The sequence below is a fragment of the Lissotriton helveticus genome, chromosome 2_2 (genome assembly GCF_964261635.1).
Source record: "Lissotriton helveticus chromosome 2_2, aLisHel1.1, whole genome shotgun sequence".
In the NCBI taxonomy this organism is placed as follows: Eukaryota; Metazoa; Chordata; class Amphibia; order Caudata; family Salamandridae; genus Lissotriton; species Lissotriton helveticus.
Genome location: NC_136060.1, coordinates 14,636,841 through 14,708,929, shown reverse-complemented (window position 1 = coordinate 14,708,929; position 72,089 = coordinate 14,636,841).

Here is a 72,089-nt window from a genome sequence, read left to right as displayed (position 1 = left end):
CTCATGCACACAGTCAACTGCCCATGTAGCTGTTTCCACATGCAGTCTTGAACTCATACACCTAGTGAATAAACTGCTCACACATCTATGCATAGAGTCACACACCTTCCAGCCACCCCCACACAAACCCAATCTCCCATAGAAATACTTGGGCAACCAATTAATAACACATATAGCCTCTCGTATAGCTAATGATCAACACATGCAGCAGTTTACATCACAACAGACATAATGATGCACAAATTAAGACAGTTTAGTCACTAACCCATGCATTCAGTGAGACACATTTAATCACTCACTCATACAGTCAGTCACGCACCTACTAAATCCTTCATCCAGACACTTATACATCCACTCATTCTTCAATATGTAAGACATATTTTAACTTTACAGAAACATACAGTCACTGGATGTTGTCATCAGTGATGTCATCAGTGATGTCATTTGAGATGTCATCAGTGATGTCATCAGTGATGTCACTGACCATGTCATGAATGATGTAATATGTGACATGATCAGCAGTGGATTGCGGGTGCGCGATATATAGTTAGTGCAACTAACTATATATGGAATTTCAATGGTTTTGTGTGAGTAAAATAAGGTTTTTTAAATGCTAATTCCTAACTATATATGGTCTATAACCTATGGTTTTTTCAGTGAATATATATATATATGTATTATTAGAACCTAGGTTCCAGAAGAAAAGCCTTTTTCGACTTGCCTATATCTTTGGTGCCATTTGACTAATCTTCACAAAACATTACCGAAAAAAAGTTCATTCACCTCAGCTCCTTCCTGGAAAGTTTTGGGGTGATCTGTCAAGCGGAGAGTGAGACTAAAGGGGGGTCCCAAAACATAAATTCCCCATCTATTTTCCATAGACTTTTTTAAGACAGGTTACAGCTAAAACTGCTGAGCTGAATGACACCAAATTTTGCAGAAAGCTTAATTTTGGTCCACAGATTAGTGTAAATTCATACAGTAGTTGTTGAGATATTTAGGGTAAAAAAGAATTTAATTTTTTGGCAGTTGGACTCACTAGAGTCCCGCAGGTGTTCCGTGAGAGCGCAAAATCAAAAATGGAGGTCTGCGATTGGAGGAGAGACCCGTTTTTCCCATGACCCTTCACGTTATTGTGAGCAAGCTCTCTGATTGGCTGGCTGTTGTAAGTTTTGAAATGGAATGGCCACCATTACTGTTTACTGTGAAAAACTGGAGGTGTTGTGGAAATGAAGTAAAAATACTTTATAGTGGTGACATCTTGCACATTATGGGTGATTTGAGCATTATAAAATTGTACTTGCTTGCAGGGAATTAGGTGATTCTAAAAAAATTCAACAATACAAGCTACCAATTGTGTATGGTGCTTATTAAAGTATTGGTGAATCAAGTAAAATAAATTGAATTTATCTTCCAACCATAGTTGTGGGGTACAATCCGGGAACGAATTTCCACTAGGAAAATGTTTAATTACAGTGATACCCTGTCATTATCATGACAGTCCTTACTGCATGTGGGTGACTACACCTTCAAGAGAATGTTTTCAATTTCCTTTTATGCGCAGGTTAAATGGACTGCACTGCTTTGTGGATGTCTAAAGCATCAGATGCAGGAGGGTCACAGGATAAAATAACCTTAAATAAATCTACTGGGTTGTCAGCAGCAGTGAAACCTAACATTTCCCTTATGTTCATCACCACCTCATAGAACTGGGACCCTTGAATCAACTCCCCAGCTGAATCTCAGGTTCGGGATTTTCTTCTTCCTCTGCTACAGCCAGGCGTTTTTCCGAACAGCTTTGGGATTACTTTTTATTTTGCGGGAAATCCTATGATCAAAATAGCATGACTTAGTTGGTTATGGGGAAAAGCCAAAGATAAGACAATAGAGCGCATCTGTTTATTGGGAACAGTTATGATAAAGGCAGCAGACCTCACATATTTATTGTGAAATGCATATGTTAGTCAATATGCATTTGAGGGTGTATTGCTGTTACTTTGTAGTAAAGTCTGAAGAGAGGTATTTTGTTACAGAGAATCTTTCATATTTCTGCAATAGTAGTCAAGGATATGGAATTTGATTACACTCACTGGCAAATTTTGGGGATAGAAGATTTGGATTGTGCCTGGATACCCTCACAGGTAATTAAACATGCTCTACCAATCCACATATTATAACTGTGCTAATCATTGCTAGGTCTGCTTAACTTCTGTATACATTTGCAATTTGATGACTGTATGCCTGATGTTGCCTTGTGGGAAAGCTTACGTTCAATACAGTAGGCCTGGGTTGGTGAGAGTGTCACACCAATGATAAAGGCAATAGTTATGTCCAACGCCATTGGTCTGTTCTGTTTATTATGAAACATTAGGACAAAGATACTAGGCCTGGCTTATTTATCATGAGAAGCAGTTGTTAGAACCTGTAGGCTTTTAATTATGGATTCTTATCACACGGTTAACAGGGTATACACATGTATTGTGTTTTATGAAATCTTACAGGTTACCTTTTTAGGCAAGGGTTTTTGTTGTGGTCACCACCTGGGAGTAAAAGATGTTCACTGTAAAATATTTCTCAGATTTCTAGGTTTGGTTTATTGAATTTGGAAAGTAGTTACTAAACCAGTAGGCCCGAATCGGTTATTGTGACAAATGCAAAAACAACAGTTGATGGACAGAATGCAGAACAATGTCATACATTTACCCCAGTACAGAGATCTGGGCCTAAATCCATCATTTTTTTGCTCACCACACCACCCCAATTCAGACATGACCATATGCAAATCAGCCTTGACCCTGTGCCTCATGGGAACAGTCCAGCCCGAACTGCCAAGCCATGTCTTCCTTAGACCGGAATCAAGCATCCTCGGACCGGTTTCTGGCTATCAGCCATCTTCAGCCAGGATAGCTTGACTCCAGTAGTGTGGAGAGCACGGAACTCACGTCTGAGCATACCCGTCCCACTCTGGATGACAAATGCAAAAACAACAGTTGATGGACGTCCATCATCTTGTGTCTTTTTCAGTTATTGTGACAAGCATGTGTTAAAGGCAAGAGATTTTTAAGGGTGAATTATTGGGACACTGCGATAAAGTCTATATGCAGGTATTTTGATGTATGAAATCTTACACATTAGAATAGAAGGGAAGGGGTTAGGTCAAGGTACTACCCAGAAAAATTAAATAGCCCCCACTTGCTCTATATCTTGGTGGCAGTGATGAGAGCAAGCAGGCAAGCAAGCCTAGCAGGCAGTTGTTCTGTTCCCTCTTTGTTTTTTCATTTTTCTCTATCTTTCCATCTTTTATTACAACTTTGGTATCTGTTTTTTCATGTATATTTCTTCTGTTACACATTATCTTCCTCTTTGGCCTATTTCGTCTTTATTTCCTTCATTGTTTCATTCATCTTTTCCTTCTGTTAATCCTTTCCCTACCTTTATTCCATCTTTCTTTCCTGTTTCACCATTTATCTTTCCTTTCTTTCGTTCTCTCCATCATTTGTATTTTTTCCAATCCAATCAACTTTATTCAATCTAATTATTAAACATAGATCATAAAAGTTTACACATACAAAACAATCAATCTTTAAAAAAGAATTGATAAAAATCTGAAATTTTAAAAGACCCATAACAGCCCTTGTAAAATAACCTACGATGTGTACTATACACAAGAAATCAGAAATTGAGCTTAATACCAGAAAAACAATAATTCATCAAGCAGTAATAATCAACCACCCAACAAAAAATAATAATCATAATAAAATAATAAATAAGTAATAGTTAAAAATATTATGTCTACATTAAATAACAAGATGACTATTTAAATACATTTGACATGATAAAACGCAATCACATGAATTTCCCCAATACCATTACAAGCTCCAATAAACAAGAGGCTACATTCCACAATGTTTCTCCCTTTTAAGAGACGCCTCCTGCTCAGGCAGGTCCAAAAAAAGGAGGCTATGCAGAAACAAACGTAGGGGTCATGGAGCTTCTTAAGGAAAAACATGGCAGTAAGACATTGTTTAAAATGATGCTGTCCTAAAAGTGAAAAAGATATCTAGATCTCTGTATTTTGTAAAAGAGACAGAAGAAAAAGAGGTGGAGATCACATTGCACAGATAAATTATCACATGGACATGGAATTAACTCACTTAAGGAATACTTATTTTCTGGGAAACCTAGCATCAGTGGAATTAGATTAATATGGAATCTTAAAAGGACACACCTGTGCTGCCAATTTTTTACACCCTCCAAATATGAAAAATCACCCTCTGTTAAGGAGGGGGGGGGGGGTTGGTAGTATAGTTTTGTTACAGTTTTTACACAATAGGTTTCTTCCCTAGCATTGGCGGCCTTAGCTAGAAATTGTGCCGTAAGTTTCTTTTTAGGGAACTTGGTGCAGGAACTCGGGTGGAAAACAGTTCTGGAACACCTAGTGAGTGCAAAGTTGTTTCAACATATTGTAACCAGGCAATTTTATATCCCTGGTCTAACAATAGACACTTTTGTATTATCATCTTTTTGAGGTCCACTGTGTTTCTCCTCCAAATTGAGTGCCACAACATAATCGAGGATAGTCTTACCGCATCCGTTCTAAACAACAAGGCCCGCTCCAAGTGGCAGACATAATTGGAAAACAAAAGAGGAAGAGAGGCGATCCCTTTTAAAAAGCCATCCTCTATCTTCTGGAGGCGTTCTATTGGGGCCATTCCCCGCAGTCCTGCCCCCTATGTTGTGGCAGAAATATTTTTTGCATTAAAATCTTTTTTATCGCAACTATGGGCATATTCCCGAGTTTCTTAATGAAACTGAAGATTGCAATCAAAGTTTTTTCCATTCTTAAAGACCTGCAGCCCACCATGGGCAGCCAGGTTTTTTACTATCAAATAAAACTCCCAACTACCGCTAGTTTCCCAGTCCCAATATAGAAGGACGGAATCCTTGTCTTTTTTTAACTGGCTTTTTTTCCTTCTATCATCCTTCTCACTTTTTCATCTTTCTTTCTTCATTAATCTTTCCTTCTTTCTTTGCTGCTGCTCATCTTTCTGTCTTCCTTTTCTTTTCTTTTTATCTTTTCTTTTCTCCATCCTTCCTACTATCTAACCATCCATCAGTATTTCTGTTCTTTTCTCATTCATCTCTCCATCTTTACTTCCATCCATCCTTCCTTCTATCCTTCTCCACATCCATCACATGTTTCTTTCCATTCTTCCTTCCTTTCTGTGCTCCTTTGATCCATTTGCTACTGTCAACTACAGCACCAGCATACTATTCACAAGCATTAAATTTAATGAGGTTCTATTTTTATGCCAATATTTCCAATAAATGGCAAAAGAGCCATGAACAGCAATTTAAGAGGTTATGTAGCACACTCTTTCCCAGTGCTCACACCCCCACTCAATCTGCTAAAATGGGTGTTTCATGGCCACCTGGGTTTGTTGACTGTGACCACTGGAACAAACCATGGAGATAGATAATGTGCAGTATTATAATCCTTGTTATGCCCTCTTAGGCTGGAATTTATATTATTTTGATAACTGGATATTGTACATATTTCAAATTTTATTATGGTATAACTGATGATTGCTTTCTGAGAAAGTGTTTGCTGTATACAGTAGGTCTGAGTTGCTTGTGGTGACTGCCACTGGTAAAAACTATAGAACTGATTGGGTCTGTAGGAAAGGTTATTCCAGATGCTATAGGTCTGATCTGTTTATTATGAAAAGTTCCAACAAAGTCAGTAGTCTTGATTTATGTGTTGTGAAACACATGTTAAACCAAATAGGATTTGAAGCGTAGATTATTATTGCACTGTATTAATGCCTGAGGGGTGGGAAATGGAGAGGTGGGACGCATTGAGAACTGACCTCGGGGACAGGGATGTGAGGACCTTTTGGGGTGTTGTCAATTCTGACAGTTCTGGACCCAAGACATCAGTAGACCCGAACTTGGATGAAGAGGTCTGGCGGGAACATTTCCAATCCCTCTATTCCAAGGAAGTCATGCTGCCTGGTGTGTCACCTGCGGGATGTCATTCGGGGGATGTCTCTCCTTCCTACCTAGAGTCCATCGATCACCTCCATGACAGCAGCCTCAGAATTAGTATAAGCTTAGACGAAATCATGGGAGCCCTTGCGAAAATATCCCAATAGCGCCAGGCCTGGACAAGATCCCTGGGAACCTATTCCGCAGCGAGCCAGCTGTCTGGGCCCCATACTTTTGGGTTTTATTCAATGCTATATTGCAGGGTATGGGGATCCCGTCCAGCTGGCTTGGTGGGGAAATAATCCCAATCTTCAAAAAAGGCTCTCCACTCCTGCCAACCAACTACAGGCCAATTAGCCTGATTGATATTTCTCAAAAAATCTTTGTGCGCACCTTGCTGCTCAGGCTACAAAACTGGATGGAAGAACGGGCGATTCTGTCCCCTTTGCAGGCCGGATTCAGGGAAAAATTATTCACCCTGGATCAAGTACTCAGACTACTGGATGGCGGCAGTCTTTTCCTAGTATTTCTGGACCTGAGGTCAGCTTTCGATTTGGTCCCAAGGGAAAAACTGTGGTCAGTTCTACATGAGTTGGGGGTCCCAGAATATTTAACCCATATCATTAAACGGCTACATGAGGAGAACTTCGCGCAAATTAGGTTTGGCAAGGATGGCGAGCTAACTGCTCCCATCCCGATTAAGCGTGGTGTCCGACAGGGCTGTGTCCTTGCTCCCACTCTTTTTAGTTTATATATTAATGGTTCAATAGACTCACTCCTGGCTGAAAAAGACCTAGATGCACCTAAGCTAGCGTCTCAACTGATCCCGGCAATGATGTTTGCCGAGGATACGTCATTAGTATCCAAATCGTCTATGGGGTTACAGAGGATTCTTAATACATTTTAAGTTTTTTGCAGAGAAAGAGGCTTAGAAATGAATCTGCAGAAAACCAAATTTATGGCATTCGATAGTTCCAAGAGCACACGTCCTAATCCCCTTCTATATGGCAAACCTCTCGAAAGAGTTTTCTCTTTCGTTTATCTGGGGAGCACCATTACAGATAAAATGGACTGGGAGGTACACATTAAATAATCATCTCTAACACTGTCTCAATTATCAGGTGGGATTATGAAGGTCTTTTGCAAGTCGACTTTGAAACCAATTGAACAACATGTAACTCAACAAATGCAAATCTAATTTCTTGTAGATGTATTCGGTCCTACAATCAGACCTTAGCCTAAAAAATATATTTGTCAACATTTAAATGATACAAGAAACTTTATGCTGGGAATATTGCAAATCATTCTTTCCCTTACCTTGTCCTCACACTCACTAATTCACACAGCCCTGAGTTTCCAATCATCTCTGAGTTATTAAAGAGACTAGACAGAAATTTGAGCATTGATTATTGCGGCAATCAGTAGTGGGAATTAATTTATGTGACTGAAACATAATAGTTGTATTATCCTTGGGCATTAAAAGAAATGGGTTACTCTACGTGTAACTTGCCACTCATTGGTATGTTGGTATTTAAAGCGTACTGACACCAGGGTGCATGATTCTTGCTATAGAAAACTACTAATAAATTTAACCAGTGCTGAACACCGGCCACCTGGTGTCAGTTATTTTTTTCTCTGCTACTGTTTCTCTTTCCAGCCATTGAAATTTACAAGGTGCATGCTCGGGGAGGGGTTTTATATGGGGCTGAACTATGGGGCCATTCCGGTCCCGAGAATTTACCACAGGTAGAGAACAACTTCTTAAGACACTTGTTGAATCTCCCACGGAGTACCCCGCTAACCCCACTCCGATTAGATTTGGGGCGTATGGCAATCTCAGGTTTACTAAATCTTAAGCCCTTAATGTATTGGCGTCGTTTGTGGGTAACCCCAGAACTTTCTTCCCATAGAGAGGAACTTTTAGAGGTAATGAATCTGTGGGGGGCTGCTAATCTGCTGTGGTTAGCATACATCAAACACACGTTCACCAGTATGGGGCTACTGGAACTCTGGGCGGATCCTGAGCTTGCCTGCTCCTCAATATCTAGAAAACAATTGAAGACCCTTTTTGAGGAGCATAATTTGGCACAGCTTTATAGCTGTCCCCGAATAGGCAAGTTAACCCCTTTATTTGAGCTGGCCCTAGATGTTATTAAACCAGCTGCCGCTAGAAAACTTTACCTTCAGTTTAGGTATGGGTGCTGCCACTCCGCTGTTTCACCCACAAATGGAAGGGTTTGCAAGTTTCGAATTGCCCGGCATGCGATTGCCCCGATGAGACAGTATTTCATGTGTTCTTCAGCTGCCCTGGCCACTATAAAGCAAGAAAACGTTGGCTGGTGCATATTTGTAGGAACCTTGGAACTAGACACTGTTCGGAGGCGTTTAGGATTCTCAAGTATGATACAAGTATCCCTATTGTTTTTTCAGTCGCAGTTTTTTTATTTTCTATGTGGTGCTCCTGTAGGCATTGTCTAAAATCTTCCCAACAGGCGTTGGATGCCCCTATAATAGAAATGTAACAATACCACTTTTCCGCAAGTTGGGTAGTCCACTCTCCCATGGTTACTTAATGATGGTCCTAAATTTATAGTCTTGCTATGTTGATTTGACAAGAACTTGTTTACTCACTGTTTGAGGAACTGTGAATCAATCAGTTTACTTCCACAATTATCGTAAAAACTCCATGTGTAGAAGTAACCTCTAGCAGGGTGCAATTCCAGTGTGAGGACTATGTTAATATATGTAAGATAAGATGTGGTCATCTTTTTATGAACTTTTTATAATTGATGCATTTATTTATTTATTATTCGCAATATGCACTTTCCATAGATGAATTCTTATTTACAGTTCAGTCCATCCCCCTACGATACGATCTGTTTCCCCCTATCTTAGGGTATAGAATATTCTATCAAGCTTGTGAATTTCTGTATTTTTATTCTTTTCTAATTTTGTATATATTGACACCCATTTTTCATCCTCACTTACACAAAAATATGTGATTGTATCATGAGGTTATTTTATATTTTTATTTTACTTTGTCTTTTCCCCATTTTTTAATTCACTTGTATGTATTTTTATTGAACTTTTGAGGTCATATTGACCGAAATAAAGTTTATTGATGATGATGATGTATTAATGCCTGCAGACATGTATTTTGTTACACGAATTTTCATATATTACCTTTCTGGGAAATAATTTTGATGTTGATTAGTCCATTTAGCAAATTCTGGAGGTAGAAGATTATATATAGACTATAAAAACTCTGGCTTGAATCTCTTTGTAAGACATGACAGGCCTTATATACATATACCTATAAATAAATAGAAAGGCTCTTGTCAGCCTTGTTTTGCCATTGCTTTGTGTGAGTATCACTGACACTCTGCTTCCATCCATGACAGCATACAACGTGGGTCAAGTGGTCAGCCTATTTCAGCCATTGACTCCCGCCCTCTGAGTGACAGCATTCTGCTGCCAAGTGGCTAAGTCTTCACTATATAAATACCATATATATGCTGTTTATAACCCCGCTTCCTCTCCTATTACTCGCTCACTTTATGCTTGCCTTTCACTATATACAGTGCTTTGCTGCTTTTAGTCTAGGTTCTCTCAATGGAAATTCCATATACATATACATATACATACAGCATTTGTCTGATCACATGTTCACATCCGTCTAAAAATGAGTGTGCTTCAGTGCTGGTTGCAAGTCCTTTTGTTATACATTTTCTCGTTTTATATGTCCCCTTTCATTTCATCCTTCTTCTTTTTTTATTTTTATAATTGTTATAATATACTACAGTATCCAGACGATTCTAACAGGCTGCTGGCTTGCCACTCATTTCATCTGCAGTTCACCGTATCCTGCATGACCACTGCATCTAAACCAGTCACCCATCATGGAATGGTACTTTTCATAGTTTATTGATGTTTTACCATTCCAAGAAGGCCAACATGTTTGTTCTAAACATGGCAGCTGTGCTGGAACCTAAAAATAATGCTACACTGTGCACAGTATCATTGCAAGATTCCCATCTTCTGTTTTGTTTTCTTTTTTTATTTATCATGTGTGTGTCTTCTATGGATATGTGTTTTATTATGGCTGTGTAAGAGAGTAAATGCAGCAAGACAGTGAGTGGATGGTTGGTTGCATGAATGCAAGGAAGGATGACAGAGTCATGTATGATCACTTATTGAGTGCCTATATCTGTTAATGAACTAAGAGGCACTTTCATTCATTAGCCAGACCTAGTGGCATGTCCAATGGTGAATAGTTTGCTGATTATAAATCATTCATTTTCTGGATGCTGCTAATGTCTTTGTTCTCTGCATAGCTACTGTGGGAGAAGAGTTGCTTCATGGGGAAAATATTTTCCATGCTGATAAACATAATAATAGAGTTACGTTGCGCTAGATTGCAATGTATAGAATTTTCTTGCATGTAGAAATACTGCATTCTTAAATTTCATTCAGGCAAACTGTGAATGTCATAGCTTCCCATACAGTCAGAAATGTACTACAGATTCAAAAGCAATGCTGCAGGGACACATTTCCAAATTATTTTATCTGTTTTTTGAGAACTGAGCCCTGTGTTTAAAAGCTGCTTATTAATAACTCATCTTACTTTCAATTGCCTAACCGTGTCAAACACCTGTTTGAAAAGCTTGAGGTCGAGCACTTTGGCGCAGATGCAAAATAATACACCCATGAAGCCGGACATTTGTGTATTTTAAGAAAGTAATGCAGGTTTTCAGCCTTTAATCCAAAAATGTATTTTGTAGCCTTATCATACATCATCAATGACTATGAGCTGAATACAATGGCTTTAATGAACTTTCTCTTTCCTCTCATTGCATTGTGGGCAATGTAGTTGGATATTTCACATTTCATTTGCTACCACACAATGGCAGTTTTCAAAAACACAAAGATCCATCTTCCCTGAGAACACCAGAGTGTTGGGCACTCCATTGAAGACAATAGAGTGCTCTGGGCTTCTCATGGCTGGTAAAAGCCCCAAGAGCAACATTCACATTTTTTCATTTCACAGCTGTTGCTGTGAACACAGGCCTCACAGAGCCTGAGGGGATTTAAGCCCCCTCGAGTTCCATGAAGACTTTGTTTTATGGCTATACCGGATATTTAGGCCTACTCTCTTGTTAAAGGCCCTCTCTTTCGGCTAGGGCCTTTATTGCTGGAGCGGGCCTTAAAGGGCTGGTAGAGCCCGCTACTGTGGGCTTTAAGGCTATAGTACATAATGGGCATGTTAGTCATTTATGTAGTAAGCATTTTCCAGCATTTTTGTTTGATGAAGTTCTTTCAATTTATTTTTATCTATTCGGAATTCGCAAGAGGTGTGTAGCACGCCCAGTTTGGAAACAGTTAAATATTCATACAGCATAATGCTGCAGTACCTGTTCAAGCAGCAGTCTGTACAGCAGGGGAAGACATTCCCCAGCGCCTCGCCGCCAGTCTTTAGTAACTAAAGACGCGTACCCAAAAAGTCACAGAGCAGACTGAGGGGATGGATAATTGACTGCTGATACTCCCAATCCACTGTTCCTTCCCCTCCCCTGGTATGAAGTGTTTTTTTTTTTGTCAGCTGGATTGTGCCTACCCCCTCTACTGTGACAGAGAGGGCACGCATGCATGAAAGGACACACGTACACAATTCACTCGCGTGTTGTGAGCAAACCCCACAGGTGCTCTGCCGTGTCTTGTGTTTTCCTGTTGTAATATTCTCCACCTTGGATCTGAGTGTTGTCAGACAGCAGACTGCCATTTTAGTAAGGATATTTCTCACCCGTTTGCTCGTGCTCATTGTCAAATACAGTGTCTTTCTTTCCCTTTTCTCTTCCAGCGTCGCCCCACCCCCAGGGCAGTCTGCTGAAGAGCAAGCCCCCCCCCCCCCCACCGGCCCCCCAGCAAAGCAGATCAAGTCTCAGAAACCGCATCCCCTTTCCCGAGAAAGGATTAGCGATCCTCGTGCAGAGCAGACTCAATCCACTTGCCCCTTACCCTTTCCTCGTATATTTAATGGCTGCACAAGGCAAAACCTGTGTTTGATGCATTATAAATGAACATTCATGCTCAGATGAACTTCAGAAACAAATTATTAATGTCCTTGTTGATTTTTCATCTTCCATGCAATGCTTGTGATTGCTTCCTCCTTAAATGGCCCTCACAATCGTGTATGTTTTTTAAAAGCAAGAACAATGTTATAACAAGCCAGCCGGCTTGTGTGTCAGCGGGTTTGTTACTGCTTTTTGCTAAGAACAACATGTAACTCGGCCAATGCAAATCTAATTTCTTGTAGATGTATTCGGTCCTACAATCAGACCTTAGCCTAAAAATATATATTTGTCAACATTTAAATGATACAAGAAACTTTATGCTGGGAATATTGCAAATCATTCTTTCCCTTAACCTTGTCCTCACACTCACTAATCCAAACAGCCCAGAGGTTCCAATCATCTCTGAGTCATTAAAGAGACTAGACAGAAATTTGAGCATTGATTATTGCGGCAATCAGTAGTGGGAATTGATTGATGTGACTGAAACATAATAGTTTTTTTTATCCTTGTGCATTAATAGAAATGGGTTACTCTACGTGTAACTTGCCACTCATTGGTATGTTGGTATTTAAAGCGCACTGACACCAGGGTGCATGATTCTTGCTATAGAAAACTACTAATAAATAAAACCAGTGCTGAACACCGGCCACCTGGTGTCAGTTATTTTTTTTCTCTGCTACTGTTTCTCTTTCCAGTGAGGGCCACTGTTGTGTGATCACTTATTCTCTCTTGTACTTCTTTTTCAATGCTTGTTTCACTTTCTCGCTGAAGTGCGTTCTTGTTGGGTATTTCTTCCCCCTTCAGGCAGTCTCTTCCTCTCTTCTGTTTGGCTCTCTATCTCCACTTCAAGTGTTCCATCTCTCGTTTTCACCAATGCCTCCTCTCAAGGGGTAGGCCAGCATTCCCTTGTCTCCTTCCCTGCCTTCCTCTGATGTGGATTATCCCTTTTCCTTGATGAGGCCTGCCTGGGGACATTTTGCTCCCGTAGGGGGTGCTGCCTATCTCAGACTGGGAGGCAATTTGGTCTGTGATTGCAAGCATAGGTTCAGGGGGGGGGCAGTTCAGTGTGTTACACCGCGCAGAATACATGCATTCTTGGTAGCTGAATCTTGGGATACTGTGAAGGATCTACTGTCTCTGTGCTGGTTTTTCCTGGCACTGATCCAAGAACGAAAAACAAAACGGTGACCTTTGATGTAAACGGAAGAGAGAAACAGATAGAGATATCCATCTGGAGGTTGCATTTCAAAATGTGAAACCAGAGACACTGACATCAATACCAGTTTCCCTGCTTGGCCAAATTGTGTGATTCTAGGTAACAATTTTATTTCAGAACCTCCTTTTTTCATTATTACATATCAGTGCGCTTTTAAATACTTGCGTTCAGGATGTGCGCTGTACAAGCCGCTCTTATATCTGAATTTATAGACCTTAATTTTGCTGTATCTATAATAAGAATCTATGTGATGTTTAGGGTTTTTATGACTACAGGAAACATCCATTACAACGCAGTCATTACATCACACTGCTTTTACAATGCAGCTGTTACAATGCAACTGCCTTTACATCGCATGCCATTACAACGCATGCCATTACAATGCATGTCACTACAACGGCTGCCATTACAACGCATACCTTTACAACGCATGCCATTACAACGCATTATAAGGTAAGTAATAGAGATTTTTTTGTTTTAGGGTGGGTATGGGCTTTGGAGTAGATCGGAATAGTAAGTTTTACCCCTACATTATTCAACACTTTCCCTACTGTTACATTAATTGGAGAGGAAATAGTGATTTTTACCCCTATACTATCCAACACTTACCCTACTGTTGCACTCGCTGGATTGGGAATAGTAATTTTTAACCCAACACTTACCCTATTTTTGCCCTAAAATGTATTATGGGTTGTAATGGTATGAGTGATATTGGTATGCATTGTAATGTAATGCGTTGTAATGGTAGTTTTTAAAAATGCATTGTAATGGCATGCGATGTACAATCATACGATGTAATGGTAGATAGATATATTTATTTGCACACTTAATTAAAATCATTGCAATTCATACAAAGAGAACATAAAAAGCACTTTCCGCTCTCGATTTAAAATAGTTTTTTTATAAAAAGAAAAAGGAGGAAGTTCATAGCTAACACAGCGGAGGGTCATGGGTGGTATCTGCCGGTAAATTTGAGTTATTCTTGATCATGAATTTTACAAATCGGGCAGACATCTGAGCTGAATCCCCCTTCATACACTCCTCTGAGGCTTCTTGGCATGTCCGCACGTTGAGAATTCTCCAGATGGGGCGCAGCCCAAAATTCGAAAGGGGAGTAAAATTCTACAGATGCACAAAACGTGTGTTAAGTTTTCTTCTCTGTTGTTGCAAAAACGACACTGAGAGGGCATATCTGCCTTGTACCTCTGTCCATACCTGTACGCCATCAGGGGGATTAGGCCAAAGCGTAGTCTCATTAACTGGTGTTTCACCGATGGCTTCATGGAGGATGGCAGATAATATGGTAGGGTTTTAAGATTGACGGCCAGCTGCCATGGGATAGATTTTTCACGGCTGATGTGTCGTGTTCCACTAAGAGGATCTTTGCTCGTTTGGTCAAAACTTTGGCAGCCACCCCTCTGGGCAGCGAACTTGCCCATAAATCATGAGCTTCTAGTGCGTCCAAGCAGAATATTAAAAATGTATTCGAGGAAGTGCTGGGGTTGTTTAACAATGACCAGATACACCTCTTTAGTGTGGAGTCATGAGCCATTTTGTTTTTTGCACAGTAGGCAATAAATCTTGCTTTCATGATCCAATGTTGGTAAAACAGGCGGAACTCCATACGGATTTGGGTGTGAGAGGTCGAGTTGGGTAGGTGAAACACTCTGTGAAAACAGGCTGATTGCACTCTATCCAACCAGGTGAACATTTTATCTTTAAAAGTAGTGGCGCCAAAGGCTATAGTGGATAGTAATTTTGCATCTATCACTTTGATTAACGGGATGAAGTCAGGAGAATGGAGAGCTTTCTTGGTTCTTAAGAAGGCCCCTCTCCAGGCTGCGAGCCACACCTTGCATTGCAGCGATTTGTGGACCCGGGCTCCCTCTGTGGTCTATCCAGACTCCAAGATATTTATATGTGGCAAATACCTCCATAGGTTTCCCATCGATGTAACAGGGGTACTGTCTCGCTTGACATCTCGAGACTACAGTCGTTTTTGGCACAGGAGTAGTAGTTATACCCAACTCAGGCGGGCTCTATTTGTTGCCCCAAAGATGAGAGTCTTTGCCTAGTAAAAGGATCTCACTTTTTGAAGAGTTTAGCTGGAGACAGTTCGCCTCCATACAACCCGCTATAGCGGTCAGGTCCTCCTGGAATTTAGCAGCATCCTGGCTGGGGTCCTTGGTGCAGGAAAGGACCAACTCCGTGTCATCCGTATATAGCACCAGGGAAATGTTGCGGGTTTTTGCCAACAATGTCAATGGCCGAACATAAACCTTTAACAGGGTCAGGCTCAGTGGTGACCCCTGAGGAACGCCACAGTAAAGTGAGTGTGTCTAAGAGTGAAAGGGAGGGGAGATAACCTGAAAAGACCTATTGAATAGAATGGATGCAAACCCTTATATGTAGAACATATTCCCAAGTGGTTTAGTGCAGCAGACTCATCTGCTAATAGGAAATTATGGAAATCCCTCAATACCAAACCGCAGAGAAGGAGAAAGTGGTGGCTTGCATGGCACACCTTTAGGGGTAGAAGGAAAAAATCAAATTGAACAATCTTAATGCATTAATTGGTGCAAAGAGCAAATCATTTAAGAAACCCTAAAGAATTATGGCATACAGTTAGCCGTGTTAGGAATAGGAATAGCGCTGTTAGACTTCGCTTTTTCAGCGGGTTCACCCCCAGACTTTTTGCTTTATGGCCTCCTCTTTTTTACTTTCTTTTTGTTGCTTTTAGGACTCTAGGCACTCTACCACTGCTAATGAGTGCTAAAGTGCATATGCTCTCCATGTAAATTGTGTTGATGGATTAGTGTTTCCATGATTGGCTTATTTGATTTACTACTACGTCCCTGGTACAGTTCACTGTGTGTTCCCAGGGCCTGTAAATCAAATGCTGCTAGTGGGCCGGCAAAAGACAAACTATTGATGGACGGATTGCCGAACAAATCAAAACATTCAACCTCAGTCAGGAGATCTGGGTTAAATCCATCATTCTTTTGCTCACCATGCCACCCAAGTATAGGCCTGGCCATATGCAAATCAGTCTTGACCCTGTGCCTCATGGGAACAGCCCTGCCCAAACTGCCAATCCAGGACCTCCCTGGACCAGAAACAAGCTTCCTAGGACCGGTTTCGGGGTTTCACCCCTCATCAGCCAGTATTGCTTCAATCCAATGGCACGGTTAGCTCGGTACCCACGTCTGGGCATACCGAGCACACTTAGGGTGAGAAGCAAAAGACACACTATTGATGGACTGAATGCAGAACAAATGAAAACATTCACCCCCAGTCAAGAGATCTGGGTTGAATCCATCATTATTTTGCTCTCCATGCCACCCCAGTTTATTGGGCCTGCAGCACTGTTTGTGCCACTCACATGAGGAGCCTTTTCAAATGTGTCTCAGACCTGCCACTGCAGTGTCTGCACACAGTTTTTACTGCTGTGTTGAGCTGGCAAATGTCAGGCTCAAACCTTCCCTTTTATACATGTTAGGCACCCATCAGGTAGGTCCAAGGAACCCCTCTGGGCAGGGTGCAGTGAATGAGAAAGGTAGAACATGTCCAGTTGTATGTGACTTATCCTGATAATGAAATACTGTGTATTTTGTTTTTCATTATCGCAAGGCTATCTGTCTCATAGGCTAACATGGGAGTTGGTTTGTAGCACCTTACAAATATAATTTTCCATTGGGGCAAGATAGAGAAATGGACTTTGGGCTCTCCAAACTCAGAATTTAATAACACTTCTTTTAGTAAATATGGTTTCTAAATTGTGTGTTTGGAAATGCAACTTTTAGAAAATTGGCATTTTCTTGCTTAGCCAACCTATGTGCCTCTGCTGGGTTCTTTATTGACTGTCTGGTTTTGGAGTGACAGAAGCAGGGGATGCACATTCACTGCAGACAGGCACTGGCGGTTGAGGTGTCTCCTGCCTTTCCAGGGTGACTCAGTGGTGAGCTGAATAGACCTGGGCTGCATTTAGAGCAATGGAAGGAGTTTTCCTTGCACCTGAATAGGCCCTGTTGTGTGTGCCCTGCCAAGAAGCTGGACCAGAGAATACAGAACTGATTTGGACTAAGCTGAGAGACTTTTTGCCACACGTCAACAAAGGAAAATGTGGCATAAATATCGGGGCCCAGCCCCAGGACTTTAGACCCCTTTTGGAACCAGGAACCTGCGAAGAAGAGCTGTAGAAGCTGTGAGGAGGAACTACCACTTTGGTGTGTGCGTTGCTGTGTTGGCCTGCAGTGGCTGCTTCTGTCTTGGGCACAGACTGGACTGAACTTTCTGCAACTTCTTTGTTTGAGTTTCTTCAAGGACTTGAGGTGGAGCTTTCCCCCTGTTCAAGAAGTCTTAGGAACAGCAAATACTTAAAGTCCACCTGCTACTAGTACTGGGAACTGTGTGTTTTGTGCTGCAACAGAAGAAAAAGCAACCTGACGGCTCCATGTCGGGAAGGCACCGCAGAGGGCACCACTGCACTTCACACTGCAACACTGGTCTCATCAACTACGTGCCCAATGCTGCCCCGATCCGCTGCTTGTACCACAACCTGTGGGCACCACACTTTACACTGCCTCACTTCACACCGCCCGCCATGGTATCCCCGACAACACCACTCCACGCCGACCTCAACACCGATGCTTGCATCCATGGTGTGAGGGCACTGCTTGTAAGTTATACAACGAACGCGCCGTCCCACACTACAACCTTGCCCTACCGATTTTTGCACCTTCGACTCCTGTTTGTCAGCAGATGACATCGCTTCAGCAACGACAATGCTAATGCTTGCACCATAAGCTGGCAGCTCCGCAACAAGCACTGCATCACTTCCAACTGCAGCCCTGGTCTCACCAACGCTGCTGGATGACTGTCAACAAGCTGCTGCCTGCACTACAACCTGAGGGCCCCACACACTGCACCACTGCTCATCACACCACATCCTGACGCCCGCCGGTGCTCCCTACTTCAACCTCACAGATTTCGATCTGGAACACATGTGAATTCAAGGGATTGACAAATCCTGCACTGACCTGAGGAACTGACACCTGCCTGACACCCGGCTATTTGGAGCTCACCGTGAGGTCCCTGACACCTTGCAATTCTAAAGGTACTGTTTTGTCGACACCCTAGCCGGCCGCCGATACCACGGTCAGCCAGAACTGTTTAGATTTGTTGTTCACGATGCTGTGATAGCCCAAGACAAAGCTTTTGACTTTGAAGAAGAACTATATTTTAAGCCTATTTATGGTGTATGGTGGATTTGTATTGTTTTTGGTCTTGTTTGCACAGATAAAAAATATTGGATATTTTTATAAAACTGGTGTGGTGTCTTTTGTAGTGTTTTCACCCTACTACTGTTGGTTATGTGCAAATGATTTACACTCTGCCTCTGAGATAAGCCTGACTGCTCATGCCAAGCTACCAAGGGGGAGAGCAGAGGTTACTTCAGTAGAGTATCCCCCTTGCCCTGACTAGGAAGAGGGGTCCCTACATGGTTAGGTTAACAACCTGCAGTGCCAAATAGAGACCTCCTTTTCTAACAAGCGCCATCACCAGTACCAGTTCAGAACATTTAGGCCAACCAATGGGTTTCTTATTTTTCAAGTATTTATTACCTCACGAGTACTGAATTGAATCATTAGTATCAGCTGAGCTCTTCTGTGCTTAATATTGGTATAACGACTGATTTGGAGGAGGTAGTTGTTGCCCTGCAGGAATGCCTTTCCTATAAATCCCCAGGGCCTGACAAAGTCCCTATTAAATTATTTAAATGCAACAGCGAGTTATGAACCCCTCTGCTCACTAATGTATTCACAAATTTGAATTCTACTAGCTTGTTGCATTCTTGGTTGACTTCCCTAATAGTTCCTATTTTTGGGATGGGTGATCTGTCAGACCCACAATGCTATTGACCGATCTCTCTTATTAATTCCCCAGCTAAATTACTGGGGAGAATAATATTCAACAGAATTAGCACCGGTGACAAAGATGATAGCATACTTAGCTTTTGACAGTATGGGTTCAGGGAAGTGTTGGGTAATGTGGATCAGGGACTGAATCTTTAGCTCATAATTAGCAAGTATGCTGTTGCCAGCAGTTTCCCCATTGTTCCTTACCTAGTTGGACCTGTCAAGTGTGTTTGAGCGCCCAAACACATCTAAGCTCTGCCCCTTGTTACTTGCCATGGGGATGGATCCTGTGCTGGTTAACATTTTGTCCAACCTTCATTGGAACTTGTCTGCCAGAGTCACATAAGGCGCTAATGCAGAGTGTACAGGATTATTTGGTTTAGACAGGGGAATCTGGTAGGGGTGTATCCTAACACCTAGTACTTTTATTTTATATGTTCACAATTTGAGTTTCTTTCTGCTTCTGAATGTAGGCAGGTCATTCTTGTGATCAATGAAACTGTAATACATGCTTCGTTACATGCAGATGATGCAGTTTCGCTGGCACACTCCCTTAGGAGTTTGAAGAATTTAGATATGGGTTTTGTGGTTTTTATGACTGACCTAGGTATGGATATGAATTATACCAAATTGCACATCATGGCATCTAGACCTAAGAACTTCAGGTAAGCATGTCTCATTGCAAACAAGCTGACAAAGTAACTAGCATTTCCTATTTGGGGGTATGGGTAGATTCTTCTGGTAACTGGCATTCTGATGTCACTGCCACTAGGCAAAAACTCACCAATCCACTGGCCCACTTTTGAACTTGACTCCACTAGTAGGGAGCAAACCAATATCAGCTTTTATGTAGATATCTATAAAACACAATGTGTTCCTGTGGTCACTTTTGGTGTAGGCATCTGGGTGTATGTTAATGTTTTGCCTATTCAACGTGAAGAGAACCGATTCTGCCTGCAGCCTCTTTTTGCTCCCACTTAATTTGCGACAAAGAACTAGGCATGTCCTACGCATGTCCTACATGGAGTACCTCTGTTCCTCTGGCTTTCTATCCGGAGCAACCCCCAGGTGACCTTCGATCAACAGATCATCAGCGCTTGCCTTAGATGTGACTTAGCAAAGAGGATCCCTTGATTATCTTATGTCATACTATGTTTTGTCCATTTGGGTAGGCCCTCCCTTTTTACTAACCTCCACTCTGGGACAAAATCTGATACATTTTGGCTAAAGCTTGCCTTTAATTGAGACTGAGGGCCTGATTACCATCTTGGCGGACAGTGCAAAAGTGACGGATATCCTATCTACCAAAATACAATTCCATTATTGCCAATGGGACTTGTAACATGGCGAACTGAATATCTGTCACGCTTGTGAAGGAGTATCTCATCCACAAAGATAGTAATCAGGCCCTAAGTGTCTCAAAAGAGCAATTCTGAACTTGTTAAACCCACCAATCGGATGTATATTGTTTTCAGGCATTTACCCATATCTACTTTATGTTCCTGGGCACTGGTAAAGGACCCTATTATTTAAATTTTGAACAGGCTCCTTACATAGTCTTCCGTGCTTCCCATTTGGTCAATATTGGAGTAACTGTATAAGTGCATGTGCATGTGATGGCGTTTCTTCTCAAACTTTGTTTCATTTTGTATTTTTATGTACGTTTTTTGTTATCTATGCAAAGCACTATTTATTTCCATTTCTAACAGTCAACAATTTAGAAAAGTGTAGATTGGCACTTTTGTACTTGTCAAGTCATAAGGGTCAGGAAACCGTTTTTCTTGTTTGGACCTTTTTAAAATGCATTGTTCGCTGTCATGGCAGTTTGCTTTTTCAGTACTCTTAACTTTTTCATGTTGTTATTGATACTGTATGTACTTTCATGATTAGGATATATAATCGAATAAGCTTTTCGGATGATGATGATGAAACTGATACTTATAAGGTGGAGCCTTTACCCAGACAGTGTTAGCATGTGAAGAACAGACAAAATAATAAAGTTTGACTATAAAAAATGTGCTGCATTACGCTGCATAATTTGCCTTTTCTTGCTGCAAAATTTAATTAGCATTGCTCAATAATTTGGTCCTCCCCTGCTGCATAATTCCAGTGGCCCTGATAATAATGATAAAATCATAAAGTGTCCTTGAATTATCAAGAGGTATATTAGGAAATAAAGCCAATTTAGTTGCAGTGTATATAATTTGGAAACAAAAGCAAAGAATTGCATTGAAATGTGACATAAAGTTCATGGTTATAAGTTTATGACTACAAACCTACAATGAGAAAAACTCAATAAAATTAACATTTATATTCTCTAGAAATAAATGGGTCCCAAACAAAGGTAAACTGCTTGGTGAAGTTATTAGTAATTTCTCCATAGCTCAGTACTGCGGAATGTCCGAAAGGACTGAGGCAAAGCCAGAAACAATGTGCAAATCACTCCACTGCTTCAGCGTGAGTGAGACCTGATGCATAGTTAGAAGAATACACCTACAGGATTATGGTACTCTACAGTCACTTTGAAACTCACACATTTTCCAAGGTGTACATATGACACTGTACATAATATATTAAGTGTCTCTGTTTCAACTCACCCTACTCATAGGAGTATGGACATACTCAATGTTAGATATAATACTAATTCCTCATATAACTAAATTTTTGTAATCCACATTGAAGACATTTTTCTTTCGGTAAATTACCTTTGCCTACATAACCTAAAAAAACAATTTTTGAGAATGTCCTTGCTGTAACTACAAATCTTTTTCCAGAATTAGGCTTGGGTGTGCACTTATGCAGGGAAAATAATTGGAAGTGTTTGTGGACAGTGTTTGTGGTGCCACTTTGTGGGTTTTCCCAGCCATCCTGTGCCCACACTGATCCATCACTAGTGACTCAATTTGCTCACCTCTTTACTTAATCTACGACTGTAGAAAATTCAGCCATACATTTTTTCCAGTTGTAAGTACTATTTATATCCTTGACATTCACAAATCTTGTTTCTGCGAAGAAGGATCTATTGTGAATGAAGTCTGCTGCCATCAGATCTGGATCACTGACATAATATACAATGACAAAATACAGACTTACCAAAATATAGTCACCAAAATATAGCATGCCAAAATATCGAATTCCTATCTACAAACAGGTAAGTACAAAAATATCGAATCCAAAATATAGTCTGTAAAAAATATAGTCAGTCAAAATATCGAATTTTTTTAAATGTCTTAAAAGTAATTTAAAATTAATGAAATAATAAATATAATTAACTAAAACATACTTAAAAATACTCAAATAACCTTAAAATTAAGATATAATTTAATTTAAGTTATTAATAAAAAATGTACAATATTTTACCGTAGGATAGCAGGAGGGTAACATTTAATATTACCACTCCAGTGAGTGCAACAGTAGGGAAAGCGTTGGATAGCGTAGGGGTAAAAAATACTATTCCCACTCCAGTGAGTGCAACAGTAGGGAAAGCGTTGGATAGCGTAGGGGTAAAAAATACTATTCGCACTCCAGAGAGTGCAACAGTAGGGAAAGCGTTGGATAGCGGGAGTGTGAAAATTACTATTCCCACTCCAGATAGTGCAACAGTAGGGAAAGCTTTGGATAGCGTAGGGGTAAAAATTACTATTCCCACTCCAGAGAGTGCAAGAGTAGGGAAAGCATTGGATAGCGTAGGGGTAAAAAATACTATTCCCACTCCAGAGAGTGCAACAGTAGGGAAAGCGTTGGATAGCGGGAGGGTGAAAATTACTATTCCCACTCCAGTGAGTTTAACAGTAGGGAAAGCAATGATTTAATATATTATTAAAAATAAATTAAATATCAATACCAATAAAACATTAATTGAAATTAATAACCAATTTAATATTATGTAATAATTAATTAGAAATACAACTACATATTAGTTATTAAAAACTAATAACCTATTCATAATTATTTAACAACTAATTAATTTTCAATAACAAAAACTAATTAATAATAAAAATTAATACCAATTAAAATATCAATACACAAAAAGTATTTTTAATATGTAATTAATTACAATTACATTACTTCCCACCCTATTCCCCTATAAACCCACATCCCACTACAGAAAATACATTAATACAATTATCATAATTATCAAATATTTAATTAATACAAAATAATTACCAATTAATAAAAATGAATTGCCAATTATTAGAAATTAATTACCAATTAAAAATTAATTAACAATAAATTTAAAATCAATACCAATAAATAAAAAAAAGTATTTACTTAATTACAATTAAATTACTTCCCACCCTATTCCCCTATAAACCCACAACCCGCTGCAGAAAATAAATTTAGAAAATTAACATAATTAACAATTAATCAATTAATACAAATGAATTGGCAATTAATAAAAAATAATTACCAATTAAAAAATAACAATAAATTCAAAATGAATACCAATAAATAAATAAAAATATTTAATTAATTACAATTAAATTACTTCCCACATTATTCCCCTATAAACCCACAACCCGCTACAGAACTAAAAAGCTAAATTTAATTAATAATTATTAATAATTGCTAAAAATTAATATTTAATTTAATATAATTAAATTACTTCCCACCCTATTCCCCTATAAACCCACAACCCGCTATAGAATTAAATTACGCAAAAATTAAATAACATATAATTCATTACTTAAAATACATTAAACATACATTACAAAAATTAATATACACTTTTCACACATATACTAACATACAAAACACTTTAAAAAATATGATATTATTAAAAAAATCGATATATTTAATGCCTATATTGTATACTTCGATATTTTGACTTCTATATTTTGAAAATCGATATTACTTACCTTAAATTCGATATTTTTAACCACTATATTGTGTCCATTCGATATTTTGTGCATTCTATATTTTTACTTCGATATTATGTCTATTCTATATTTTGGAATCGATATTATGACTGTTTACCATCAGATCTTTCAGGGTCATAGACAAGTGGAAAAACTTCTCTCTTTGAAGTTCCACCTCATCCTCAGAGATTTTGTATATATACGGTTTAAAAAAAGATGTAATGTAAGCATTCTTATAATGATGAAGTGTGTGCATTGCGTAGTCGCTATTAAACATATGCAAATGTATGATTTCACATTGTGCACTCCACAATACATCTTAGTCAAAGATAACTGTAGCAAACAACTCTTGGATTTCTAATTGATTTTTTTCTGTTGCTTTAACAAGTCAAAATGTACAAATAACTCATAGCTGCATGTGTAAATGCCTTTTTTTTATCCAAAGGGGAAAGCATATTTCCCAGTGGAGGAATCCCTTCCTCTATATCCCCAGCAAGTTTGTCTTGATCCATTCTCCTTTCCTTCCTGGAAGGATTTTTCTCCAGTCTATGGCTTAACTCACATATCACTGCACTTTCACTACCGTCATTCCCAGCCACTGTGATAGATATTATCTCTCTCTGTGTTGTATTCTCTTCCCCCACCCTATTGCTCCACCCCATGCTTGACTACGCCAAGGTGTATTGTAAGCAGCCCTATGATGAAACATGTCACACATTTGTGTGAATGAGGGCAATATTAGCACACACAGCATGTGTCATCACAATGTTTTTATAACTCCCCACTCCTTCTGGCGGACAATCCACCCACTAGCCCCTGTGACATGGGGGAGCTACCCCTTAGGCAAGGGCTTGTGCTCCCACAACACCTCTCACATTTAAGTCTTTTAGTTCTGCCTGGTGGATGGACGTGGGTGATTACCCCCGATCTGTCCCCCTCTGGTGGGGCGGTAAGCCCACAAGACACCAGGGACATTGTACTCAAAAAATGTATAGAGGTTGAGGATGCCCACCATGGGCATGGACATGCCCCCCATTCCCAAAACTGTGGCAAGTCTTTGCCCCCCCCGCCCCCAGGACAGATGGGGGTGATCATCCTAATCTGCCACCAGGGAGAAGAAAGCTCACTAGACACCAGAGAAATGTTAGAAAATGTATAGGGGTTGCCCACCATGGGCATGGCCATGCCCCAAGTCCAAAAAATCTGGGAGAGCTATGCACTAGCAGGAGCCCTCACGGAGTCATCCATGTTAACTGTTTGAAGCCTTTCTATGATAGGGCAGATGTGATTATGTTTGTGGTCAATGGTGAGGATCAGGAAGCAGAGAGTGAACCTCTCCCTGACCTCTCATAAAGCCCAAAAGATGGGTCATTAGATTTCTTCCAAAACACCCTCTGTGCCAACAGCAAGCTGGCTTCAGACAAATCTTGGAGCAGTATGCTGGGCTCTTCCCCCTAACCCCTGGACAGACTACTTGGTGTACCCATGATGTGGGCACTAGAGACAATACATCTGTCAAAAACAAGACATATCGACAGTCTGATCAAGTTAAGGACAGCAACAGAGTTGAAGTCAGCAAGATGCTGGAATTGGGAGAGCCCCTGGGCCAGCCCAGTTGTGTTTGTCCCAAAACCTCATTGCAAGGGTGGAAAACAGAGCTGGGGTATTGTGGGGACTATAGGGGCCTCAATTCAGTAACCAATACAGATGCACACCCAATTCCTAGAGCTGATGAGCTAATTGACAGGTGGGGGACAACCACATTTCTCAGTACATTTGATTTGACATCAAAACACCGACAAATTAGTCTGACCCCTGGAGCAAAAGAACAATCAGCATCCTCCATCCCAGGTGGGCATTATCAGTTAACTGTTATGTCATTTGGATTACAGACTGCCTCAGCCATCTTCCAGAGGTTGGTGTATAAAGTCCTTGCTGGGTTGGAAACTTTTAGTGCAGCATAACTAGACAATATTGTTGTCTATAGTTCCACTTTGCAGGATCATCTGATCCACCTTTGGAAGGTCCTGAAGGCTCTGCATGCTATAGGCCTCTCTATAAAGGCAAGAAAGTGCCAGATAGGGCAGGGCACAGTTGTGTACGTGGGTGCTTTTTATATGGAGGCCTAGTTCAATCTTTACAGCCCAAGATCCAGGCTATTCTGGACTGGGGAACTCCAACAACCCACATCCAAGTTAGGGCATTCCTTGGCTTGACTGGGTACTACAGGAGGTTTGTGAAGGGGTATGGTGTTATTGTGGCACCCTTCACGGTACTTACCTCCAAGAAGAAGCCAAAGAAGATAAACGGGACAGTGATCTGTCACAAGGCTTTTGACGTCCTAAAGGAAGCAATGTGCCCAGCACCCACTCTTAAAGCTTCATAATATTCAGAGCAGTTCTGAGTGCAGATCGATGCCTCTGAACATGGGACTGGAGTGGTCAAAGACCAATGATGATGGCCATAACCAGCCTGTTTCTTTCATTAGCAGGAGGTTACTCCCCCAAAAGCAGCGTTGGAGTGCCATTGAGAGGGAAGCCTTTGCTGTGGTTTGGTCCCTGAAGAAGCTAAAACCATACCTGTTTGCTACTCACTTCCTTGTTCAAACCGACAAGGGCCTCCCAGATGGCTGATGCAGATGAAAGGAGAAAACTCTAAACTGTTAAGGTTGTCCATCACAGGGTACGTACTTTAAAGTGGTGCATAGACCTGGGACTGGCCATGTCAATGCAGATGGTCGTTCCAGGTTTTTCCATTTAGATGATCAAGACACTCTTAGGAAAGGTTAGACTCAGTCTCTTTCATTTGGGGGGTTGTGTAGGAAAGGGCCCATTTTTTTACAGGGTCATCCCCACTTTTTACCTGTTATCTGATGCAATTTTGACAGAGGTATACTGGGTTCCTGCTATCCAGGTCCCCAGTGCCAGATCTCTTTCAATCTCTGTACAATTGTTCCCCCAATGGCAATACCTTGAGTACCTCTTGTACGTCCCTAGTAAATAGTATCCCTGGTACCTAGGGCAAGGAGGCTAAAGAGGGTTTGTGAGGGCTGCAGCATGTATTGTGCCACACTATTAAACCTCTCAGCCCCAACATGCAAACTACCTTTGCAGGTTGTGTGCCATGGTGCAAGGACAAGTGAAGACACAACATAGCATACCTCCTGTGTGCCATGCATGCTGACTCTGCATGCAGTATAGGTAAGACACTCTAAAAGTAGGCCTTACAGGCCTAATGCAGGGTGTACTATACTACATATGTGGACATTTCTACATGAGCAGATATGCCTCTGCGATGTCTACGTTGATTCTTAGATATTGCAAGTGGACAGGGGAGCCATTTTGAGTATATCTGCTGGACACTGGTTTTTACGAGTTTCCCAGCTACATGGTGGCTTCACTGAAACAAGAGACGGTCAGTGTAGAACATCCCATATTAGTAAGCCCACACTGATTATAGTGGTGGATTTATTAAAACATGCATCCAGAGGTTACCTTAAAGGTGCCCCCTGAAACCCTACCGACTACCTGTGCACTGGCTGATTGGTATAGACCAGCCTGTTACCACAGACAGGTTTTTGACTCCCTGCAGATGAGAGTTTGTGGTCTCTGAGGGCAGGAAGAATGCCTGCTCCAGCTGGAGGTGTTGTCACCTCCTTCAAGCAGGATGACTAAGTAAACATCATATTAAGAAAGGAGGCTGCAAAGGCCTCTGCTGACTTTGATATGTGACCCAAGGCTTCCCCATCCCGAGCCCATTTGGAATGGGACAGGAGGGAAAATTAGCTAGTCAGGAGGCTTGTCCCCCTCTTAGGCTAGTACCACCCCTACGGTAGGCTACCTGAAGTAAATACAACTTTTAGAATCCCACCATCTGAGTTTTGGGGAAACTTGGCTGTCTGGGTAAGGGTATGCCCACATCCCACAGAAATTGGTCATGGAGAGGGTGTAGACACCCTAAAGGTAAGTAGCCCATTGGCTACTACCTGCCACTCCCCGTAATGTTCCAAAATTGAGTATTTAGGTGGCACCCCTGACACCAGGAACTTAGATTCACCCGATTAAGAAGCGAGGACAAGGAAGAGTCACAAGAAAAGCGAGAACTGAAGATTGCTATGGACTTTTGTCGCAAAACCCTGCCTGCACCAATTCTCAACAATCATGACCAATGACTTGTCCCGCAGCTGACCAGCTTCCAAGAAGCCTTGTTGACTGCCAGCCCTTCACAAATTGCCAAGCAATCTCCAATGGAGTAGAGGAGCTACTCCCCTGCAGTCAGCAGGCACCAACATGCAAAGTCCAGTCGACCGACTTGCTGGTCTCAGGTCAACCCGACACATCAGTCCCCCAGGAAGAGGACCCTGTGCTCCTGAAGGTCATATTTGCCCCCCCCCCCACCAAGTGAGAGCACACCAGGACCAACCAGATCCGCAAAGGACCAATACGGGGTACAGGACCCCTTACAACAAACAAAGATTGGGAGAGTCCAATCCGGACTCCAACAGATATTAAGGGATGGCAGCACTGCAGAGACCCACCTCCTGAGTGGACTAGCTGTCCTGGTTTTGCACTATGAACCTGCAAGACTGACAAGGTTCCAGGATGCACGGAGCCCAGCCAACCTTTCCACTCTGCACCCAAGCGTCCCAGGCCAGGTACCGATGAACCGGCCATGGCCCTTTGTCCCCCAAACCCTTGTGAACCAGGCTCCCCTATGGGGCCTCCCGGATTTTTCCCCAAGTCCTGCTCTGTAGCCTGTTTCTAGGTGGCCCACATGCCTTCTACCGTCGATGCACGCACAGCTACCAACCCAACCAGCACCTCTGCACCCGTACGCCCCAGGGCAGGTAACGAGTAACTGCTAGTGGTACTTTGGACCTTGATGTTTCTAGGACCCTAAGTCCCGAAGGAGACCTCCAATAATCGACTGTATATACCTGTATGCTATCTAGGCTTTTTTCCCTCTATAGGAAAGCATTGCGTAAAGGTGCATTTAAGTGACTGTTTTACTTACCTGCAAAATTCAATATTTAAAAAAGTACTTACGTGATAACAAAGTTCTTTGTATCAAAATGAATATAAAAATGACATATTTTTCTAAATTGGTCTCAGATTTATTCGTGAGTGTGTGTTTCATTTATTACCTCTGTGAGTACAAAAGATGCTTAGGACAACCCACTGAAATGCCTTCCCCACACTGTTGTAAACGTATCTAGGACCCTATTTAAATATTCCCGATTTTTGCCCTTATGTGGTTATATCAAATCATATCCTTATAAAGGCATAAGAATCATACCCATATTAAGTCATAGCCAATACAGTCCAAATACGGCAAGGCTACTCCCATAGACTCCTAGAAAGTACAACGCGTTCATAAACAAACTAAGCCTCCAGCAGCCCCGGAATCCCCCCTGCTTCAGTATTGATTTGTCCTAGAACTCCTGAAGTCCTGAAAGAACTGCGAGTTCTTAGTGACGTCTTATGTCCAACCTTACGTCAAACTCCGCACCTTCCAGGTATAAATATACCAGCATCTGCCCTAGCAAGACACACGGTGGTTTGGAGCAGATCGGCTATCTACTTGCCCGACGCCCTGCTGAAACGGGTGCCGAAGGAAGCCGACCCTCCCATTGACGCACTGAGAGAGACGCTGTCTTTTCTCCTGCCGAGAATTCCAGCTCCAGTGTTTCCCTGTCACCTTCGCGGGTTGCTGGGAGATCGAGTACTGAGAGAGAGATACAAGACCTCCTTCATTCTATAACCAAGGTACGGAGCTGATTAGACCCTTAGAGAATTCTTGATTCAGATTCTTGGCAAAAACTATCTTAACTCAAACTACAACTCATTTACTCCTTCCCAAGTACTAGGCTTAGGTTAGGTACACCGGGGTAGGCATATTTTAGAAGCACCAGTTGAGTACGTTCAGTCAACTTTTATCATTGTATGTATTTTATCCGTTTTAAGTATCTTATGGCTTAGAAACCATATATTTTACAGTATTATTTCATAATACTCCTTTTACTGTACGCACTTTACTTTATAACAAGTATTGCAATTGTGGCAATTCACTTCTCTTGCATGAGAAAGAAGACTGCTCAATAAATAACCACTTTTATTGAAAACGCCTGTCTCTCTATTTCTCTGCACTCCTGGTGAAACTAAGCATGCACGATTGACTGAGTGAAATAGTTATCTATTGTTTCCGCGACTCTGGAGATATACTCCTTGTTCTAGGGGAGCAAAGTTGTCATGTTTATGCGGTTGTCAGAAACTAATCCCTTCTTGTGAATTCGAGAAAGCTTCTAGTGACCTCTGAGCTAGCTGGCATTCATAATTAAGTCTAACATATACAATAGAGACCTAGTCGACCTCAGTCCTACGTCTAAACTATTGTTTATGTTATTCCAATGCGCAGAGCCTATTGGGAATATAGGAACTACACTACAACACTACTGCCAAAGAGAGCATTTGGGATATCATTTGTGACTCTGTGAACCAATTGGGGTTTGCCTGGACACTTTACACAGTGTACCTCGTTTTGGTCCACTCTATAAAGAGCCAGCTACCTACCCTTTATGAATCGTTTTGGCCACCACAAGTGTGGAAGGGTATGCTCAGATGTGAGTCCCTTGCTCACTGCACCATCAGGATTCAAGCAAGCCGGGCCGAAGACGGCTGTAATGCCAGAAACCGGTCCCCGGAAGCTTGTTTCCTTTCCAGTAAAGAATTGGCTTGGTAGTTTGGTCTGCCCTGTTCCAATGATGCACTGGGCCAGGGTCAGACTAATTTGCATGTAGCCAGGTTCTGAGCTGGGATGGTGCAGTGAGCTAAAAAACGGTGATGGATCAAGCCCTGATCTTTTGACTGGGTAGGAGTGTTCTGCTTAATTCAGATACTCGGTCCATCACCACCCCCTTTATGAATCGCTCTGTGCTAGCTGGCATTCATAATTAAGTCTAACATATACAATAGAGACCTAGTCGACCTCAGCCCTACGTCTAAACTATCGTTTAAGTTATTCCAATGCGCAGAGCCTATTGGCAATATAGGAACTACACTACATGGTGCCCAACGTTTGGTAAGGCGATAATTTAACGCTAGATACTAGAGTAACTCAGTCGTGCTTTTCACACAGACCCCTTTTCCCGTAAAGACTCCAATAGACGTCTGGAGAGGGTGAAAGGTTAATATCCGCCAGAACTTCGTAGGAAAAGATTCCTATGTATTAGTTTTTGGTATAGTCAACGTTGAAAGATACAGTGTTCCAAAATATTGTGCACCTAATCTTTGTTTCCTTGAAACTTGCTCTGCAAACCTTCTGTCAGCAAAATGACGGGAAGTGACGACGAAAAAGATGCTTTGGCAGCTCAACTTTTAGCGGAAGACACAACTCTCCAATAAAATGACCCGGATGCAATATTCATCCCGGTAAATATAAGGAAAACCATAACTATGAAACTTATAGAAAAAGGAGTATCATCAAGAGGTGGTACAGTAATATTTGTGGTAGAGGCCCATGAATATCGGCAGACAGAGGTATTCTATTCATGGATACATTTTCCAGCAGCAAATGCTGTGACACGCGAGTTCCACTACTACAAAATAGAGGAATCTCCAGAGGAATACGCCCCTTTCGAGGATGTTGAAATTCCACTAACTTACCAAGAGCCTGAGCTCTGGTTTAATGGCGCTCTAAAACATCAAAATCACATTACCAGGCTCGGTCCACTAGGTAGACCAGGAGCCACATGGCCTGTTCTAGCCAGCTATACACCACATCCTGATATTGAAAAAATATCAAGTGGAGAACTTTTAGTTCAGCTAAAACAACTAATTAAAATACATAGACAATTGGTACAATATGTCATGCGGACTTTAACAGTCCAACCAGCAATAGAAATTCCACAGCACACCCCTCACCAGGGGAACACAAATAAAATTACACCACAGACTATACAATCAGTCGTTGGCAAATTACCCGCAAAAAGGGAACAAATTCCGTTCTGGTTAGCTCAAAAAATGACTCAGATAGAGGCAGTATTTCTTGATAGTACACCTCATGAAAAACACAGAATTCTGATAATCTGCCTACCAATGGGCATCGCACCACATGTGGAGGACTGTGACACTTGGGGAACAGTCTTTGCTTCAATATACACAAAAACACATGGTGTTTCGTCTATGGCGGTTATACCAGACGTACTAAGACAGATTCAGAATGAATACTGTCCAGAGCCTGCTTTAAATCTAGGTATGAAGTTACTGAAAGACTTTAAGCAAGTCTCGGCTTTACTACTAGCCAACATAAAAGGAGAAGCAGTATCTGTGGCGATCCGCCAAAAACTGAAAGAAACAGATATAGCAGAACAACCTTATGAACTTGCCAGAATAATTGAAAAATCCTATGAAGAACTAGGTAGAGATAGTTTGGGTGGGAAACCACTAAAACCACAACTAACTGAAAATCCTGAAAGAACCTTTATCAAGAAGTATCTCAATACTCCAAAAAAGAGGTGGGAGGGTAATAAACAAACCACTCCTAGAGAAAAACAGTTTCAGTCCAGAGGAAAGTCTCCTCAACGGAGAGATAGATCTCCAGAACGGGGGGGCAAGTCTCCACAAAGGGAGCCCTCTGAAAAAAGATACAACCTTAGAAATAGGGACAATTTGAGAAAACCTGACAGATATCAAGATGTTGATACACGTCCCTCTCAACCTTTTCAGACTTCTTCACAGAAATCGGAAAGAAGAGGACGGTCAGAACATAAAGAAGAGCGCGTCAAGTCCAAAGACAAGGAACCTGCTCATCAAAGTAAAAAAATAAAATTTTTCAAAAAGAAGGTAGCTAGTATTAAAATAAAACATGCCGAGGATTCTGAGGACACAACTCAAGAACGGAGAATGGGCCCAGACAATGCTAGACAGCGCAGCAGAAGTGACCATAGCTCGCAAGATCCTGATGAATCTTCTGGAGACAGTGGACACGAATGAATACATTCAAGTGGAAACTGCAGACACCAGAGTTAGTATACCCCATAAATTATATGAAATAACATTACGTATAGAGGGGGACAAAACTAGGAAAATAAGAGGTCTCTTTTGGGAGTACCTATCTAAAGGCTATGACATCCTTCTAGCAGAGAAAGACTGGCCACCAGAGTTTGTTAGGGAGTGCCCACATGGCGAAGAAATGATTATGCCTGCCTTCTCAAATCAGATTTCAATTCATAAAAAATACACATATGCTAGAAAATGGGCAGTGGCCCAAGCCCCTGCATTATATAAAAATCATGTATGATGGGATGAGGATTCTCCTCACCATAAAATTCTGTTAAAAAATCAACCTACTGCACAAAGGCAGTATCCTGTTAAGCAAGAAGCTAAAAAACAAGTCAAGGAGATCTTAGATCAACTTGAATACCAGGGGGTGATTGAAACATGCACCTCACAAATGAACAATCCTTTGTTTCCTGTCTCCAAACCAGACAATTCATATCGTCTAGTTTTGGACTACAGACACCTAAACTCTTGTTGCAAAACATTTGCAGTACAAAACTCACACAGTACAGCACTAATGAATAACATCGTGCGCAAAAAATATAAAACGACATTAGATATTTCAAATGGTTTCTTCTGTCAAAACATTGCACCAGAAAGCAGGTATTTGACCGCTTTCTCCAGTATGAGGGCACATCAGCAATTTTGTCGTCTCCCACAGGGATTCAAGAATAGCCCAGGATTATTTTCAGCCAGGGTAACAGAGTTACTACAAATGTATGATGATGAGGCATTATCTTATGTCGATGACATCTATCTTACAGACGATGACCTGGAGACACACTTGAAAAGAGTGAACACCATCATACTTGGGTTCGCAACTGAAGGGTACAAATTCAACTTTAAAAAATCACGAATTGCCCACCTAACTGTCCTATTTTTAGGATATGAATTATCAAGTGAAGGCAAAAGCCTAGCAGACAACTTCTTAGAGAAATGTGCAGTACTCCAAGCTCCAAAAACACTGAAAAACTTACAATCAATTCTAGGTTTCCTGAATTTCGGAAGAACTTACATTCTAAACTATGCAGAAAGGGTTAAACCTCTCTACGAATTAATAAAACCTGATTTCAAACCAATTAATTGAATTCAGAAACACACAGAAATTTTACGATCATTACAAACAGACATTTTAACTAAAACAAAATTGCAAACACGCGCAAACGAACGCAACCTTGGAATCCGAGTCATCCCAGGAAGATGCGGATTCACGTACCTGACCTCTAATGAGAGAGAAACGGTACCAATAGCTTATAAATCACACCTGTACACACAAGCTGAAATGAAATTTAGTTCTACTGAAAAAATTCTGACTGCGGTTCAAACTTCTGTAGCAAAAGAAAGAACCCTAGCTCAAGGGAAGAGGATATCTGTTTTAACAGCAGTATCAGCCCTTGAAGCAGTAACAAGACCGAGCATTCCAAATGCTTTGGCATTAGATCCAGAAGGGATACAATGGTTCAATTCTCTTGCTGCAACAGACGTGATACACGGATTTGATCCCAAAATGAAAAAGCTAGAACATCTAGAATACAAACAGGAATGTCCTCTGCCGATCGAAATTCTGCCTCTAGAACAGAACTCCTGTGTAATCTACACAGACAGGTTTGCACAACACTGCGTTGTGGATAAACATGTTTACAGTGCTGCATGCGCGATTGTCAAAGGTCGCTGGCACATAGGTAAATTCAGACCAATGGTCACTAAAACTGAACCACTCAGAAACTGTACAGCTCAGCGAGCTGAACTACGAGCTTTGAAGATGGCGCTCGAGAATGCTGGTTGCGAATTCCCCACACTAATAGTATGCGATTCGCATTACTGCGTCAGTCTTACAATAATTCAATGCAGACCTGGATTGAAAACGGTTACACAGATGAGACAGGTGTCACAATAAAGCATAAAAAGCTATGGGAACAAGTAGTTCTGTTACAGAAAGAACTACGAAAGACTCACATGATACATACGCAGAGTCTTTAACGTGATGGCGTTCACCTTGCAGGGAATTCATTGGCTAAGAGAGCCAAAGCGGCAGCTATTCAACCGGCTTCCGTAGCTACAAAAAAGCGTTCTAAAAAACAGATAGATGGAGAAACCATAGTGGCAGTAAAAGCCTCATTAAAAGGCGACCATGCGGCATTACCTCTAAATTATCCACTCAATAATACATACATAATTGATGTGAACTCCGTTCCTTTTGCTCGAATCCCTGGAGTGGGGGACAGAGTATTTCGAAACACGAACCGGAGGGCTTACTTGATTCAAGAAGCACACATGGGAATGGGTCTGAGGCACCAAGAGATCTTGAAATCTCTAATAGAATTACAATCACAATACTGGTGGCCGGGGATGAGCGTGCAAATTTATAATTTTGCAATGAATTGTGAGGACTGCAACAGAGATCGCAGTTGTGAACCGGACCAGATACCAGCCCAGACACCTCTATAAGACAGCATTAGGCTATCTACATGCAGAAATCCACACGGAAAACTGCGATCCCATAAATATTAAGACGAGATTCATTTGGATGTGGCCCCAGCGCTCGGCTGACGCCAGGACTGTTATAAAAGATTTGTGAGTCTTTATCGGCACATACGCAATTGGCATGCTACATTCTGTCCAGGGTCCTGCGTTTAGCTCTCGAGCTTACAAGGAGGCCATGACCAGCTTGGGCATTGCATTGCGGTACTCTAGTCCATTCCATCCTGAGGGAAATGCGGTAGTGGAGAGAAAAAAACGTGACATAAAGCCATCTATAAGAGCGAGGGTATTAGGTTCGGGTGATGGGTGGGTCAAACATCTAATAAGTGTCCAAAGTAGTCCTAATAATCTGCCAAGAAATTCTCTGGGGGGAATCACTCCGTATGAACTTTTGTTTGGTACAAGAATGATAATCGAAGATCTCGATTGGCAGACTTCAGTGGTGGAACAAAAATCCTTTGATATCAAAGATCGTTTGGCTGTTTTACAGGACTTAAATGAAACAAGAAGAAGTCTAAGTAACATAAAGCTAAAGCCAACGACCACTGAAGAAAAACCACCTGTCCCAGCAAGACCTGTCTGGATTCCAAAGATTGGGGATCTGGTCAGAGAAAAGATCGCGGTGAAGAAGGAATTTGGGCCTTCTTATAGAAAAGCAGTACCTGTCTTGGCAATCAGCGGAACAAGATCAGTAATACTACCGCCCCTTGCTGGTAAAAAGGAGAACAGAGTTGTATCAATCGACCTGGTAAAACCACAATCATGTGGCCAATAATAAGTAGTAGGCCCAGTGGACTCCCAAGAAGTAGCAGAAGACCAAACCTTGCTACAATCCAAGAGGTTCAAACTGAGAGACTAATCACATTTGATAAACCTGCAGTAAATAAAAAAGGACTATGCAACAAAGCCATGGAACTTGTACCTCTTGAAACCCAAATTGCAACAGTTCGTCAAGAAACACCTGTCTACAATGATGTAGCCTCTGAGCATACAAATCCAAAGATTAATGAAAATCCGGAAGCTATTCTAACAATTGACAGAACTGCATCTGGCTACTTCATCAATTTCGATGACTTTTCTGATGATCCAAGTGAACATGAGGACAAGCCAGCAAACAAGACTTTCAAAGACAAAATTACAGAACTCTTTCATCAACTTGGAGAAACATATCTGATTTCACCATGGATTGAATTGTGGATTGTGTTAGGTGTACTTTTCCTTCTGCTCTGGCTCATTTTGGTTTTAAGTTTGAGAAGAATGATTGAGGGAAAATACCGTACAATGGACACAGCAAGTCAGAACATCAACTTGGTTCTAAAACCTCACAGATCCTCTCACATCAAAAAAAGAGAACTATCATCAGTGAACATCACAGCCATTCCTATACCTGGTGGTGTAGCATGGGACACAACTGTTTACGAAATCTATGGCCCGGTTGAACTCTTGAAATATCCACATCAGTTCAAGGTTTCCTTAAATGACTTTGTATCACCTAGTACTTTCTCTGATGATTGGGACTTTGAAAATATTAATAATATGATGTCAGATTTAGAAATGTCAGCAAAATTTACAGAACATGATTATTTACAAGGTTCGTCAAATTATGAAGAAATGTATTGCTTTAATCATTATGGGCATTACTATTTGCATAAATCTGCCAATCCTAGAAATGTTTTTACTTATAATCAATGGGAGTATTGTCCAACACCTCCAAAAGGCAGTTCAAAAACATTTTATAGGAAATTCCCATACTTCTCAGGGTTTAATAACACTGATCCAGAAACGTTTTATTTTAAAATTATGAATAGGACAGGAATGAAAAACATGTTGACAAATACAAAACTGATTTATTCTGAAAAAAATTATGAAAAAATGTCTACATTTGGTTTTGAATTTTGGAAAAACAACATTGAGACTAAAGCAGTTTGAGGTACAAAAGACTGGCAGGTACAAGGTTTAGAATCATTATTCAGAGCCTGCATGATCCCAGAACAGATAATATTCCTGAATGACACCATTCAACAAACAACCTGTCTTGGCCTAGCCAAAATAAAAGACTTAAGCAAACCGTCTATTCCAAAACCCATACCTGATAGTAATAGCACTACAGATGTGGAGATAGACGTATCCCATATTTTACACCAAAACAGAACAAATCCTGATTGGAAAATGGTTGATCTGGCCCACAGACACTAATAACTGTCAAGATAGATTCCTGAACAAAACACAGGGGTTCAAACAGAATAGGCCAGACCCAAGATATTCCCAGAGACAACATCCAGGGATAATAACAACATACAGTGTAGGAAAACTAAGCCTCGAATGGCTACAGAAATCCACACTACCTGAAATTAAGCAACACTTGACTTTACTTAAAGAAGGTGCTGACTTGCGAGATTTCTTAATGGGACCTCGCAAACAGCGTCAAAAACGTTTCATATACGCCGGTATATACGCTGCTTACAACGAAGCTTGGAAAGTAACGCAAATTGAAACTGCTGAAAAAATACGAGATATTGATCGTATAAATTTGGAAAAATCCCTGTCTGTAGTGGACAATGGGTTAACGACTCTGTCCTCCAGAATTTATTCACTGGACAGCATTGTATCATCTGCTATTGATATAATAGAACAGGATATGCTAATGTTACAATATGGCCAGTCCCAATTACGTTCTATTGTACAGTTAGGCTGGACGTTACAAAACCTCCGTTCAGGCTACGTGCCATGGCGTCTAATCAACACAACGTCATTATTTTCTATCTTTAACCTTACAGATAAACAAATCTCTTTGGCACAAAAAGGAGCAGACTATACGGTGCTGAGCATTGAAAAACTAGAAAGATTACCATTGACAATCTCAGAAAGACCGGTCATTGAATGGATAATACATGGAACCATTACAATTCCGATAACGACTTTTCAGTTTCAATACTGCCATAAGTATATACCAGCGGGCATGTATGAAAGGTTGGGTAAAGGATACATCAAGTCGACCTGGAATTTACCTTATACACATAGATGTTATAAATATTGAAGGCAAAAAAGAGGTATTTCTTAGTGGTAACAACTGTAAAAATTCACTAAGCGGCACACTTCTGTGTCAAGGTATTAACTTGCATGGAGCCTGTGAAGGTTCATCAAATAACCTTTCATGTCACCTGCACGGCACCCCTGCAACACAGATAGAGCCTTTTTTCAGACAACTTTCCAACGGCAGTTACGTTATAATAAGTGACCACAGCTGTTGTGGCATGTGGCCAGGAACGGCCTATCTCGTGAGCGTTACTTCCAGGGTCACTTGCTGTATGCAAGTATTGTATCCAAACAGCAAGCCGGACAAGGAGGCAGCAATATGGCCTTCTCTGAATATCTCTTCTATTCGAATTGATACTTTAAGCAGAATGAAGTCTATTCTTTTACAAACAACTGTGCCATTAACCTCGTCTAGAGAAATGTATGATCTGCAAGTTGCAAGGACAGCAGCAGAGATACATGCATTATTATCGACAAATTGCCCCGTGCATTTGCGTAGAAATGTTAAGGCAAATCTTAAACATGTCACATACCAGTGGCATCGCACATGTATTTAAGACAATTTTTTCGGGACTGTTAGCACACTTTGAAGCAGTCCTGAGCATCTTCCCGAATTTCGTGCACTCTGTGTTCGGCGGCCTGCCTCTCATCTTGGGACTCGTAGCAGGAATCTTATTTTTGTTCCTTCTGCTCTGATATGGCAAGTCAAGTCACAGACAAAACTCAGGCTACAATGGAAGAGACGATCCTAGCAATGCGATACTGAGAGCGGATTACTGAAGTCCTCAGCTTGGCTCGGCTAAGAGATCTGAATACTACCTGGTTTCTTTCATTCAGACCAATCTGGCAAGATTGCATCTTACCTGTTCTACGATGCCTGCTCTGCGGAGAAGAATGCGTGTTGGACATCTGTCTCACACTCCCATCAGCAGTACGTATGGATATCGATACTTTGCTTGGTTCGGTAACGGCTCATGCAACGTGTTGTCCCCAGCGGCTACCTATTCTGATGACGGCATTCGTTGAGACCTCACCATTACGATTAGGTGGCGGTGAGGTACGAGATGAAAGCGGCACACAGGTACAACCTTCTGTGACCATTGCTGATCTAGACACCGATGACAGCAATGCTTCTCACATATGCACTATTTCTACTTTTTCGGACTTGGTCCAACTCTCACCTACTGTTGTAGACGAATTCTTTGCCAGCCTATCTGAGTTAATGTTCTCTCCTAACAACGAGAATAACTTTTAAAAAACAAGAGCACGCAGCGTTCCCTGAACTCTGAATTCGGCCTTCAGTTTTGATAAACAGAACTTCTAAAAAAACATTGGAACTATTTTTCTTCCCTGAAAAAAAAATTATTTTTCCCGTTCCCAAAATATTTACCTTTTGGCACATGATACTCTGCTTAAAGTAGAACTATTCTTAGAGAACAAGATTTCTATTTGTAAAAACTCTAGAGACAATATTTTGACTTAGCATCTAGCACATGTACAGTCTTGTATAAATATGTGATGAAATGGTCTCGACCTTCTCTTCTGTATTAAGAGCCGTTTCATAAATGTACATTTTGTGATTCATTCAGTCAAGATTACAATGCACTAAAATTACATTATCTGAATGATACCACTGCTTGAAAACATACAGTATAATACTCATTTTTCGTGTATATACCATTTCAAATGCATTTTATGTATTTTGGGGTGGGCTGGAAAACACATGCATAATTATATGTTTAATATTACTTAGTATTTAGTAATAATGGACATTATACGTGGAGTGGGTGTTGCAAACGTATCTAGGACCCTATTTAAATATTCCCGATTTATGTCCTTACGTGATTATATCAATTCATATCCTTATAAAGGCATAAGAATTATCCCCATATTAAGTCATAGCCAATACAGTCCAAATACGGCAAGGCTACTCCCATAGACTCCTAGAAAGTACAACACCTTCTTAAACAAACCAAGCCTCCAGCTGCTAGGGAATCCCCCCTGCTTCTGTATTGATTTGTCCTAGAAGTCCTGGAGTCCTGAAAGAACTGCGAGTTCTTAGTGACGTCTTATGTCCAACCTTACGTCAAACTCGGCACCTTCCAGGTATAAATATACCAGCATCTGCCCTAGCAAGACACACGGTGGTTTGGAGCAGATCGGCTATCTACTTGCCCGACGCCCTGCTGAAACGAGTGCCGAAGGAAGCCGACCCTTCCATTGACGCACTGAGAGAGACGCTGTCTTTTCTCCTGCCGAGAAATCCAGCTCCAGTGTTTCCCTGTCACCTTCGCGGGTTGCTGGGAGATCGAGTCCTGAGAGAGAGATACAAGACCTCCTTAATTCTATAACCAAGGTACGGAGCTGATTAGACCCTTAGAGAATTCTATATTCAGATTCTTGGCAAAAACTATCTTAACTCAAACTACAACTCATTTACTCCTTCCCACGTAATAGGCTTAGGTTAGGGACACCGGGGTAGGCGTATTTTAGAAGCACCAGTTGAGTACGTTTTGTCAACTTTTATCATTGTATGTATTTTATCAGTTTTAAATATCTTATGGCTTAAAAACCATATAAATGCTTTTACAGTATTATTTCATAATACTCCTTTTACTGTACGCACTTTACTTTATAACAAGTATTGCAATTGTGGCAATTCACTTCTCTTGCATGAGAAAGAAGACTGCTCAATAAATAACTACTTTTATTGAAAACGCCCGTCTCTCTATTTCTCTGCACTCCTGGTGAAACTAAGCATGCACGATTCACTGAGTGAAATAGTTATCTATTGTTTCCGCGACTCTGGAGGTATACTCCTTGTTCTAGGGGAGCAAAGTTGTCATGTTTATGCGGTTGTCAGAAACGAATCCCTTCTTGTGAATTCGAGAAAGCTTCTAGTGACCTCTGAGCTAGCTGGCATTCATAATTAAGTCTAACATATACAATAGAGACCTAGTCGATCTCAGTCCTACGTCTAAACTATTGTTTATGTTATTCCAATGCGCAGAGCCTATTGGGAATATAGGAACTACACTACAACACTACTGCCAAAGAGAGCATTTGGGATATCATTTGTGACTCTGTGAACCAATTGGGGTTTGCCTGGACACTTTACACAGTGTACCTCGTTTTGGTCCACTCTATAAAGAGCCAGCTACCTACTAAGAGCTAGAAGGATTTGTCTTGAGGGCCAACCTTAACTCCTCGTCATTCTCCAAGGATTGAATGTGAATACAAAATTGCAATGGAGGTGGAGAGGTGAAAAGTAGTAACTGGTGTGCAGGGAGGCACACAGACCAGCCTCCCTCACTCATTTTAAATATGTCGCTCTTTCATTTTCACTTTCTCTAGGTCACGATCAGGAGTGGAATCTTCTACTTAGTAAGATGCCTGGACTAAAAAGGACTCTTAGCCCCAGGCCCCCACTGATCGTCTAGAGGGATACTTACCCCTCTGTCTTATATTTATATATTTTTTATGTGCACAACACCACTATCACTTATTTGATTTGGTCCTTATGAAACGCCAAAGATCGTTACGACAATAGAGGCGTGAAACATGTCGACCTGATAGTTACCTGGGCACATTACGCCTACAGGGGTAACTCATTAACCTACGGATTTATAGTCTGTCAAGGGTACCACTCAATTAAAGCACTCCTTGGTAACTCTTGGGCAGTTTTAACACTCTGCACGCACTTAATCACCCTCCACAGATGACTCACTACACACACCCGCACGCATCATACAGCAGTTCTCAATAGATCTCTGATAAAGTGACCCTTCGGGGCACCCGTAGGGCATTGCAGTGCCGGCCCGACGAGGAGCAACCGCCCGATGATGAAGCATGACAATCCTCGGGGTGTGTGAGGGCATCAAGAGACAACACTTGTTCTCCCCATCTGAGTCCCAGACCTAGGTCACCTCCCTTTTTCTCCCTTTGCTCCTTTCCCCCTTTACAGATAGTGAGGCAGTGACTTTCTGCACTACTCTCCCTGGAACAGTGTTTCCCCTTTGTTGTATTGATGTACTGCATCCTCCACTCACACAGTGAATTCCTATATACTGCAATGGACTTAATTTTTTTTATAATAATCATAGAATATAAACAGGAGAACATGAAAGCCCCAGCAATCAGCGGCATTATTACTTGTTATATGGGTGTTCAGGCCGGATTGGCATAACTAATTTAAAGTGTGTGTGAGAGGGCCATTAGCATTTTCTATGTTGAGTTTCGGAGAAGTGTGTGGGAGTGACTGTGGCACAACTCTATATTTAAAGTCAATGCTTTTACTTTGGTGCACAAGTAAATGGTACTCTGGAGAAAAAATTTGTTTGCTGGAGAAAGTGGTATTTGGAGCCTGTTTATGGCATAAAATATCTGACGTAAGTTTTAAAAAGGTTTATGCTGCCCCACTTATTTTAGCCACTGATGACATTGATTCTGCCCTATTTAAATTTGATTCTGCCACTCATACTGCAGTGGAGCAGATTGCCCCGCTAAAAATATTTAAAAGTCGTCCTGCTAGGAAACAGGAAGTCTGGTTCTCTGAAGAACTGCGGAGCCTTAAGCGTACTGCCAGGAAAACCGAGAAAGTTTGGAGAAAGTTGCACTTGGAGGAAGATAAAATCAATTATCAGATGGCGATAAACACCTACCATAAAGCCATCCGATCTGCACGTAAGAACCATGTTACCTCGCAATTGGAGGCAGCAGGCAACGATCCAAAAGCGCTTTTCCAAATTGTAAATACCTTTTTAAAACCAGTGGCATGTGAATGTGCGGACATGGCATCCCAACATCTTTGTGACAATATCTCGAGTTTTTTTACCGAGAAATTTGATGCAATCTATGAGAAAATAGAGGCACTTATTCCACCCATAATCAGTCAGGGTGTCCATATACCGGTGCAGGCAGTTGCCACCAATTCTAACACATTTCTCAATTTTCCTAAGATCTCTCTGCCAGAGGTAGAGATGTTGATCAATAATATCAAAAGTGGGAGCCCTTCTGATCTATTACCAGCAAGATTCATGGGAACGTTGGGGAGAACACTTGGTCCGGATATTCAGAGTCTGGTGAACCTCCCATTAACAACGGGATGTGTCCCACGGGAATGGAAAAAGGCCCTAGTTAGACCTATTCGGAAGAACACCTCCTTCCCATGGACCAACATGTCCAATCTTAGGCCTATCTCCCTGCTGCCCTTTCTGAGAAAGATCATTGAAAAGCACACAAATAAGCATTTGTCCAACTTCCTGGAACAATCGGGAAGCCTGGATCCTTCACAGTCAGGTTTTAGGCCAAAATATAGCACCGAAACGGCCCTGCTGTCGATAACTGATGATCTCCGCATGTACCAGGACAGTGGTTTTTCCGTTATCCTGGTGCTACTGGATTTATCGGCAGCGTTCGATACCATCTCGCATAACATCTTGATCGAACGACTGACTGTGAATGGACTCGGTGGCAAGGCACTGGACTGGATAAAGAGCTTTCTCTCCGACCGCACCCAATGTGTCACCATGGGTGATTTTAGGTCGGATGAGGTTAAGATCACCAAGGGGGTCCCACAGGACTCGTGTCTGAGCCCAACTCTTTTTAACACCTATGTGGCCCCCCTGGCAGATATAACAAGAGCCTTTGGTTTCTGTCCAGTGTCCTGTGCTGACGATACTCAGCTGCTTTTTCCCTTTAAACTACTAACTCCGGAGGTTATACAATCTTTCTCCGAGGGGATGAAAGCAGTATCCCAATGGATGTCTTCCAATTTTCTTCAGTGTAATGTTGGTAAGACTGAAGTGATGCTTTTCGGTGAGGCTAAAGTTCAATGGTCCCCTGACTGGTGGCCACTGGACCTAGGTCCAGTTCCCGAACCTAAACAAATAATCAAGAACCTTGGGGTACGGTTGGAGCCAGAATTGACTATGAAACAACATGGAATCACCACGGTGGGATCTTGTTTCCACGTGATAGGCCTCCTCCATAGGATATTCCCGTTCCTTCCGGACTCCATTAGAAGAACTCTGGTTCAGGCTCTAGTGATCAGCCGACTTGATTATTGTAATGGTCTTCTGGTATGTGCAAATGAAGAGGTGCTAGACCGACTGCAAGTGGTGCAAAACACAGCAGCCAGGCTAGTCCTCAATGCCCCCCCCAGATCTCCATCTAAACCTCTGTTGGATAAACTTCACTGGTTATCCATACGCCAAAGAGTGAATTTCAAGACCTGCTGTATCATACATAAAGGTTTACATGATTTGGGACCTGCCTATTTGGCTAATAAATTTATACCATATGTCCCTACACGCACACTCAGGTCAAGTGAGCAGTTGCTGCTGAGGGTACCCAAGATCAGTAGGACCAGACTGGGTGGTAAGGCTCTATCGGTGGTGGGTCCTATCTTATGGAACGCTCTTCCCCTCCTACTGAGACAGTGTTCCGACCATTTCTTCTTTAGAAAGCAATTGAAAACCTTCCTGTTCAAGCAAAATTAGTTGAGCTACGACCCCTTAAAGCTCAATTGACCTATATGCTCTGGTGTGGTACTATTGTCATTGTCCTGATTTATGCTTGCCTGCTGTCTTTGAGCGCGGAGATACTCCTTCGGGAGTTTATCCTAGCGCTATATAAACCCGCAAATAAATAAATAAAATAAATACAATAAAATCGAAAGATGCAGAATTGTAATGATATGTACTGAAATTAGATTACTTCAGAGAAAGTATTTTGTTTGCATTTAATTTTGTTATTTAAGGGATCCTCATACTCCAATGTTTTATAATATCACCAGAATGTATGCTGATTCTGTATTGTGGTCCTGGATTTTTTAGCCTGGTGTTAGCCAAGACCTTTTCATTTCACAAACATTATGTATATAATATACTTACTTAAATTGAAATTGCAGCCAGCTCACTTCATCCATTGGTCTTTTGTTGTGTCATTCACATTTTTGTTCTGCCACGACAGCAGCAGCATCTTTTACTTCTCTGGAACTCACTAAATCACTACTTAAAGCCAGGGACTCCTGCCTGAGCAATCTCTATGATTTGAACCTTACAATAATTTAGAAAACAAGTATACACCATACTATTACACAGATTTCAAAATATGTTATTTAAATGTCAAAGGAAAAATATACAAAAACCGGAAGTTTAATTGTAATGCCCTGGTCCAATCACTATTTGGTTAAATTTGCTCTTCAGGTTGATCTAACAAATAAAGACAACACACCCTTACCCACTCAGTTTATAAGAAAATGGAAACAACTGGACATTGATAGTCTTAACGCCCTCCTGGAAGAACATCGTCCTTGTACTAAGACTACTGTCCAACAGCTTTCCTCTACAGTACAAAATTGGCTTTTTGCAGCCATTGATTCCACCCTGCCCAAAACAAAGCTAAAACTAAATACCCACCGCTCTCCTGCACCCTGGTTCAATGATATTTTACAAAATGAAAAAACTAGATGTAAAAATTTGGAACGTCAATGGAGGAGGAGTTACTCGCCTGCAGACAAGGAAAAATATAAAATTCAGTTAATAACATACCAAAAGCAGTGTAGCAAAGCTAAAGCAGAATTCATCTGCACTAAAATCACTAATGCTTTAGACCACTCCAAAACACTTTTCAAGTTAGTAAAAGAGCTGGCTGGCTCCAATACATCTCAACTTCCACCGCAACTTAACAAAACACAATGTGACCTGTTAGCCGCCTTCTTTATCAACAAAGTCGACAAAATTCACCAAGATATTAACCAAGCTTCTAATAAACATGATTCAACCTCTGAAGCTACCTCTAATTGTGCATCACCTCTTCCAGGTAAGGCCATAGGTACTCCTGATTGCCCTACTCTGGCTGATACACTTTCTGCCACACTTGATAGTTGGCCCTTGCTGAATCCTGATATGGTTCAAAGGCTGCTAAAAACTATTAAATCTGGCTCACCTAAAGACCCATTGCCATGCTCAGTTTTAAAGCAACTTAACAGCAACGTTTTAGCTACTATTACTGATCTCCTCAATGCTTCGTTACTGGAACAAACTGTACCCGATGAATGGAAGCATGCAATGATTCATCCGCTTTTGAAGAAAGATGGCGCAGACCCCAATTTACCAGCTAACTTCCGCCCAATATCCTTGCTGCCCATCTTTGCAAAAATATTAGAGAAGCATGTACATCGTTGCCTTACGGATTTTATCACTATTCATGACCTGTTACCATCCCACCAGTCGGGATTCCGTGCAGGTTTTTCCACAGAGACTACCTTGTTGGGGGTAACCGAAAATATCCGTCATATGGTCGACAAGGGCGAAACAGTGGCACTTGTGCTACTCGACCTCAGTGCGGCATTCGACACCGTGTCGCATGCGGTCCTCGCCCAGACACTCCACTCTCTGGGCATCCGTGGTACGGCTCTCAATTGGATTAGATCATTATTGGAAAACCGCACGTTCCAGGTCTTCTCACAAAATGCCTGCTCTGATACCATGACATTTAAACACGGAGTACCACAGGGCTCCATTCTTAGCCCGTTGCTTTTCAACGTATATATGAGTCCCTTGGCCAAGATAGTGGAGGAAACAGGGCTTTTAATGTTTTCTTGCGCTGATGACTCTCAGCTGCTCTTTTCTTTATCAGCTGTAGACTCTGACAGTTCTTCTTCCCTACAACTCGGACTTAGTAAAATCGCTGAATGGATGCAAAAAACTTCCTAAAACTAAACGGCGAAAAAACCGAGTTAATCGTGTTGGGCAAAAATAAAGAACTTTTGGGACCCCAACACTGGCCAACTGATATGGGCACCCCCCCTACCCCTGTCACTCATGCCCGCAACTTGGGCGTCATTATTGACGACTCACTCAGTCTACACCAGCAAGCGGTAAAGACGTCGGCCACCTGCTTCGCCATATTAAAATGGCTAAAAAAGATCTGTTGGATGCTGCCTGAAAACACCAAGAAAACAGTTGTCAATGCCCTAATAACATCTAGGCTAGATTATGGCAACGTTCTGTACCTGGGGGCTAATAAAGCCACTGTCCGCAGGTTACAGTCAGTACAAAATGCAGCAGCCAGACTACTCTGGAAAATTCCCATCTCTACTCCAACCACTAAATATATCAGGAAGTTACACTGGCTAAAAATTGAGAATCGAGTCAAATTTAAATCCCTATGCTTTATGCATAGGATTTCCACTAATACCGCTCCAAAATATCTGCAAAACCTGGTGCGCCCCTATCGACCTTCCAGATCTCTTCGGTCTTCCACGGCAAATCATTTTGAAATTCCAAAGATCAAGCTGTCACGTATGGGTGGCAAGTCCTTTTCACTCCTAGGACCCTCACTTTGGAATTCAATGCCTCATACATTGCGGTCTGAGCCAAGTTACATCAAATTCAGAAAAGCCTTAAAAACATGGCTATTTAACATCTAGTTTTCTGTAACCGCATTGACATTGGGATCTGCTGCGCCGGGAAACCCTTTGTTGGGTAGCTGTGCGCCATATAAATATAAACAAATAAATAAATAAATAAATGGTTGGAGCTTGCCAATATTTGATTACTTTTTAATAGACCACAGTAATATGTTAGACTTTAGCATACCAATTCGCTTTTTTGCTCCTAACACATGCTTTTTTTTGTCAATGCCTGCCAGCGCTTCCTTTGAGGCTATTTACTAGATATTATATTATGTTTGCTGTATGTGGGCTGCTCCATGAATCAATCTGAAGATAACAACTTAGGGGGTCATTACAATGTCGGGAGGAATCACTTCTGCCCAACACTGCATCGGTCATGGGTCCCCATTAGGATGCGACCGAACAATTCCTACATTTTGCTTAGCGAGCGTGTATTCGGGCAGTAAACTGTCCAGAATGTATGCTCCCATAGTAAAATGGGAGGTGCAGTTCATCCCTGCACCCGTGCCACCGGGTTTAGGGATCAACAGGGGGGCACCATAGGTGCCCCATCGGCGTCCAACCGGAGGATGTGCAGCCAAGGGGGCCCTGCTGGGGGCCCCCAAAGTCGAGTTCCAAGAGCCTTTCCATGTCAGTAGGGCCAGCACAGAAAGGCTGCCGAAACCCGACATTGTAATCTCAAGGGCAGGAAGACCCGTCCTTGAGATCACAGGCCGGATTCCAACTGGGCAACAGGCTCTCTGAGCCCGCCAGAAGCCAGCCAGAATGACTTGTAGGTTTACTGTATGACCACCTCCATCGTAGTGAGGCGGTCGCACAGTAAACCGACCGGCCCATACCGATGTGCCAATAAAGGCTCTGACCGAGATTCAGAGACCTTTATGGCCGCATCGTAATCGGCCCCTTAATGTTTAGCCTCCAATTTCTAAGTCCTTCACATTTTTGGTTGTTTCAAATTTCTCTTTTAACATTTTGCTTTAATGTGCGTACATACTTTGTTAATATGCTGAAATTATTTATTGTTCAAACAGTCTTGGACCCCCTTAGTAGGCATTGTGGATCAGAAGTAAAGAATCTCTACTCTACAGCATACAGCACGGGACAATGAATAAGCCTACTTCAGCCACTGGCTAGTTTCTTTGTGAGTGACGGCATTCTGCCCTGTCACAAAGAACACATACAGACACAAAGCAATTCCCTTCAGTGCCAATATTTTCTGTGGCTTAATTATTATTTAAAAGTTTACTTTTCTTTCTATGTTTAGATCCTGATGTGATAGCAGGGTCTTTCTACCAGCTCTTCATATTGGTATTGTTGGCTTTATCAGTTCATGTCTGCTACTAATGCTGTTGTAAGTTACTTTTGGATTGGTTTCTGCTTATTTTAATGTTTTTTTCACAGCCTTTTGGATTGTGTCCATTTGAAACTGTGATTTAGTAAATTGTCATCTTTTAAGTAGGCACACAATGAATTATCTATCTATCTATCTTTCTATCTATCTATCTATCTATTGCTCAGTCAAACCTCGGCTGGAAAGACGAGACAAAATAATATGATGGGGATACTGTGATAAATGGGGAACATCCTTTTCAACGCGGATGTTACCCCGCAGTGCTTTTACGACGCGTCCTTTACAATGCAAGTCGTAACCACGACTTGCGCTTTGAGGGCGCTAAAGGATAAAGAATGGTATATTTACTATTCCAACACCTTCCCTACTATCCACGGGGACTGGTGTTAGAATAGTAAATTATACTATTCACTATCCGCGCCCAACAACGCAAGTCGTTGTAACGACTTGCGTTGTTAAAGACACGTTGTAAAGGCACGCGTTGAAACGGTACACGTTGTACCGTCATACATCCGTGATAAATGCCACAAAAAGGTCTCTAGAGGTTCAATGCAGAAATTCCACCCTGGTCTAAGATGATCCAAAGATTGTCCAGAGTAGAAACCAAGACAGAATCAGTAGTGTGAAAGAATGAAAACAGGACTGATTAGAATCAAGTAAGCAATTATGTTTCAGAAAACTAGTATATCTGACACTTCGGAACATATTTACTAACTTTTAACACAGGGCAGTAAGCAGAGCTGCTATGCTGCGTTGTGCAAATGGGAGACAGCAGAAATGCTCCATATGTACTAAAATGTGGAGCATTTCTGCTGCCTTCTAGCACTGGCGCTCTGTGTGCTGTCTAGCACCAACGCAGGCAACATTGCACCATGGTGACATGTGTCTATGTTACAGATAGGATTGTTTTGGGGCAGGAAGATATAATGTGTATTACTAAGCCATGCAAAGTTACACTAAGTGGCTTTGTGTGGCTTAGTAAATGACAAAAAAGATTTTGCATCTGGCTCCATCATAAGAGTGATGCAACCCAATGCAAAAATGGAGTAAATCTGGGCCATAACTACTTTCTCAAAAATTTTGTTTGATAATGGAAGAATATACATGTGATTAAAATTACTTAATATGGTAGGGTCAGCCAAAGGTTTTTCAAAAAAGGATCCACTAGAGCCTGTTTCCTGGCCAGAAGAATAAAAGTACAAGACAGAGAGGTTATTTAACACCTGTAAGATAGGCCTAAAACCATTAGAAAAGGAAGGCAAAGGTTCAAAAGAGAGCCAGAATTTATGACAGGAGTTGAGCAGTCGTTTTCAAGAAAAGGAAAGGAAAAGTTGAAAGAGAAGGACCAGTCCTAGGAAGATTGGGAGAGGAGTCAGAATTGAATGGGAGATTATGGCATACATTATTAACGTTGTCATAACAAAATGTATCTAAATCATTGCAAAAAGCCTGGGAAGTGACTTGGAATTTAGATCATAAAGAAGCTCAACAAGTAAATTAATAATTTTGAAATTTCCTTAGAATTATTAATAGCAAGATAGATGTGATTGGCATAGAGAGCAGAACAGGTGAATCTAATTAACTATGATATGTCTTCAGAATAACTTGATAAGCACAGCAACTGAGAGGAGAATATTCTTTAGGCCGAACTCTTTCCACCTGGTTACATTGCGGCCTAAGCTCTCCACATTTGTGGATGAACCAGGTAACAGATATAACTTACTGTTAGAAACTTTTCATTAAAACGGTGTCAAAAACTTGCAATATGTATGAATAAATAACATATAATATGTACATTATTGTAGCTAGTTTGTACTGCCTAGAAAATCCTACTTGCTGCCCTCCCCTCATTAATCTCCAAGTAGAACCAAATGAGAGATCCAGGCTTAACAACTGAAATACACCCACAGTATGTTTAGGGATATATGCTGAATTAGGGAAACGTGCTCTGTAGTAACTCAATGTTGCCATTTAGGATTGAGCACAAGTTTAGTACTTCTAATACATCTACTTTATTTCAGCATCTTATTTCATTTTAATATCTGTAGGTTACATTTATTTTATTAGTGATTCTTACCATACATTAAAAGTTTTGGTTCAATATGCACTGGCTGAACGAGTGTGATAGTTTAAACAAGCATTGGTAATTCCAATAGGTCTGGATTTAAAAAAATGTGGTATGTTAATGTGAAACATTAAAAGTAGATAGTGTGGGTTGGATATGTATGTGTGTAGAGCAAATAAGTTTAGAATAATATTGATGTATGTTAAAAGGTAAGGTGACAGTTGCACTATCAGGCTAGACCTAAAAGTCCATGTAGATTAATGACTGCCCTCCTCCCATCTGCGTGGCTGGCAGAAAAAATACCATAAATTATCTGGTTATCTAAGACAATTTACTAGCATTTGTGTGACTTTAAAAGTTCACCCACAGGCATGTGGCTAAATAAACAAAATGAGCACAACTGTGTGGAGAGCAAACTCTTTTTTGTGGAAGGACACAAATTCTGCCCAATCAAAACATGTACTCCTGACTCTCAATATGTGGGCGGAGCCAAAGACCCTCTCCTACTGGTCTCACGCAATTGTCTGGTAACAACTGCTCTGTCAAGCCAGACCATAAAAAGGATTTGCTGTACCAAAACCAAAACATTAATCTTTCTACCCAAACAAATCAAACCATTTATACCACATGTATTAGAAACATTATTCAAATCTATGCATGCATTAAAACATTACAAATAAACATTACAACTTTCATTAGAAACACTGTTACATGAAATTAGGGTAATATTATACAATTAATATTTAGGTCTAACGGGGACATGTGCAATGTTCACACAAATATATTAAAGGCCTTTTGTATTTAAAGACATTGCTTACCTGACAAAAAATGTCTATGGGTCCTTCCTGTCCCTCTGGGCAACGTATGCAATATTTTAGGCTTGTTTTATAGAATCAGGAGCCTGTTGGGGGATACAAAGAAATAAATGTTTGACTTAGCCCAAGTTTAGCAGTAGGACATTGTTTAGAAACTATGGCAATTCATGTACGAGTCTTAACCCTGAAGTGCACTATTCCTGTGTGCATTAGTTAGCAAAATTTGAGAAATACCAGTAATAAAAAAGATCTGATAAAACTTTGCTATTGGTATTTGCATTTGTATAGCTCAATTCTACCATTAGTGTCATCACATGGTGCTTTTGTTAGCGTGCCCAAATTGGTACTTTGTGCTTTTAGAAGCTAAAATACAGACACTGGCTAGTTGTTATTCATTACTCTACATCAACTGGTGGTCATTCTATCATGTGCATCAAACATGACTGAGCCTTTAAAGGATGCTCCTAAGTGAACTCCCCCGACAGTTCATAAAACGTCTATTGCTTGGCTGGAACCAAGAACGTTTGCACCAATTAAATGTGGCCTGAATTTAAATCTTGCTGAAGGGAGGCATTGCTTCTTCCTAACATGGTGCAACTTCCTGCCACCTAACCACTAATTTCAAGGCAGTGGAACAGTGCCAAACAGGTGGCATTTTAGGCACCTCTCTTGACTTCCACCCTTAACAACCCCTGCTATAGTAGAATTGGATTGCCTGGTGGCATTCGCCATCCAGCTGTGGCATGGCCTATCAGGGCACCAGAAGATGTGCTGGGATGATGGTGGGGTAGACCTCCATCTCTTTGAGTTTCAGTAAATCAACAAGGATTCTCCAATCCCTGCTGCACATGTAGGCAAGGTGCTGGGGGGCCCTGGGACTCCTCAGGGGGTAGATAACAGCTCCTGGCACCCCTTCAATATGTAGCACACTGGTAATCTCAAGGATTACCTTTCCTGGGGTGCACATGGTAAACCGCCAGCAAAAGGGGAATTCTGTGGATTATATTGCAAACACTACGCAGTTATGTTTTTGCTGTGCTCGTGGGCGATGTGAGCAAAGGAATCGGCAGGATTCCTCTTTTGTCAGCGGTTGTAGGTGCACCCAGGGCTTTAAGTGGAAAAAAAAACGGGGGTGCTCTAAAAGGGGCGTGACAAATTTCTTAAAGGGGTGTGGCCTGTCCAAGTAGGGGCGTGGTCTAAATCAAGAAAGCTTCAATCAAAGTATACATGGCTCGTTGTTAAATATAAGCGATGTACAATATAACCATCACTATAAAATGTACTAATATGCCATTACTAATATTATAGCCAATTACAAATGCACTGATATTATAGAACACAGGTGCTGGCAATGCCACAAGAAGGACGTAAAATACTTACATATACTACAAGAAAATATAGCAGCAAATTATAATGGCGTAGCGTCCTTTGAGCACACGCATACATTCTGCTGCATATAAATTACTGCCGCGCACCTCACACCCTAACCCTGTAGAGGGTGCTTCTTTTTCACAATTGATATTTTCACCGAACGCGACACCACTGCCAACGTCTACAGGGTTCTTTCATTTCCCTGCCGCATCCGGGCGTCGCTCGTAGTCGGTACTTAAAAGCAACCGCGCTCCTCATATCCGCATATACCAGTTGTCCAGGGCTTGCGTAGATTTCCCGCCGTTCGGGAGGTGACTGAAAAGTACAAGGGACAGTTAACTGTGTGGACTCGGGGGCGACTGGGGAACCAGTGGTGCTCAATATGTGCCTTGATTTCCCTTCAGAGGGCTGTTCAATCTTTTCTACGCATACGCAGTGCTTTCTATGAGGGTGCTTTACTACCGCATATAGAAATGAATAAACAGAACAAGTCAGCATTGGCAGTGAGAGTGTTTTGAAAAATATGAATGGCGCTTTGCGGCGGAATGAGAAACCTGCGGGGAAGGGAATTAAAAAAACGGCCATTAAGATACTCACGCTGCAGGCTTGCAGGCTGGGAGGGCAAGTCTTGTGTGGCTTCAGAAGGATCCTGGCTGAGGCAGCTCTGATGTTTGAGACAGGGTCCCGACGGTGCTGGTAGGGCTGGGGAGGCGTCACAAAGGTAAGTTTCCTTTTCACTGCTGCTGGATTCTGTTGTAGACCCTCATCCATCGCTTGCTTTAAGGCAGAGAAGGGTCACACTTGTTGCTGGAGAAATCTTGCTGCAGGCCGTAATAGCAGGATCGTGCCGGTTCTAACCAGCTGTTGTTGTGCCGATGGCTGGCACAATGACGTAGGTGGCGCTGTATGTTCCAAGAGAAGGGAAATCCCGAGAGAAAGTGTCCTTCTTCAAAGGATTTCCCTTCCTGCTACAATGACGTCACGCCTTCAGCAGTGCGTGCGCATGCTCACCCGAAACACCTAACAAAAACCGGGACGTCTGGTCACCCTACCTTTGACCTTTGAGGCCCGAAAATAGAGCCCCCTAGAGACCCGTTTTGAAGCCCCCCAAAAAACTGGGGGTGCTCAGAGTCCCACAGACCCCCCCCCCACTTAAAGCCCTGGGTGTACCCCAAGTAAGGCTGTCCTCGGAATGGCCAGTGCCCTTAGAAACCCTGCACCCTCAGGTATCCCACCCATAAACAATCTGAAAAAAAAGACAAGATGCTGCTGCAGTACGACATCGTCCACTAGATGGTGCCGCAGAGCCACCAAAGAAAAAGGAGACATTCCCATGGGGGTGCTTGCCACTGCCCTGCCATCCTACACATGACCTGGCCTCCCCTGAATGCTGGGGCAATTGTTACTGGCGGGTAAGCTGGGGGCAAGGAAGCGTGCTGGTACTGTTTAGGACTAGGTGGAGTCAATGCAGTCTCACTAAGGTCCAAGGCCCTACAATGTTTGGTGCAGGTTCACCAAACGGACCTTAAGATATCGATTAAAAAAGTTCATTTCTCATGGATTAATGGTGTCAGCCATAAGTAAAGAAATCCTAGCACACACACATACATGCAAACCCACACACGCACGCATTAGCGCATCAAAAACGGGAATATCTATAGATTGTGTTGCCTTATTGTCACACTGGTAACAGAGAATTAGTGAACACAAATCCATCCTATGCACCGGTACACACAAATGTTTGGTGGTGCCTTAAAACACAGGTGGGCATTTTCTTTGATAAATCCTGTTCACAATTGATTTCACAGAATATTTGATCGTGGTCCATCAACCTTTTAACCGAATTGTTCTTTTTCATAAAGTCTTCATTAGTCACAGCCATCTGTCATAGTCCAAAAAAAACAAAATAATAATTAAAAGGCCTTCAACAAAAACAGCAACCCAGCACTGAAGCGTAATGGGCCGTGTTTGCTCAATTTCTGAAAGTGGGATTGCAGACTGATGTTTACTCTGTAGCTGGGGCACAATGAGCTTCCGTATGCAGTAAATGCTTGAATGCTTTATTTTCTTTATGTTTTATTTAAGATGTTAATGGGGTATATCTGAAGCCCTGCTAATTTACTTTTGAATCTCGCATTTCCCCGTCCGAGTGATGCATTGTGAGTACAACGACGCACGGAGACGTTCACAGAAGGAACGTGCCTCGGCTAAGCTCCTTTTGAGGCAGCCTGCGAATGCCCTCTAACAGGGCACGACAACGTTCCATAAATCATTGTATATGAAAAATTAACATGACATAAATTATGTATAAATATTAATGTGTATGTTAATATAACCAAAGCTGCAACAAACAATCATAGGCTTGCCAAGTATCCTGGTGCAGGCGTCTGCTATAGCGATATTCATTATCTCTGGAGAAATGCACACTTTGAAAAGAATATACTTGATTTTAATTCCTAATCTTTGCTGATCAATTAAACACGCCAATATTCCATGTCATCACCGACATTTTGAACAGTCCTGGGCTTTTATGTCACGACCGAATGCATTCTGGGTTTTGAGGTCTTAATTTGCGTCATTGAAACCGATTAGGCTAGGACACCTAGCACACAACACAGCAATGATTTGAAGGTTCAGACCCAGGGCATACACCAATATCTTGCAATGGCATAGAGTGAGGTATACCCCTAAATGAGTCTCTTATCTTTTCATTGGCCTTTTTGTCCTGCAGCATTCACTCTCTTTCGTTCTCTTGCTGACATATATACATCTCACTTATACATAACTATGCAGTGCGCCCATGCTATGTGGTTCACACAGTCTGTACTTTATTCATTTCACGCTGAGATGTTTGCCTACAGTACTTGTATCTGTCTCTTTTATATGTGCTCTGGTGTCGAAGACCAAGTTGCTAGTAAAGCCACGGTTTATATTTATTTCCCGTGCCTTTAAGAATAAACGGGTGATCTAGGCACAGTACCACTTGTGTCCCCTCCTTACACAAGCCACACCTGTTGAATGTGTTCTCGAGTGGTGCCCCAGCAGAGGCCTTTGTGTAACCTATACATATTGTAGGAAACGCCTGTAATATATTCATAGAAAACTGTGAGCATGGTATATGAAGATTGAATCATCCTGGTATCTAATTCACACCTGTGATAGGATTCTTTGTATAAACAAGCATTTTCTTTCTCTCTGTCTCTGACACTCAAGGCACAGTCAGCCTGATATACAGCATGGGTGGGCAGTTAAGTTGAAAGGATGCATTAAGTTCATCCGCCCACAATGCCTATTACCATATTTGTGTTGGTAGGACTAAGCAGCTGCTGAAAATACATGTGAAGGCAGGAAATCCTCCCTCTGCCCATAGAAAGTTACAGCAGACACGGCGTCGCGAGTTACCTAGCCTTTCCTAAACGGGTAGAACGGGGATATAGGTGCCTGGACAATTGTGATGGAGGCAGTAGAGCGCCCCCAGTAATTCTGAAACAGTGAGGTGTTGTTTGGGTGAGTACGATTAGGGTATGAGTAATAGAGAAGTGTGAATACAAGGAGAGTGTTGGAGAATCAGATATACCAATTGAGCCAGAAACAATATTTCTGGTGAAATGGGAACGTTATATGGCAAATTATGTGGCAAATGAGGTAAAGCCATAATTGTGCGATAAATGCTTCAGTCACAAAATCTCATATTTTCACTATCCTTCGCAGTAGCCCAATGTTTTATCAACAATTTCTTCGAGAAAGGTAAACAAAACCTAAACATTGCAAAAAAGGGGAGCAGGGAACTCTGGGGAGTTCCCAAGTTTAGGTAGAGGACATTTCCTGTATGGAGCACTCCACAATACCACTGACACTTTGAATCTGCTCACCTTAAATGTCTATTTATCTATCAGAGTTTAGGATTACCACAGTGCTATCCAGGCTTAGCTAGAGTTCCCAAGTTTAGGTAGAGGACATTTCCTGTATGGAGCACTCCACAACACCACTGACACTTTGAATCTGCTCACCTTAAATGTCTATTTATCTATCAGAGTTTAGGATTGCCACAGTGCTATCCAGGCTTAGCTAGAGTTCCCAAGTTTAGGTAGAGGACATTTCCTGTATGGAGCACTCCACAACACCACTGACACTTTGAATCTGTTCACCTTAAATGTCTATTTATCTATCAGAGTTTAGGATTACCACAGTGCTATCCAGGCTTAGCTAGAAAGTGACAAAGTATTTTGTCCTTTTTGCAGCAAAGTCTTTAAGCGTAGGACTAGCAAGGGCCATCCACGCCGACCTGGTGTTCTGGTGACATTAGCAACCCACTCAGCCATAGATTTTGTAGATTATGATGCCACCAGAACCTCTTGGTGGCACTATTGAACCATATTACATAGTTACTGGTTATGTATCCCCCCTCTATATTTCTCAAAAGTTGATCAATAATAGATCTTTCTTAGAAAGTTTTGCGCCAATCTATCAAGCGGGGTCAAAGAAAAAGGGCGGTCCCAAACATTGATTTCCCAGGTTAATTCCCCTAGAAAACTTTGGTCTGTGGTGCAGAAAAAACAGCTGAGCAGAATCACAGCAAAGTTTGGCAAACAATCAGAACTTTACACAGAGAGCATACCTTTTGTGATTTCTGTTCAGCCTTTTTATGAGAAATTTGTATTTAATGAGGTGGTCAGGTTGGACTTGAAGAGGGCTAAAAAGTTTTATACGTATATCTGGATAATTGTTCCCACAGGAGTACAGCAGTACCAACAATTAAGCAAACAGGGCCTCTGATTAGCTGAGGAAGCTTTTTCTTCCATTGGCCATTTCAGAACAGCAAGACAAGGGCCAGTCACAAGTAATCTTATTGGCTGTATGCAACTTAGAAGAAAATGTTGCAGCCACCAATACAGGACTTGGGGACTCAGTTCCCATGCCCTGAATTTTTTTTTAAAATAGAGTATAAGATGGAAATTTAGGAAAACCCTGAAATTTATTTTTATTTTTGTCGAAGGTATCACTGTGCTTTCGCAGTACCAAGCACGACCCTCTCATGAGTTACTGCTGTAATCCCATCGCAGCCACATCTCAAGCTTCAACCTAGTGGTGCCACAATACTTTGCAAACCAGAGGCCATGCCCTGCAGCCAACCTCCCGCTGCACACAGCTGAGGGCCACTCGCGGCTGGGTGTTTGCTGCCTGTGACAGGGTTTTTATTTTATTTTATTTTTATTTTATTTAATGCGAGTTTATATAGCGCGAACATTACCCAATGGTGTCAGAGTGCTTTACATAAGAACCCGTTACGATACATAAGGACTTAGGATTACATGAGATACATAAAAGATACAAGCAGAAAAAAATTGCAAATGTACAAGTTGTAAAGTCACACAAGGAAGAGATACTAACAGAGAAAATTGCAAATGTACAAGTTGTAAAGTCACTCAAGGAAGAGATACAAATGGATAAACTCTAAGAATCAGATAAGAATGGTAGTGAGTACAAAGGTCTACTACATATACTAGGGGTTAGAGTTATCGCTATATACATATATATACAAATAGATTTTCTCTGGATATTTGGTGAGGGAAGCAGCATGCTGGATACAGGTTGTGCTGGGCCGAACCAAGTAGGCAGAGTCCGCAAAAGTTAACAAGGGAGCGGCCGATGCTCTCCTCCTCCGATCCTTGCTTTTTTAGATAATAACTGTGCCAATAGCTTCTGGGAGGGGGAGGCTTCAAGTGCGCAGATCCAACGCGGGCGTGCAGCCGCCATTTTAAAGCCAGGCATGTTCCAGAGATAATTTAGCAATTTGGCACATGTAGGGGTGCGATGCCCCTCCCCTCAGGGGCAGCGGTCGTCACAGGGGCACGGCAGCCTACCTCTACACAGTGGACAGAGTGCTCCGGTGTTGAAATGCAACTCTCCTCTTTCCCAGAGTCAGCCACTAAGTCCGACGGGCGCCATTTTGGAACAAGGCATCCCCGAAGGACTAGTGTTACCAGGTTTCAGGTTGAGGGCACAGCACAGAACCTCTCGCCCACTGACCCCCAGGTGGGAGGTGGCGGGTTTCTCCTCACTGCGCCCTAGGCCAGCGCGGGCCATGGCTTGCACAGAGGCCAGGCCCTGGGGCCAACTCTCTCTGAGGACGCAAAAGGTTGTGCGCAGCAAGCGACCTGGCTGAATATGATTAAATAAATAAGAACACTCCCTGAAAATTCTAAGGTTAAAGTGATGTTATTGTAAATTATGGTAAAAAGATCTTACCTAACATAAAAAAATTACATTCACTGAGAAAACAAAGGTTAAATTGAAGTTATAAATATCTCAGCTTACAATAAAAGAAACTTAGAAATTCACGGAAAAAACTCCTGAAGTTAGAGTGGCATTACAGTTAGGTGTTGAAATAAGATAAAACTAGTGTTTAGGAACCAAAACAACCACTGAAAATCGGCAGTTATAGTTTACAGAGGTAATTATAGCTTGCACACCTGCCATGCACTGCTTATGACTTGATATATCACAGCATTCATGACATGTTAAATGACATGTTTGATGACATCACTAATGACATCTCAAATGACCTAATTTATGTAATCACAGATGATCTCATACAATAGTTGTGCTATAATCCTATAGGATTTATGGACTTGAAGTAATTCAACATGTTACACCTGTGGATAATTTTCTATTCACCTTAATGGGATTACTGTCTTGAAGACTTCACATGACCTACCATTTTAACTCAGGAGCTTGACAAGTATTCAGTGGACTGCAACTGCACTTTGTCAAAAGCCACAGGACAGGTTTGATCAAACATGGTGGGTTAGAAGCAGGGCGTGACAGCAGTCCAGTTTCTGTCAGCAACCGTCGCTGCACACAGCCGAACGCCAGGCACAGCATTGGTTGGTCACCTATGGCAGGGTGGGGACTTACTGTTAATGCATGCAGAGGAATATGATCACTTCTGAAGGTTGCATACAGTTCCCACCCACCTTCGGCCATTCCCTACCAAAGACAGTGAGCAGAGGGGAATGGCCTGCAGCGGGGGCTTGTGTGCCAGGCCTGGCTGAAGGCCAAGCATTACCATGCATAGTGGGGTTTGACAGCACACTGAGCACTGGGCACCAGCGCCTTTCTCCTGACTTGTCCATTTGCTCAATCCCCATTGTGCACGGCCAAAGAGCTGAGCACATTGGAATTGGCTTTCCAAGGCTGTTTGGGCACAGGGAACCTTTGTATGCTGTATATGATCAGAATTCTCTCCCCAACTTTAAAAAAAACTAGCAAAGCTTAAAGGTGAATGTGAAGCTATGGTTAATTTTATTTATATTACGTTATCATATGATAAAAAGCTTAAGGATCTCACAGAAAAAAAACAGTTTAAGTGGAGCTCTGGATGAGAATTAAAACTAAACATAACAGAAATTACAGTGGTTGGCACCGCAATCCGTAACTAGCACTAAAGACATTGAAACCATAACTCTCAAACCATTACAGTGCTTTTCACCTCACAATATTTATCCCAAGTACGAACATCTAAAAGCAAAATTCTGCAAACAAAATACTCTAAAGCAAATTTGGTCACTATGAAACTTTTACTTTGCAGACTCTGAAAAAACGTTGTGAACAATGAAATGTGTGGACCCATGTTGGGACCTATGCAGTGTTTGAGTACTCTGCACATAGTTTGAGGACTACATTTACCATTTCAGTGTGTCCGCCTGCTCAATTTAGAGTCTGCAAACTGCAGACAGATAATGGTAGTGTTTGAAAAGTACTTTTTAAAAGTACTGTGAGTCCACAGCCCCAACAGAACCTTCTTTGATGATTGTCGACTTGTATCAGAGTCTGCAGAGTGTTTTACAAGTAGAAGTGCATTCTGAGGTTTTCACTGGTTGACATCTTATGTATCCTTCATCCACATCACAAATGTCTGCTTCATAGCAAGGGGAGCCATTTTGTGAAGAGCAGATTCTAATTGAACTGAGTAATGTATTCTTTAGCTGACCCATGGCTAACAAAACTATCAAAAGAGATTCAAGGTCCAACATCTGGTTTTCTAGCGGAAGAAGACATCGTTTGCACGATGAGAATATGAAAATAAACAAAAACACCAAGGATTCCATTCTTATGGAGTTTTTAATAAATCCCCAGCAGAGAAAAATCTCAAATTGAGATCGGGAGCCTGTAAACTCTATTAACAGAAGTTAAGTAGAGAGCAGGGAGACCCCTTTCAAACTTCAATAATCATCAAACAGCTCAAGTTAAATCAAGACAAGGATTATTTGAAATTCCAAAAGGAACAGGCACAAAATACTAAACTCTAATTGGCCAGGATGCAGAAACACCTCAAAATATGCCTGCACAGGCGTAGAAGAAGAGAACAATCCACACAGAAAAAGTTGGAAAACCACTAATAAATTTCACATCATAATTGATTAAAGTTGTAAGTGGCCATTTACCACCAAAGTTCAATACAAACATTAAAAAATGAACAGTCGCGGCCGGTGTAGGTAAGCACGATGGGGCTGGGGGGAGTTGGCGAAGATGGGTTGATTTATTTTATTTTCTCTACTCCGTCCTCTGTCGACTTCTCTCCTGTCACCCCGACTCCACCCCGCCCCGCTGACCCAACATGCTTACCTGCACCATACGCAACTGAAAATACAAATAAAAAAAAATGCCAACCAGCTAGAAAAAATGGTTTTGTTGAGAACCACCCGCAAAAAGGCATCTCAATTAATTCCTAGGCTCTCGAAGGCCACAGCAGCTGGTTGGGTGCAAGCCCTGGCTAAAGGATTTATGTAGCAGAGGTTGGCCATCCTTGGCAGGATGGGTGTAGGGTTTAATTCACATAAATCAGCAATACAAGCCATAATTCACACACCAATTCATAGTTATTCATATCCATAGCTGCACTTTAGCTCTGGTATTTAAGAATACAAATATTCATTGAATAAACAAAGGTTAAAGTATGTCATCGTTAGGTAATAATAAGATCTTTGTGTACGTTAATTAAAAAACTGAGATATTCACTGGAAAAAACAAAGGTTAAAGTAATGTTTACATACCAAAAGACACTGAAATTCACCAGTTATAGTTTACTAAGTTAACAGTAACTTGCACATCATAATGCACTGATTATGACCTCACATATTACATCAATCATGACATGTTGAATTACATCAGTGATGACATCACACATGACATCATTAATGATATTACTGATCTCACCATAGTCATATACAACATAACGTTACTGAGTGTCCACCTTTAGGCCATTACCATGGCAATTGTGTAAGCCTTGCATGCAAGTGTAACTGTGCATGCTGACAGTTATACGGTGCATGGTTTACGAACCACTAACATTTGGGGTGCAAATTTTACTCCATGTTTTTTTTTTTTAATAAATCTTTTTATTACCAGTCATTGACAATTACATACAGTACAAAGGATAAGGCAATTTACGCTAACAATGGTGACATACAACATACACTGGAGTAGCATTTTTACTTATCGGAATCTATGGGGGAGGGACAGCTTCAAGGTCAATTCTACGGGGTGGGCTACACACATGTCCTCTGTAAGTGTTCCATCGGTCCCAGATTTTGGACCATTTGTGGGGGCTGTCCTGAGTGATGTAGACTGTCTTCTACCTGAACATGCACCAGTCGAGGTCTTCTTTCCAGTCTGAGAGTGTGGGCGTGTGATCAGCCTCCCAGAGCTGTGCTATGTTCAACTTCGCAATCGTAAGCCCCAGAGTGACCCAGAGGGTTTGATGGCAGTTTAAATCCGTGGGTTCCCAGATGTTGAGGAGGCATCTACGCGCTTCTGGCTGGAGAGGAACTGCCATTACTTCACTGATCACCTCATGCAGTTTTTCCCAGTAGGTTTGTATGTGAATGCAGTCCCATATAATATGCATGAATGTACCTACTTGAGTGCAACCCCTCCTGCAGTTCCATCCCTCGGTTACCCCCATGTGTAATAGTTTTGGCACCGTCACGTAGGCTTTATGGAGAATTTTGAGCTGTATCAGCCGCAGGCGCGCATAGATTGTGACTATTCTAGGGGAGGACACTGCCTCCTGCCACTTCTCGTCGTCAATTAACATGCCGTCGTTCAACCATTTTTCACGCAAAGCATGGAGGGGGTCCTCCATATTATTTATTCATTTTTTATATATTAGCGAGATGGTCTTCTCTGGCAGATGTGCATCGAGAATTCTGTCCTCTAGAGGAGACTCGTCAGGGGTGGAGGACCCCGCCGGAAGGAGCGGTCTGAGCGTGTGACGTCCCTGAGTGTAGTGAAAGTGTTCCATGTCCGCTAGTTCATATTGGTGCTGTAGTGCAGCAAACGATTTTATGTCTGTCTTATCCCATAGGTCTTGTATACGTGAAATCCCTATGAGCTCCCACTTTTTGAACCCCTTTGATTTCCACAGATCCCCTAGCTGCTGGGAGTCCCACAACGGGGTAGCCACTGTTAGTGTCTCCCCCCAGCCCAGTGACCTATTAGCAGCATCCCACACCGCAGTAGTATGTTTAGTGGGGCCTGTGAGGGGATATCTGCCCGGCTTGGAATATAGCACCCGGCTGAAGGCTCCCTGGGGAGGAGCCATCTGTTCATAGCATATCCCCGGTCGTCGTGGCGCCCATATGTACCGTGATTTATGGCTGCAAGGTGCGCCGCCCAATAGCATTCTTTAATGTCTGGTAGACTAATTCCCCCGCCATACCAATTGAGGGTTAACTTCGGCAAGGTGATGCACGGTTTGCCAGCCCACAAGAGGTTTCTCTGGAGCCCCTCAATTTCCCTGAAATATGCACTGGGGTCAGGATCAAGTGAGTTTTGCAAAGTGTACAAAAACCGGGGCAGGGACATCATCTTAAAAAGAGCTGCTTTGCCCAGTAATGAGAGAGGGAGTGCCTTCCAGCTCGTTATGTCTCGTTTAAGTCTCAGCAGCGGCGGAATGAGGTTACGGGTGTAGCGGAGCATCCGGTCCAGGGAGACAAAAATTCCTAGGTACCTGAACCCATCCATTGCATTTTGAAGGGGGCAGCCTCGCGGCGTCTGGGGTGTATCACCCCTGAGGACATAGAGAAGGGATTTTTGCCAGTTTACGCTGAAACCTGAATATCTACCAAATACGTTCAGGATGTCAAAAACTGCTATCAGAGATTTCTTGGGGGTGGTAAGATATAAAAGTATATCGTCGGCATAGAGGGAAATCCGGTCTTCCCAGTCCATGGACCACCGCATCCGCGGATAACTGGATCTTTCCTGATCCAGGCCCCGAGAGGCTCGAGGGTCAAAGCAAATATTAGGGGAGAGAGAGGGCATCCCTGACGCGTCCCCCGACTGAGTTGAAAGGTCTCTGATTTTTTATTGTTGACTACTACTTGTGCCATAGTTTCACAATACATGAGACGTATCCACCGTATAAAGGTCGGCCCGAACCCCAGCTTGGTGACTGTAGTGAAGAGATACGACCATTCTAGAGTATCAAACGCCATGGTGGTGTCTAAGGAGACGTTCTTGTATGGTGGATGCTCTGCCCAAGACACCATGGGCTCTGCGTAGATCCAGTGCCGTGTTCCTATGCGGCATAAAGCTGGATAGGTCATGGTGGACTAGGCCTCCAATCACTTTGACCAGCCGATTGGCCAGCAGTTTGGCCAGAATTTTGGGTTCAGCTTTAAAAAGGGAGATAGGACAGTACAATGTACATTCCGTCCTAGGTTTACCTTCGTTGTGAATCGTGACAATGGAAGCTATCCTCTGGTCTAACTGTAGTAGTCCCTGTTCTAAGCTGTCTACGTACATTGCTTTTAAGTACGGGCCAGTTTGTCCGGCCATAATTTGTACAGTTCAATCTGAATGCCATTAGGGCTCAGCGCCTTGCCTGGGTGCGACATGCGTATTGCAAGTGTTATTTCTTCTGCAGTTGAGGCACTATCAAGGAATTCACAGTCCTCCACTGAGAGAGTAGGGAGAGAGATGTCTCGAAGGAGCTCGGTTGCGCCATCCTCAGAGTATAGTGCTACTGAGGTGTAAACGGACTGGAAGTGGTCAGCAAATTGGTTAACTATTTCTTGTGGTTCAGTGATAGGGGGCATATCAATTCTACAGCACTCAGGGACTAGCCTGCTGGACCATTCTTTTTTGTCGAGCCATGCAATTAGTTTTGCTGCCTTATCACCTAAGTCGTAAAGTCTCCCTTGCTGGTCTCTCCCTAGTGCATTAGCTTTGTCGGTCACTAAGTCTCTATAGCTGTCTTGTTTGAGGCGAAGCGTGTGCAACGCCTCGGTGTGATATCGTCTGTCAGTTCTTGCTCTAACCGGTAGATCTCTGCTTCTGCTTCGGAGATCCATGGATCACTGCCTTAAAGGCCTCCCACAGTGTCCGAGGTGAATCCACCATTCCCTTGTTCTCCCCCGAAATAATCGGCCATGACCTTAAGCAGTTCTGTATTTATTTTGGGGTTATGGAAATACCATGGGTTGATGGGGGCAGCCCCACCCACCCGCGTCTGATTAAACACTAAGTTTACCCAAAGTGGAGAGTGATCGGAAATTCCCCTAGCTAAATGTCTGATTTCGTGGATATAAGTTAAGCGTGACCCAGGAACTATGAGGTAGTCAGCTCTTGAGAGGCTGGCGTGCGTACCGGAGTGGAACGTGTATTGCATTTTGTCCGGGTTGTAAGCCCTCCAACCGTCCACCAGTCCCATGGCTTCAAGGAATTCGGGCAACCAACAGTATGACTGCCCAAACATTCGGGGGATGACCACCTAACATTCCTGACAATACCGAATTGAAATCACCTCCCAGTATCAGCAGCCCCTCTGGTAGAGCCAGTAGGATAGAGCTTAAGTCCCTGAACGTATTTCCTTGCAGACCTGGAGGGACATCGACCGACATGCGTGTGATGGCTTGACCCTAATTTTACTTCATGTTGAACAAGACAAAGGCTGGGTGCATCTGATTTGGGTTGTAGAGGGAGGTTTCAAAACAGGTTGAGGCCTAAAGCCAAAGTCTGCTCCAAAGAAATCAACGAGAAAGATCCAATCTTCTGATGTCATTTTCCACCAGTGGACAACTGGACATATGCCCATGTAAAATAGTTATAATGCAGTGCTATAGACAAATTATGTAGCAAGTAGGGGTAGGCGTAATCATGCAGAATTACCCAAAAATTCTGTATGATTATGCATAATTACATGAGAAGAGTAATTCTGCATTTAGCACTATTTCTTAATTCATAAACACTCCTTAGTATCCAAAATGGTTGCAAGTATACATTTTGAGTTCATAAACAATCCTGAATGCAACAGACATGAATAACAGTATGCTCTTGGGTAGGATTTTCACCCAACTTACCCCCCACATTTAGCACCATTTCCTTATAGCAAAATCCAAAACTGGTGCGAGAAGGCATATTGTCCTACGAAATAGCACTAAATGTGCTGTTGGGGTACAATATTCCCTAACTTACTCCCAGCGTTTAGCGCTGTTTTCTTAGTGCAAAATGATGCAGTTTATGTTAAGAAATAGCTCTAAATGCAGCAGTACATGCAGTAGCTAAATGTGCTCTTGTGGTGGGACTGTTTCCCACGCATTACTTTTAATTATGCGAGCAGGAGAAATAGCTTTATCACAGTTACATTAAATTACCAACATTACTCCGATTATGCCAGTGAAATAAAAATTATGCCCTGGCCTAGTAGCAAGGACACTTTTAACGTGTGGAAGTTTATTTCTAGAACTTCGCTGAAGTATTTGAGACATTGCAGATTGTTGAATAATGTTAGAAATTGGATTCTCTAGTTCGCAGTCGCTTAAACCCTGCCCAAGTAGGGACCCTTCCTTCTTTTCAGTGTAAGGGAGTTGCACTCCCAAGATAACCCCTGCTCCCCACTTGGTAGCTTGGCATGAGCAGCCAGGCTAATATCAGAGGCAATGTGTAAAGCATGTGTACGTAAATACACAGTAACACAGTGAAAACACTACAAATGGACACCACACCAGTTTAGATAAATAGCTAAACTTTATCTATACCAAACAAGACCAAAACAACAAAAACCCAACATACACCGATCAAGATATCACTTTAAAAAGGTTTAAAACAGTTCAGTCCATATAAAACTATGGATGCTCACTTTTGTGCAACGTACCAGGAATGCGTCGATATCACAAGACGAAGACCGGCAGAAGGAGAGATGCCAGAAAGCAAAGCGATGCATCAGTTCCTTACAGACAGGGATGGTGATGAGTCGGTTCCTTACTCGCAGGGAAGGTGATGCGTCTGTTCCTTGCTCCAGAGGAGGTGATGCATCGGTTCCTTATTGAGAGAAGAGGTAATGTGTTGTTTTCTTAATGCGAGGGGAGGAGATATGTCGGTTTCCTTCTGTGAGGGGTTAATGTGCTGATTCTCTGGACATACAGCCTCAGTTCCTCACTGAAGCCCAGTGTCAATGTAGACTTGGCTCACAGGTTCGATGCGTGAAATATCCGGACTCAATAGAGTTGATGCAGCGACGGTGGGGAAACAGGTACTGCATTTATTCTTCCAGCCTTTAGCAGGTGATGCGTCGATTCCTTAAGACTCCCAGCAAGGCCTGTGTTGAAGTCATAGTGGGGACTTGGACATCAGAGTCACAGTGCTCTGGACTTAGGCTGCAGTGGTTCTTCCGGTCGCGAACAGGTGCTGCACCGATCTTTTCTGCTGCAAAGCAGTGATGTGTTGGTTTTTCAACCACATGTCAAGCTTGCGGCGGGGAAAATGGCACTCTAAGGCGATGCATGGATTTTCAGCCCTTCTTGCAGCAGAAGCCACCTCCAGGGGCCCAGAACTGGAATAGGCACCACTTGGCAAGTCATATTTTCCAGCAGAGGAGTTCAGGGGCTGCAGATACAGTCTTTCATGGCCCTGAGACTTCTTAACAGGAGGCAAGAACACACAAGCCCTTGGAGAATATTCTCAAGCAGATACCAAAGCAAAAATGTAGTCCTTAGTCTCTCCAAGACAGAAGCAGCAACTGTGGGCCGACCCAGCAAAGCAAGCACAGCAAAAGGGCAGTGCTCCTCCTGACGGCTCTCCTGCTCTTCCTTTTGGCAGAATTTTCTCTTGATCCAGAAGTGCTCTAAAAGTCTGGGGTTACAGGTCAAATACTTAGACCCCTTTTCGCCTTTGAAGTATACATACTTCAAAGGATAGTCTTTACAGTCTTTCCTACCTTGCCCTGTCCTGGCTTCCGACACACTACAAGGGAGTGGGGACAGCATTGTGAGAGGCCAGGCACAGCCCTATTCCAGGGTCAGTGACAACTCAACCACAGTCTAGCTCAGGAAGGCCCATCAGCTTGGTGATGGGCAATCGGGATATGCAGGGCACACCTCTGCTCCCTTTGTGTGGCTGTCTTGAGTGAATGCACAACAACCCCGCTGTCAATCTAAACCATAAGTTGATTCCACAGGCTGGCAGTGGCCCAAGATGGCAAAGAAAGAAAATGCCCATTTTCTAAAAGTGCCATTTTCAAACACACAACTTAAAAAACAACTTCACTAAAATGTTTAAATTCTGAGTACAGAGTACCCAAACTCCTAATCTCCATCTCTTCCCAGTTGAAAGTTGCACTTGTAAGACATTACAAGGCAGCTCCAAAGCTAACCTATGGGAGAGATAGACCATGCAAAAGTGAAACACAAAATTAGCAGTATGTCACTATCAGGATTTGTAAAACACACCAGTACTTGGATTAGCTTTTACGTACAGTGCACACTGTCAATGGGGCTACTTAGGGTCTACATTGAGGATGCCTTACATGTAGTAAATGGGAAGGTTAGGGCCTGCCAAGTGGGTGCACTTGCCAGGTCGACATGGCAGTTTAAAACTCCACTTGCCCACACTGCAGTGGCAGGCCTGAGACATGCTTTCAGTGCTTTCAATTTGCTACAAATGTGAGGGGCACTTACATGTTAGCACTGATCAGCAGTGGTATAGTGCCCACTGTACAAAAACCAGCAAAAACGAAGTCTAGCATACAGTCAAATAATAGGTGGTCAAAAGCAAAAATAGACAGGGGAAAACCATGCCAAAGATGGCAGGTCTAACAGTGATGGTGCTCAAGTGAGAGGTGGTTTATCTCACACTGGTGTTGTAAGTACAGCTCTAAGGTTGTATGCCATTGTGTCCATCCAAGGAATGTATGTAGTGTATTTGACCAAACTATGGAGTGTTGGCCATACAAACTGGTATTTAATGCATCTTGTAAGAAAATGGTCGCAGCAAAAGAAAATTCAGCTGCGGCTGGCAGTCAATCAGATCTTGGTGAATTTGTGAAAACTGCTAGGGAGAACAGGAGAAAAACTTCCTAGTTCCATGCTGTGTCTTCATTTTTTATTTGGATTCCCAAATTCTCTGATTTGTGAATTCATGCTGGATTGGTGAAATAATGGTGCAGATATCTCTAAAATGTTGCCTCTTCATGCACAGACTGTAACAATTTTTTAACACAAATTTCCCCCAAAATATTCAACAGCTTTTCACTAAACTAAGAAAAGATATTTCATTAAGTAAAGGTCTGTTTACATGCCTAGTTTGGTTTAATTCCATTTGGCAATTCTTTGTATCAAGGACTGGAAGTTTAAATGGGAAATGTCACTTTGAGACCCCTTAATTTTAGGCTCCCACCTGACAGATATGCATGAAATGTGCCTTGAAGAACCAAAAGTGGTTGCTTTTTTAATATGAAAGGTATCATGCAGATTTGTCAAATTGAGCTAATTAGGAAGAAAACAAAAATCTTGGGAATTTTTGTTCATGGTGAAAAAATGTTGAAATCCCAAATCAGTGAGGCAATTATTTTATCAGCTTAGTCAGCTGAAAGATTAGTTTTTAGGTCGAGCCTGTGTCAGCGCATGCACTGCTCAGCGAGACTTCTATAGTGGAGTATGGAAGAGAAGCCCTGCCCACTCTCCGCCCATATTTGTCATTGGCTTGTGTCATTGTCCTTCATAAATGTTGGCTTCTGATTCGTAAATAGGCTTGTTAATCCCTCCTTAGTACTGCCTTGTCTTCATCTGTAACCTACCATGGGAACTGGCCCCTTTCCTTCGGTTGTTACATGGTACATGTTCTTAAGTTTGTGGGCACTAATTTATTTAAAGAGTTTTTTTTAATACTGCAGACACAACATGCTTTCCTATTCAGTACACCAAGCACGCTTTCACTTTCTAAGCAGCCTGGGACAAAGCAGCCGCTTCTTTGAATATGTCTCGTTTTTTAAACCAGTCAGGCGTAGAAGTTGCGACTCAAACTCTCCTCCCCGTGGACGGGACTGGGAAGCAGTCACGTTGGGAAGAACATCACGTCTCATTCTAATCACAACTTAATTGAGGAACTCATGGAAAAAGACATACCTATTTGCTACATGCAATACTTTTACACCTGGAATGTGCTTTTTCTTTTACAAGCAGGTTAGTGAAGAGTCAGTATTTTCAACATGAAAATAGAGAATTTTGTTGTGCAAGAGCACATGGCGGGTACGACTAATGCTGTGATTGGCAGGCACCGTAAGCGGTAAGTACACTGAAACTGGTATATCCCGGTGACTGTAGCATGCAGGTAAGATGTTTGAAAGAATGTAGGAAAACAGGCCTGTCCATCACATGTGTTGCTTAGCAACTAACCACGGCAACAAGGAACCAAAGGGGTTTTACAGTCCGTTTCAGCTCCCGCCCACTTGAGCCGAGAGGTAATGCATCTCCGAAGGAGTGCTGCCGGGCGGAGCTCCACAAACTTGAGTAAATTACAGCAGCCAAGAGATGTCTTGTGAGCAGTGTTTACTCTGAGGGCAGGGGCATGGCTCCAGATATAGCTTTCTAGTGTGTGCACAAGAGAACCCTCTAGTGAGTGCTGGATACTGAGGGATGGACTTCCATTGTACTATTTCGGCAAACTGATGTAAATCACAACCTCCAAAGGATGTTCTTTATTCAGTCAACTTTCTTGTGTGTGCACAAGAAAACCCTCTTGTGATTACAGATACTGAGGGATGGACTGTGCATATTCCTATTTCTGCAAACTAGATTAATTACAGTCACCAGGGAGCATGCTTATTGTGATTGAGCAAACATGTGTTTGGTGCCAGCTCACTAGTTTCTGCACAAGAGAACCCTTTCGTGAGTGCCAGATACTGAGGATAGACTGTGCATAGTCATCTTTCTGGCAAACTGGATTAAATTAAAACAGGCAAGTGGCGTCTTGTGAGCTAGGTTGATTCCAAGAACATGGGTATTGCTCCAGAGCCGATTCACTAGTGTGTGCAACACAAGAGAGCCTTTTTGTGAGAGTCGGATACTGAGGGGTGGACTATTTGCTGACTTTTCCTACAAACTAGAGTAAATTCCAACAGTCCCTGTAAACCAAGCTTATTCAGAGGGCATGACTCCA